Consider the following 72,089-nt stretch of genomic DNA (forward strand, 5'->3'; position numbering starts at 1 on the left):
CATTCATTGTCCGATTTTATGGTCATTAATCTCAGAATCAATACCATTAATTTTCTGACTGTTGGAGGAGCCTTTCTTCTGCTATATAAACCTCTGTAATCCACACTCTTCATACATAACTAAAATCACATAAACTTCTTCTTCTCTTTTCATCTCTTAAATATTTTGTCATATTGAGAACAGTTCCCACTTCCGTCTTTGGTGTGCAACATAGTGCGGAAGGACGTGTATTTTATCTTGTAGTATATTTATATATACTATATATTTCATTTTAGGCTGATAATTTCATATTAAAAAGATTTGTAGGTGTACTTATTTTAATTTTAAGTTTATAAAACTAATATGAAAGTCAATTTGGTGTTAATTGGAGCTAATTTTTTATCCGGTCATCCACCTAATTGCTTCAATATCGGGTCATGGGTCAAGTCGGTCAATTCAGTTCGGGTTGGGTCTAGTTCACCCAATTTTTGAATTCTATTAGCTCAGTTGTTAGACGATTTGGGTCACATTTCTCAGGCCGAGTCTGGTTTTTGCCAGATCTAGTACGGAATAAACCTGGCTTGACCCGACCTGACACTCGAACTTGACCCTAATTTTTTATTGTTACAAACTAATTATTATCCACAAATAACTTGATAATAGTTAACCCATAAATAACCAGGACCCGATATAACCTGGCCCAACCCAAAATTAACTGACCCAATTAATCCGTTTATCAGTCCTTAAAAGTTGACCTCCGGATGTCCCGTGGCGGTGTAGCTTACTACTAGGCCTAGCAGTTTGTACATATTGTACCTAGACACAAAACACACGAGAGTACTTAACCTTTGAGACACTTTTAGAAGTAGTGTGTCGTCCGCAATGCGTCCCTTGTATCGGAGGGAGAGTCAACATTTTTGGCTTTCCATCTTCTCCAAATCCCACTTTACAACTTGCTCCGTAATTGCTACCACCATCTCCTCTCTTTTTAAAACTTAGCCACCACCCTCCATTTCCTACCATTTTTCCTCAACATACCCATTTTATATCTCCGCCTCAATTCCAATTCCAATTTCAATTCGACGATATCACTAATCACTAAAATGTCTTCAATGACCAAACTCCACCATTTATCACACCACGAACCCACTTTACTAACCCATCTAATAAAACCCAAAACCCACACCCGGGTTTTTCTCAACCTAACCCAAAACCCGAACCCGAACCCGAAACCAGTACACTGCACCACCACCACCGCCTCAATCTCACCCTTCACAGAAAAAAACTCACTCCAAATCCTCCAAAGAGAACAATGGGTTTCCAACGGGCCGCCATCATTTGATGACGGCCCGAAAATTGACGCGGATAGTAATGATATAGCATTGCAACTCCCGGAGCTGAAGAAGCTCTTGGAGGTACTGAAGGATAGAAGGGAGACACGTTACGGAGATGAGGAAAAACAAGGTGGTGGTGGTGTTGGGAATGTGTTCTTGGTAGGTACTGGACCGGGTGATCCGGACCTTCTTACGGTTAAAGCGCTTAAACTTATTCAATCTGCGGATCTTTTGTTGTATGATCGTCTTGTTTCGCATGATATTTTGGATTTGGTTGGGGATAATGCCAGGCTTCTTTATGTTGGCAAGACTGCTGGTTATCATAGTCGAACGCAGGTCGCATTCTAATTTCATTGCCTTTTTTATTTATTTTTTTTTTCCAAAAATTGGTTTACATTTGGTTAAAATACTTCGTATTTGAATGGGTAGTTAGACCATTGTATGCATACAATATGATTAGTGTACTTATTATTAAACAAGGTGCGTAACATGGAATGTTGTTTGTTGTGTTTATGCCACAGTCTCATTTTAGTTTTTGTGGGATTACTCCCTCTTCCCTCTGTCCCGGTCATTTGTTGTCTTTTTTCATTTTGAGGTGTCTTAGTCAATTGTTGTCTTTTCTATTTTAAGAATGAACTTAATGAGCAATTTGATCATTCACACTCAATTTGTGTCACTTGTCATTTAGTTATTGGCTCCCTTCTCTTTCCTTAGTCTTTGAGCCAAAACCAAAGGACAACAATTGACCGGGGACGGAGGGAGTATATTTTAGTAGTGTGATATGGTGTTATAAATGAATTTTAGCTTTGGATGACATTAAGGGCATGATTGGTTGGGAGTTGAGGAGTAATTCCAATTGTAGGTTTGCTTGAATTGAGAGTAATGGACAAAGACGACCCCATTGTGAAGTTTAAAACAAATGAGAAGTGAGGGAAGTTATGGTGGTAAAGGGGAGACGGAGGGAAAAGGTTTTCTCCCATACTTAGAGGTCCATTACTTGATTAATGGGGTCGTCTTTGTCCAAAATGTGTAATCTAATGTCCATATTTTATCATATAATGTGATGATGGACGGTAGAGACTGAAAAACATCTGACTCGTATTTTCTTTTATATTTTTCCCGTCATTTTATAAAATAAAATATGGTTCCTTAGATCATGTTTAGGAGATAATCCTTTGTCAAAGATGAAAGAGCAGTGAAGGGAGTATGAAGTAGTCATTAGCAACTATTGCTCTATTTAAAGGTAATGTAGGGTGGTCCGTAGCTATTACCCTTTTTTGAGCTCATTATGATAGTCTCACCTCCTTCTCTTTATCCGCCATCACCATGCCTCTGAGTTTATTTCCTCCTCCGTTGCACTCATAAGAATTTATCGCTATTTAGCAAGCCAGATAATGTTGTGTGTGGCATTTAGTAGGGGTGGAGGGGAAATGACGCATAGACGTAGGAAAGACGGGTAAAGGAAAAGTGGCAAGCAACTAAATGAGTTTTCAATGATCAACATTAGTGTATGTAAGCGTTTGTTACATGACGGTAGGTAATGAATTTCAGTCCCCACATAACTCTACTGTCCCTCCCTTTCATGTTTCATCGTATGTGTGATTTCCTTCAACCAAACATTCACTTATTGTCTCTAGAGTTGAGACCTAATTGTTTGTATTTTAAGTGCTCATAAGTTGTGCAACGGTGTGATAAATTCATTACTCCGTATTTGGTTCTTGAGAGTTTTATCGGAGCCATATCTTGACATTTATTGTGGAGTCAGTGATTTTAGTACTTAACAACGATTATATGTACATATGCTAAAGTGTATGAGTAAAAAAGTTGAGTAACATTTAGTGATAGAATAGGATTGTCGAAGCTAGCTTTTAGAATCTTTGAAATAGTGTCATACTCCCTCTGCCCCAGTCATTTGTTGTCCTTTTCCATTTTTGGGCGTCTCAGTCAATTGTTGTCCTTTCTATTTTAGGATTGCAGATCATGAGTAATTTGATCATTCACACTCAATTTGGTCCACTTATCTTCTTATAATTGGCTCTCTTCCCATTCCTTGGTCTTTGTGCAAAAAGTAAAGGACAACAATTGACCGGGACAGAGGGAGTAGTAGATACATCTAGTATACCTGCTCAACAAACTTCCCGGTTGTCCAAAAACTCAAAATGTGAAGTCTTGTCTAATGAATAACACCCCCCCAATTAGATGTTTTTTTCTTCACTTCATTCAATCAAGTTTTTCATAATACGTTTCATTTTTTTTTTAAAAGTTATTCTATTTCTTCTTTTCAGGAGGAGATTCACGAATTGCTTTTGAGTTTTGCTGAAGCTGGAGCTAATGTAGTTAGACTTAAAGGTGGTGATCCCCTCGTAAGTTTCTTACTAATAAACTGTCTATATACTTACATTTCTTTCAATTGAATATATTCGCATTGTAAGACAATTTTAGTGACATGGCTTCTTGTATCAGATTTTTGGAAGGGGCGGAGAGGAAATGGATTTCTTGCAGCAAAAGGGGATTCAAGTCAAAGTCGTTCCAGGTATCTCGTTTTCTATTGCCTCCCTTCTTGTTTCTCGTTCTCTTTTTTTTTGTGCGCTTATATTCTTCTATCTTATCTTTGACCATTGTTTGTGTTTCATTTTCTTCTTCTATATGCTTTCTTTTGTTTACTAATGCCGATGCTTCAAGGCTGAAGAAAACATTGTATTACAATACTTGCTTGTTTGCTATGCGATCATGCTATGGAGGAATAGAAATGCCTTTTTGTTTGCTTTTAGTCGAAATTCTCCACTTGAATTTCATGATAATACTACTCCATTCATATTCTCAATTTTTTTTCTCTAATTTCCGATGGTACTGAATGACACCTATTACAGTGGCAGTTAGTGGTTACATAAATTTATTTGAAAAGCCAGATGTTTGATGGTAGGGCTATATTAGGCATTCCGCCGTAAAATACTCTCGCAAAACCCATTATCATTCCTGTTTTTTCCATTTTATGACCTCATATCAAATAAGCCTCAAATAGTGGTTCTAAAATGCCTTATTTTCTCAGGTATAACAGCTGCTTCTGGTATAGCAGCAGAGCTGGGAATTCCATTGACCCACCGAGGCATCGCTAACAGTGTCAGGTATCTCACTGGACACTCAAGGAAAGGAGGAAGTGATCCATTGTATGTTGCTGAAAATGCTGCTGATCCTGATTCTACGTTAGTTGTCTATATGGGTTTGTCAACCCTCCCGTCTCTTGCCCAAAAACTGATGCAACATGGCTTACCGATCAACACTCCCGCTGTTGCTGTGGAAAGAGGGACAACTCCTCAACAGCGAATGGTAATTGTTGAATAACCTTTGTAGAGTTCCTATTTTTGTAGGATCTACCCTTCCATGTAGGGTAATAGATGAGCTTTTTTGCATGACATACGCACACAATATGATATGAGTAACCATCTACTTCGAACTAGCTTTTTGAGTGTAAATGATGACAAAAGGGCAGTCAGGTCAACAATTCAGGTCTCTTTCTGAGTCTCGAGTCAGGCTTGTTGCGTAAGGTCAATTTGGCCATGTCCTACTCTAAGGTGCTCCATTGATATCTTTTTTCTTGAGCAGTAAATCGGCAGTTGTGTACTTTTCCCTTTAGGAATATTTACAAACCTTGTACCGAGCAGGCGAGCATCAAACTTAGTTTTCTGGCCTCACTTCTACGTCATTTTTCCTCAAGGGTAGACCTTGATTTTTTTTTTTTTTTTTTTTTTATATTTTAGTCTCAGAAGCTTAGAAATGTCTGATTCTGATACGATAGTGCTGACGAGCAAAAAATATATTGCAACTGAAAATTCATTTGTGCAGGTTTTTGCTGAGCTGAAGGATCTTGCAGAAAAAATTGAGAATGCTGAATTAATCTCACCAACACTTATAATTATTGGAAAGGTTGTTGCCCTCTCGCCACTATGGACGCTCTCTTGTGACCAAGTAACCGAGCTTTTGGAGGCAAAGTAGGAACATAGTATGCACATCTCGAGAGATATCCATGACACAGTGGTCGTATTATGGCTATCTGTTTTGGTCAGTTCTACTCCGTTGCCATTGCGTTGCTTTGGTGGAGGTTTATTTGTTTGCACATTCCTCAAGAAAATTGGAAGATGTATCAAGCTTCGCCATGCTTCTCTCTCCTGTGCATCATCGTATTTATGCACTTGTGTGATTGTCTCCTTCGTCATAAAATGTTGCACATATCTGATCGTCTCTGGCTGTAAGTTGTAACAATTGCAAATTTGCAATGAATGTAGGATTAAGGATGCATCATATTTGTATCGCTCAATTTTGGTGATCGTACATCCTCGTATGGAGGTTTCAGGCTGTAACTGAACTGTACTGATACTCGATAAATTGGCATTTCACACTGATGTAATAATAATGTCCGTGGTCAAGGCATAGTTTAGGCAAATTGATGATTCTTGCATCGCAAATTGAAAAACCATGTACTCTGCAGTTGTATTTGTATCTAACAACATTTAAAAAAAGAAAAAAAAATCTATCATGGCGGCAACGCCTCCAAATGCATGTCATAATCGTTATGAGTTCAACACAGTAAAAGTTAATAATCATACAAAACCAAGTGATTCTTCCAAATGATTACGGATTAAGATTTAAATTTACTGCATGCCTTGCTTAACTCGGTCTCTTGGATAGGAAGTAAAAGTTACAACTCGTCTAAGAAGAAAAAAAGATGCCAACTTACAAATTAGTTACCAAGTAGTAAAAAAAATGTTGTATTGCAATATGTACAATTTTTCATGTAATTGATATGATACAGAAATTACAGTGGTACAAACAATTTAATCAAATTAATGGAAAGAATGAACAAATTACATTTGCAAATTATGTTACTATTGTGAAAAGCTGGAGTATACAGATCTCGTGCGATGCTATCGAAAGCACAAGCATGAATACCCGACCAAAGAAGTTGCGCTGTAATACGGATATTATAGATACTTGGTTAGAAGGTTTAGAAGGAAGGAAGACTTGAATGCAGATACCATCGGCCTCATGAGAAGTTTTGTTTTGTAGTATTGCACATACACTCGGCCACAGGATATTTGGTAACATCTCTTCCTGGTTTACTTGTCCTGAGCTCGGGCTGCCCTAAAGAGTCTCGGTGCAGTTCTCTTACAATATTGTTGAACTCTATTTCAGGCAGAGAAGAATCTAGAAAGTAAGGTAACATGTGCCGCTTGTTTGGTGTTATATGCTTCTTGTGCCCAGCATACGCCCTGTGCCCCTGTATCAACAAGTGGAATTTAGTTCCAAAAACTGATTTTGAAAAAAAATTCATTCTGGCAGTTCTATGAACAAAGACAGAAAAGGGAATAATATGTAATTCAAATCAAGGCCTGGCTCAGTAGGCCGCGTTTGCCAGACATGCTCTAATGATCTGTAATACCTGGATTAGATTAACGTGACTCTGGTCGAAGTCAAATAGGGCATTCCTGAAAAGTTGTAGGGTGAATCTAGCTTCAAATACGTAGTGACATACTGACATTTATATCCTATGCGCTTGAAAAAGCTGGTAGCAAGTTGATACAGCTAAACGAGATGTCTTAGGGTCACATTCCTCGAAATGCAAAGTGTTAAAACTCGGGATTGAGAGCTTTACTGCCATTATGGTCCTATCTGTCTAGAATCCGCACAAAACCAGATGGTTTACATACCCAAAAAGTAGTGATCTATATATAGAAAATGCAAAGAAAGCAGTTTCTGTCCTAATAAGCCATGATCTATCCACTTATAGTATCTAGATAATTGCAGATAACTCAAAATATTGACTTCATACAATAAAAGATTGACGAATTCTTTAGCAATTTGAAAACAATGAAAGTCAATGAAGATCAGATGATGCTTACCTGGATTGCATGTCCCATGTTTCCCCCATGAGATGCCATAAATACATCACTCTTCTCACAAACTATATAGTCGATAGCAGCCATGAAGGAGGCCCTATCTGCTAATGGCTGTAGTTCACCGGGTAATGCTAGATCTTCCTTGTTGTAAAAGAAAGGAAACTCTCGGGTGAGAGGCAGCAAGGCATCACTACCGCCAAGAGGTTGTCCTCCAGCCCAATATATTCTGGCACTCTTTGGAGCCCCAAGAGCTTTAAGCAGCCTAAACCAATGAGGAAAGGGGAGGAAAGAGATCATTAGCTAACTAAGCTTTGGAGTTTGGACACTGGACAACCACGAGAACGTAAATGTGAAATCCTAACCTGGCAACCTCTTGGGCATTCAATGGGCAAAGTCCAGCAAGCTTTCTGTCATGGGCAGTCATGTTAGACTTGGCAGTAAGAAGCTTAGGGCGTTGCTTCCTCTCGTTATTTACAAGTTCATCGTAGTCTGGGCTCAATCCGGGAGAACAGCCCGTTCTTATCCACACGTCTTTCTCCATGCGCAGATGAAGAGCGACATATGGGCCTTTGCTGCTCATTCTCTCAGCAATCGTGTTGCCGAGCTGTTGAATGTGGGGGGCAAACTTCAGTGCGTGAAAGGCTACCTTGCAGCGAAGCTTCTGAAGATCAGATGAGAGATCTTTAGAGAGCCTGGCATCTAGACCACGGAGTAGCAAAACACCATTTCGTCTCAACTGCAGAAATGAAAATGTTGGTTCATTAGATACACATAAATACATAATCCTCCCATCTATAAAAGGGTAGGTGTTCAGAAGCTAAATCTATGTTTTGCTTCTGATCCAAGCCGAGGTTATTACAGTAGGTTCAGACATACACCATTTCTTAGAAGGCTTATGACTATTTCGCTCTTAACGCGTGACAATCAAACACGTGCTCACTAAATGAATGTTCACTAAGCTAACCAAAACCACTTCTGAATCACAAACTTGAATATATCTCAAACTTCAAATTGTAATGAAGTGTTCACGGCCTTCGGAATAGGCCTGTTCACAAACCCTGATGACTTGCATGATTAACAACTTCAACCGTTGAAGTGGGGGGAAATGAGAGACATATATAGTTCCTCAGAAATCAGAATGTACAATAGCTTCCCTTTTAAGATGCATTTATAATTGTGGAAATAGAAACTGACTAGGAAACCAATAGAAGGGGGTTGGTTCAATAATAGAAATTCTACCCTAGAATGGTAATGTTCCCGTATCCAGCGAGGGGAAGCATGCAACGGAGTCTGACTCTCTTCCAAGGGCCTCGTCCTCAAATGCGTAGATGGAAGGGAGGAAACAATTCGAACATCATCCGCAAGTACTCTCTTGAAGTGTTCCAAATCAAATATATCTGAAAACTCGCTGCACGAACAAAAATCATCAAATTATAACATTCAACATAAACCAAAAAAAATATCACCAACTACATTAGTCACACAAACTGGCAACTACAGCAGTTACACAAATTCTTGTAAAAAAAACCCTGAAAGAAAGTATTTAGTCAAACCAACCAACCTATATATGAATCTTTCGTGAAAAATCTATTCTTGTCCATCCTCCTAACTGTCCTAATCAATAAAAGAACTATGAATCTCCCGTATTATGAATATTTGGTTTAAAAAGATCAATTTTTCCCCAAAGATTCATTACGAGTATATTACTAACTCGTACGACCATACAATTATAACTTAGCTTAGTTAGTAAAGTCACGAGAAGTATTCAAGAACTACGTTTGAATCCCGTCAGCATCAATCAAATTTGCACTTGCGGCTGTACATACCAAAAGAAATGGCTCCTTAACACTCTAAACACTAATTCTCACGTGAGACGGTTGTTATACTCCGTATATGTTACGAAGTATTTTACTTTTTCTATTTTTAGTTAATTTCTATCGTATTACTCAAGACCGTCTCTAGAAGACTTGCTGAAGCAGTCAACCTAACTAAAACTACCAAAAATAAACCACAAACAATAAAGATAATCAAGACCCTAACAAAAATAATCAAATTTCAAATCTACTTATCCGAGAACACGCGTTAGAAAAACCGTAATACAAATAATAATCATAAACGAACCTTTCATCACCCCAGATAGGATTAACTTGAAGAACAGGAGCAACAAGAGCAGCACCAAGAATCCTCGCAATAACAACAGCATCAACAATCTGATTCCTCTGTTGATTCATTCCACCACTAACTACCACCATTAAATACTTACTTCTATCTTTCCTTATCTCTTCTCCTTCATTTCTATACACTTCGCTAAACTCCATACACGGTCTATACCCTAAATCCTCCGGTTGTTCCCAAAACGACGTCGTCTCCGTCTTTTCAACCGTCGCAAACTTAGCCTCCGCAACCGCAGCTGCATCACGGCGGTTGTCGCACGGCGGCGGAGGTGTCGCGAAGCTCGGCGTTAATGGCAGAAGTGTTAGATTATTGTAGTATAAGGTTAGCATACCGAGGAACGAAATTAAAAAGAGGGAAAAAATCAAGAATTTAGGGTTTTTGATTAAGGAATAAGAGTATTTGATTGATTTTTTGGAGGAAGATGATTTTTTAGGAGAGAGGAGTAAGGAGTTTAGTGAGGTTGATGAGAGGGAGTTAATAATCTCCGACGGTACTGTAATGTACGCCGATTGTTTCGGTTTTTTTCCGTCTTTTCCCATACGGAAAAATGTCACATGTGAGTGTCTCACGTTGATAGACGGAGTTTAAGTCGAGGAAGGTAATGAAGATTTGAATGAAGAGTATGTTTGGTGTTGTTAAGAGGAGGGAAGACTAGAGGGAAAGGGAATTTGAAGAGAGTGAAACGCGTCGTTTTATGTGGGAAATGGTGGGCGGGAGTGGGGATATTGGGATTGGAGAGATTAGCTTGGTACAGCTGGGAATGGGGTTTGAACCGAACTTTCCGACCTCAACACATGGGGTGTGTTTGTGTTTTAGATATGGATTTCTTCTTTTCTACTCAATTATTTTGTTCTATTTTGTGTTCATCTCTTTGTTAGAAGAATGTTTACTCTTTCTTTTTTAATTAATTTAGATTTTCAATTATTTGTTTGGAGATATTGTGTTATGGAAGTTAGTTCAGATCAGGTCATGTTTTTTCGGCTGAAAAAAGCTGAGTTAAACTGAATTAAACTTAATAGAGTTAAACTGAACTTAACTTGATGAAGCTGAATTGAACTGAAGTAAGATTTAATTTATGAAGATATGAGTTAATTGAACTAACTGAACTAAAATGAGTTGAAATTAAGTCCAAAAAAACAGGGTCAAAGTCTTAGGAGATGGTCTTTCAATAAGTTATTAAGAGACTATATTTCCGCATCATTTTTGAGTATCTTTGTACCCCTTTTATTGTTAAGAGTGATTTAAAATGACTTTTTCCATTTGGTACCTGTTATCATAAAAAAAAAAAAAAAAAAAAATTTACCCATTTTAATGCAGTTAGTAGCCATTTATATTAGTACCACCATTTTATGTTATATGTACGGATGTACCCATTTTATGACTTTTAATACTATGTTTACAAAAATTAATACTCAACATTTACGAATATCAATGCATTAGTTTAGGTCTGGATTGGTCAAGTTATTTCAAGTTTGAATCATTTTCGAATATATTATTATAAGTTAATTTAGGGACAATTGTCCTTGTAGTACAATACAAAACATTTGAGTTATGTCATATTATGTTAGGTCAAAATTTGGGTTAAGTGTCAAGTTTGAATCCTCAATTCGAGTGAAATTGGATATGGGTAAGGTCAGTGGATACTCAGAGGTGATCAATTTTGTCGCATCTAATTGAGAGAGGGTAAATTCGTCTCATAAAAGAATTTATTAAACATTGTTTACTTGTGGCCCTCTATTATCCGACTTTTCGATACAGGTGTCGTGTCTGAAACGTGTCAAGTGTTAGATACGACTATTTTATGTGAATTTTTTAACTTTTTAGTCTAAAGTGAAGTGTCAGAGTGTGGGTATTGTATCGTGTCGAAGTAATATAAGTGTGAACTAGTTGAACAACATAAATGCGTAGGACTAATTCTTGTTTTTCGTTTGACTCTCCAGGAAATGCAAAGCTCCCAAAACTTTGACAAGCCAAAGAAGCAAAAATGACCACTACGGTTGCACACTACTTGCACTTCATTTTATGAATACTCCTATATTGTCATCTACTCAAATTCCAATGAATACGTTATCCACTCTCTTAAATTGACTCGGAGACTTGCAAGGTGTAACTACCTGCCTTTCTTCCCATAAAATGCGTGTTTGATACTTTGATTAAAACTTCTTTTTGTTACCTATGGTAGTATTTGACCCAAAACGAATACTTCGTTTTAAGTATTTAAGTAAAACTTACTGTTGTTATTGATGTACTACTAATCTTCTTACCCGTACCTTCTAATTTGATTATCTTATTTAAGCAAGAGATAAACATAACAATTAAAGACTAAGCAAAGTTTTAATTTCCTAGTTAAAATTATTCTTACTCGTACCTTCTAATATGATTATCTTATTTTTGACGATAATTCCAACAAGATTGGAATTTTTTTCAAAAATGGGTTTTAATAACAAACAATTTAACGAAATAGGGTAACTTTGAAACTAATTACCAAAAATGGGTCCACGTAGGCTCGGTTTTGCCGATGGTAGGTTCAGGATTAAGGTCGCTCAGCGGGAGAGCGACTTGAAGGAAAAACGCTCAGCGGCTGGGCGACTTGGCCAAAAAAAAAAAAAAAAAAAAAAAAAAAGAGAAGAAGAAAAAAAAAAAGACAAGTGAATTGTAGCTTATGGGAATGGAACACGAAATCTGCTAACACTTCTTTCACACCCCTTACCATAACACCAAGTGTAAAGTGATGTCTTATTAAGGGGATTAAATTTCCATATTTAATACTAACAGCAATAAATGTGTTTTGGGATTTGAATAACTATTACTCAATATTATCTTTAATCACTTCCCTTTAACATATAAACTTTCTTGCATGGATGGTTAGGTAATATTGAATAAGTGTTAGTTTTGTGGAAGGTCATGTGTTCGACTCTCCTTAACAGCCTTTTTTTTTTTTTTTTTTTTTTGCAAACACCAAAGTCGCCGTGGGGGTAGGCGATTTGAGCTAAAATCGCTCACTCCCGGAGCGACTTGCCGTTTAAGTACCATACTGAGGTTTGGGTGGACATTAAGTGACACTTTGGGTAAGGTCGTTGAGCGGGAGAGCGACTTGAATCCGAGCCTAACTTCGATGATGACGTGGACCCATTTTGGGTAAATACTTTGAAACTCAACCTATTTCGTTAATTTGTTTGTGTTTACGCCCCATTTTGGAAAAACATTCACAAGATTGCGAAGCAAAGAGTATTCAACTACCTCCAATTAGGGCTGTTCATTCAGTGGTCGGACCAAAGACCAAACCGGATCGGACCAATTGGTCCGGACCAGACCGGACCGAATTTTGTTTGGTCCGGTCCACAGTCCACCTATTTGCTCTACTTTGGTCTTCGGTCCGGTCCTGGACCAAACCGAATAGACCGCGGACCGGACCATGGACCGAAGTTATGTAATAAAAGAATTTTTAAATTTGTAATATTATTGATTTTATTATCTACTTTGTTTACTCGTATTATAAGATGTGTAATTATGTAGTTAAATCTAGTAAGAAAATAATGTTGTTTATTTTGATCATTACGAACTTCTCGAGTTCTAGTTTTATATGCTAAAACATGTCAATGACAATAATATTTGGTCCATTTGGTCCGGTCCGGTTCGGTCCACGTGTTTTTATGGTTCAGACCGGACCGGACCGGACTAATATAATATGGTCCGGTCATCGATCCACCTATTAACCCTTCTTTGCTCTTCGGTCCAGAGAGTTTGGTCCGGTCCGGTCCGGTCCCGGACCAATGAACACCCCTACCTCCAATTGGCCTTAGGTAAATTAAAAGCCAATCAGAGGTAATTGAATACTCTTGCTTCGCAATATTGTTCGAATTAAATTCATCAAAAGTCAAACATGTTTCCTTTTATTGCTTGCTTTGACTTAGTATGTCCTACGTCTTCGAGTAGTTATGAATTCTCTTCTTTGCAAAACAGACGTGATGTTAGACAAAGTATCGTCAAAAACAAGTTAATCATATTAGAAGATAAGAATAATATTAACAAGGGAATTTACGACTTTGCTAAGTCTTTTATCGTTTTGTTCATCTCTTGCATGCATAAATATCAATTCAACGAACATATATTCTGAGAAATTTTTCCAAGATTGTACATTGTTTGAACAAACTTTTAGTTCAAATTTCCAATTAATAAAAAAGATGAACATGTAAAGGTTGGGAAGAAAGGGGAAAAGAAACACTTTAATTTTTCTAGAAGACGGTCTCACAATAACAGTATTGACTACTTACATAAGAGGTGATTATTTACTCTATTTTTTGGTTCGTTTTTTTTTTCGGGGGATGACGAGGAAACCCCCAGGCGCTATTTTTGGTGCGCATTGGATATACCCTCAAGTATACGTGATAACCAGCAAATCACTTACACCAGATCAACCACCCTTTTTAAGTCCTGTTCTTTTTTGCTTAATTTCAGCTCATTTTAGTTCAGTTTAACTTTATTCAGTTTAATTCTGTTCAGATTCAGTCAGTTCTGTTCATCTCCTCTCTTCACAAAATTAACTCTTATTTTTGTATTCAATTCTCATCAGTTTCATTCAGTTCAACCCAATTTCATTCAAATTCGTCTCGTTTCAATTGAAAAGAACATGCCATTAGACTTTAGAGGATGACGGGCATAGGATAAATAAAATTCCAACCACCAGTGATGATTGGGGGCATAAATCGCGTCATCTATATCGTATTAGCTACTTCAAGAGTTCGAGCCCAAAAGCTCACTGGAGCACACAAAAACAAGGTTGGAAAGCCCAAAAGGCATAATGAAAGCCTAAAGGCTGACAGCCCATTTGTGTTGGAATATATGATCGTGTTCCGTTTTTTAAGGGACATGCTAAATCCCGCACGCCATTTTACTAAATCCCGCAGATTTTTTTGCTTTATTCCAAGTTTACCCCTCTCATTTTCCACCCCAATCAAAGAAAGACAAATTTAAAACAAAAAAGAAATTAAAAAAATTCCAGAACCGATGAACAATCGGACGGAAATGTCTGTGTTTGCAGAATTCAAAGTCATCAATCATGTTGTAATCATGAAAATAATCATAAATCATGTTGTAATTATGAAAATCCATTATGCTTGTGTAGTTAATGCACAAATTCTACGAAGTTAATGCCATGAATTCTACGACCACACGCCTGCCACGAATTCGATAGCCACCCTCCCCTACGCCATCCGACCCCCTACTCCGACCGCCTACTGGACAACCCCACAACCACCCCTTCCACAGCCCAACATTATTTGTAATCTAACATCTATCCAAATTCCAAACCCTAATTGTAAAAAATCCTCTTTATTTAAAAAAAAAAGTCAATTAAATCGATTAAAAGATGGGTGTTAGTAAAATTGTTGATAAAACGGAGAGATTACATGCGATATGTGCGAATTACGATCGATAATTGTCTATTATTAACAAATTTGTTAGGTTTTAAGAGAGAGGAGGGAGAGAACTCATTTTAGTTTTTTTTATAAGACGAAGGGTAGTTATGGAATATATGGGAAAAGTGTGTGGGATATAGTAAACTCGTGTGCGGGATTTAGCAATTGCGTAAATATACTGATGTAAGACCGGTGAAAAATCACGATTAGTATTTATTTTGTAGAAATTTATTCTATTTAGCTACTTTGGCTCAATTTTTAAATAATAGCTCCATTTGAATTTCTTATTTTAAACACAAATATTTGGTAGAAACATCTATTAGATTATTGAGAGACTATTTTTTTTGTACCTGTTAACTGCTTTCTTAATTTATTTGGGAAGAGATGAAAAGACTCGGGTTTGAAAACGGATGGATTTTTGACGCTATATGACATATTCAGTGACTTGTTAGTTGTTATTGACATGGTGGATAATCGACCTTTATTTGATTTTGAAGAGACGGTGTCATCTATATGACATTTTTTTCATTCTTGATCGTGGTCCAAAATAACTCTTTAATTTTGTACTCCGTATCTATTTTCATAATGAGCGTACTCATTATTTATCGTTAACTATGACTTGTACAATATTTTCTACTTTTTGTGTACTTTAATTGTAAAATAGTCTCAGAAATCAGAATAAACTTATTCTGAGATCATCTTTCAGAAGATATACTCTATATTAATTGTGTCTACGGCATACCTCAAGAGCACGTGATAAATGATTTCATAATAGTTAAGAACCATCCCATATCGTATGATACACCTCATGACCAGTCACACGGCACGAGGGTCTTGATCGCCTTGCTTCACTTAAACCATGATCAGACTTCACTACTTGAGGCTTTGAGGTCTCCTTCATGTGTTCATAAGAATGACAATTGATTACAAAATGAACCGTACATTAATAACATTCAGATGATGGAATCAAACGTACAAGATATTTGCCATCATCAAAATCATTTCAAACGTATAGGCTTTGTTTTGCAATTTATGTCTGTTAGAATATAAAACCGATCCTGGAACTTCAATCATCACCTTAAACTTTTGGTTGAGATGGTTCCTTGACATTGTATTAGAGCCAGTGTTACTAAAAGGTTACGGACCGGGTATGGGGAGGCCTGCAGTTGCATTCACACTTCAAGCCCAACTGACATTCGTGTGAGGAGGCGTGTTAGAATATATAACCGATTCTGGAACTTCAACCATCAGCTTAAGCTTTTGGTTGAGATGGTTTCTTGACAATGTTCATCTCCTGTTCTCGCCACTCTAATCAACTATACAAACTTCCTTTAAAGAGGACAATGTTAGAGCGTCACCGAGTCATACTAAGTCTCGTACCACCCACGCATCTCCTGTGCATTGTTTGTAAATGAGTGATACTAAAATTCAGTACTACCTGGTGACATCGTCTCATTTCCAGTAGACGAAGAAGTGACCAAAGGTTGGAAAGATACGTGGCAATGAAATGAAAAGATAGGCATCTCCATTATTATTTGAATCGTTCGTATAAATTGTCACTAGCTCCACCAGCAACTATCTAGTGGCCCACCATAATTTGGGCACTTACTTACTCTACAATATGTCTTTACGGGTGAGGCGAACAGACGGGTAAAGACCTCTAATGAAATGGGTATGGAGGATAAGGTGAGGCACCCCTCATGTGCTTCTCACTTTATGGCAAATGAGTATTTTGTGAGGGAAAATGGTATCCGTTTATACATATAGACGGATAGTGTCCGTCTATAATGAGAATTTGTTCTTACTCTATTCCTTATGATAAAACATCTACATTTCTTTGTGGAAAGCTTTTGTCTACATCTCCAAAACTAGCCTTATTTAGGCCCTTTTGATACCTCCACTTCTGCTCACTCAAAAACCCTCAAAACTAACACATAATTTAGACTTAGGAGATGAAATAATACTAATAATAATTATTATTAGTATTATTATTACGATAAGATTAGATTAGATTAGATTAGATTAAAAGAATGGCAGGATTACGGCTAGTCTTAACATTAGAAGGGCACGAGAAAGGCGTTAGTAGTAAAAGTAACAATAATACGATCATTAACAAGGCGACTACAATATTGATGAATAACGTTATGATGATGAACAAACCTCAGGCTACTGCAATCGCAACCGCAACCACGGCTGAGAATTTCCTTGATTGTTGCTTTCTTTGCAGAAGGGAACTTTTGCTTGGCAAAGATGTCTACATGTACAAGTAAGCTTTTCTTCACCAAGATAACTAGGCCTTAAACTTCTAAGACAAAGGACGTGTTGAATGCATTATGTGTGGTTATATGTTTTTTTGATGGTGTAAAAGGAGTTCAAAGGACGATTTTAAAACTGTCAAAAAAAAAAAAAAAAAAAGGACGCTTTTAATGTTGATGGAGTTCGAACCCAGATCATGAATACTCCCACTCATGACTTTATTACCAACTGATTATAAATATGCATTTTTGTTAGTGATGTACTCTTATGCCTCAATGCAATATGCATGGTTCATTCACTACCAGAAATGCGTCACAAATTTTGGTAACAAATGATCAGAACAAAGGGACTAATCTGTTACAAATGACCTAATCGATGGCGAGTGAGATTTGCAGTTTATAGACTATACATTTGATGTAGTACCTCTTATTGTTTATTTTTTGAGTTTTATTTTAAAGTTTTTGGGTTCTGCTTTAGTTTTTGAACGCATCTACTAAAACATTACACTAAAAAAATATAATATTGCTCAAAAACTATATTTATAAATGATAATATGATCAGAAAAAATGTATATATGTTCAAAAACTACAAGGTTTAAGGTACTACCTCAGATGTATAATCCTTTTTCTGATTTACCATGGCATTTGTCATTTGAAACTCAAATATCAGTCCGTCTTATTATAGACGGACACTATCCGTCTATAGCTATAGACGGATAGCGTCCCTCTCACAAATTAAAGTGGGTAGTGCAAGTGGATGTATCCATTTTCCACCCACTTGCACTACCCATTTTAATTTGTGAGAGGAACACTATCCGTCTATAATTATAGACGGATAATGTCCGTCTATAATGAGAATTTGTGCTCAAATATATGTTGGTTTTTTTTAACCCTTATAGAACTGTGAACATAACTCTTTTATACTGTACTCTTTTATGTCAAAAGTCTCATAAATGTGAATAATACTCACTCCTTAGTATATAATATAATGGTAATTGTAAAGTTTGCATCCGTCAAAATGGTGATAAAATTAGATCAAGTTTTTTTTTTTTTTGCCAAGTAAAATTAGATCAAGTGTTATTCGTTCATTAGATTCACTTTTACCTTGAACTAGACAAAAAGGAAAAAAAGAAAAAAAAAGTATTTTGTTTTGGTTACTCATTCAAGTTACCTACTTACCTCTGATCTTTTTTTTTTTTGACAATCTAGTTAATGCTACTCTGGGATTATCTTTCTTAAATACGACTTATACGAGTATGACACTTTGACATACGGTTGATACAGATATTTTGTACAAGTAGCATATATAGTGATTATTGTATCTCTCGAAAAATCTTATGGTGCTTAAACATACTCGCGCTGAATTTAAGTAAACGTGTCTAAATAACGTAGGTTACTAAGTTACTATAGTTAATTATTATGAGGATGCATACAAGAACTTCTTTTTCTTGAAAGAAACTTTTTATAAACTATATAGGGGGACCTTTAAGTTATATGATTGGATGATCTTATTATATTAATTTATTTATTTATGCTTTTCATTCTATTGGGTTAGTTTGTTCCCTTAAAGACTGTAGTTCACTATCATTCACTATCTTGATTTATTTGTGTCATTTTCTTGACAAAACAAGAATATATAAGAAACATGTGAATATTTAAAGCAACTTGAAAAAGGGATTTTTCATTCATAAAAGGAATTTAATGGTTCTTATCCAATTGTTTGGAAAAGTTGACAACGCATCTTTTACAAATTACAAATAAGTTCACTTTATACTCCCTCCAATCCGCACAAAGGATTCTGATTCTTTTTATCACACTGTTTCGGCACACGTTTTGTAACGTCGCATATCTTTTTAATTCACATCATTAAAAATTATAAAAATTTGATATTCTTATAAGATTTATGACGATAAATCAAACAAGATCTCACGTGATTATATTTTGTCTTATAGATTAAGAATAATATCAAAGATTCCTCTGTGATAATGAATAGTCTTAAAAAAAGACCAGAACCTTTGGTCTGGATGGGAGGAAGTATTAGTTAAGCACTTATTTATTACTATTAAGTTCACCAACATCTTAGAAGTATATATATACAAGAACTTTTCAGCCGATAAGACGATTTGACATTAATCATTGTCTACAAATCACTACCTACTATCCGAGCTGGACAACCGTGCGGATTGGCCCAGCCCGCTCCCCAATCCGGGCCGATCCCGGGCTCCCTCCTCCCCAGCCCATACCGCCCAAGCCCGCCTCCTTTACTACCCATTTTGCCCAACCAGGCTGGTTTAAGGCCACCATCCACCAACCCGACCCGCTCCAAGCCCCCACACTCAGAGCCCGTAGTGTGGGCTCGGGCTGACCATCCACCACCCGGTCTGCTACCGGCCCGACACGTGTTGAACCGCCCCACAATCCAGCTCTACCTACTACGAAGAAAAGCTAGTTTAACATGTTTTAGATTAGCAAAAAGTATGTCCTCTATCCAAGGAGGATCATATTTAACATTTAATCTTAAAATAGCCCGTCTTAAGAGAGATCAGCTATACTCTCTTAAGACGGGCTATCTTAAATTAAAACATGTTAAATAAGATCCTCTTTGGATAGAGGACAGACTTTTAGATAATCCAAAGTATTCTATTTTTGTCTGGTCTATTTTATCTAACTCGTTTTATACTTAAAAAAGATATAACCCGTCTTAAGCAAGAATCTGTTTTCGAGTAATTATTTATCCAAAAGGTCAATATCTCAAAAAAAATTCATAGAACTAGTCATAGATTTTCTATCCCCGCTCCAAGTTCATTCATTAAATAATTGTTTCTCACCATCTTCATCAAGAATAAATAAAATATGTCTATAAAATTTTCGGAGACAAACACTTTCATGTAAAACTGTAAAGGGTGAAAATTTTAATTATATTAATTAGCTGTAATTCGAGATTAATAAGAGATGATTTATTTGGTTATGACAGAGGTGATAGAGGCTTCTGCAGCACAGAGTGCAGAAGCAAGCAGATACTAATGGACGACGAAAAGAACAGAACAGTGATGTTGAGACGTAGAAGACGACAATTGTTTACTGGGTCTGCTTGCAATGACAAATACAGGAATGCAGATGAATACAAGTACCTCAACACCTCCTGATATAAGTATAACCCCTACGGATTAAATCTATCATTTTCAATTTCCGCCATCACTACTACTACTACTACTGCTGCTACTACGACTCCTCTTATTTACATTGAGACCGGCGTAAATGTTAGTACAACGTGGGACAGAGGATTCGAACATGGAGCATAAACTATAATCATGTGGAGTACCTTGTGTTTTGTCTCAATTTGACAAAGTAAGTTTTTCATAGATACGTTGCCGTTTGGCGAGCTAGGCTCGCTCTGAATTATAATCGTGTTGCGTGTGTGATTGATTTACACAAAAATTTGTGTAAAACGGTTTTACATAAATATATGTAAGGAGTGTTTTACTAGTGATTAAAGAGAATATCGATTTTAGAATTCAGATTGATAATAGTTATGATATGCATAACAATTAGGGTGTGTAGTTTAGAGTGTATATATAATACTCTCAAACATTAATACTTGACAAATTATTAGGAAATTAACTATAATCAGATGCCGCCCTATCGTGTTAATCGTTTGTTTCAAACAACTAATCAATCAATCAATCAATCAATCAATCAATCAATCAATCAATACTATATATTAATTCCAGAAACCAAGGGACTTCAATGTAATTAAAGAAAATTATACAAATTAATTATACTATATAGTTTTAAATCACTAGCACCGTGTGATGGACCCGATTAAGGGATCTCAATGCAAATATTATATAGTTTGGGTTAAAATTAAATTATATAGAAGCTTGATAATTTTCCTAAACATTTGTAAGAGATTAAAACATGGTCAATTTCCTTAAAATAAAATAATTAATTAAGATGGTCAATTTTCTTAAAATAAAATAATTAATTAAGATGGTCAATTTCAAGGAGACTAAAAGTAAAAAGATGCTTGGTAATTTTCCTAAATATTTATAGAAGACTAGAAGATGGTCAATTTCCTTAAAATAAAACAACTAATTACTATAAACATGCACATTTATGGTATTAATTATTATCATCATAAAATTATATATTAAATTTAAAATCTATGCAATTTTATTAAATTTTATACTTTATTAGATGTATAGAGATGTTAATTATTTAACATGCAAAAATATAATATAAGTATGTTATAAATAATTCAAGTTAGATTCCATAATATATAATATTGCATAATTCTTTCGATTTGATTTTATGCATATATGTAATATATTTATATAAATATATAATCCTCTTAAAATTGCATGCCTAAGTAGTAAAAGTAATTTCGTCCGTAAAGAAAAGAATTGTAGTAACATTGTATACAGTTATATGATAGTAATCACTCATTTGAATAGTAAAAGTAACAATATTATCAGCGAGATTAGTGAAAGTGGTAGAAACAACAACAAGAGTAGTGAAATAATCAATATTAATGCGGCAATAGTGAAAGTAACAATAATTACGGCGGGAGTAATGAAATTATCAATATTAATGCGGCAGTAGTGACAATAACAATAATTACGGCGGGAGTAGTGAAAGTAACAATGATTACGGGCAAATAGTGAAATATGATTACTATTGTTTCATTAATAAGAGTAAAATATTAATAGCGGGAGTAGTGAATTTGTCTCAACATTTATTTTATCGTAATTTTAGGATATGTCATAGAATAATATATTAATGATAAATTTATGGGTTATACAGTAATTTTATTTAATGAAAAAAAAAATTTAATGGTAAGTAGAGGTAGCCCGGGCGAAGCCGGGCACCAATACTAGTAGATTTCAAAGCACAAAACCAACAAAGAGTTCGTTTATTGGCAAATAAATGACGGTTTAAAGTAAGTTATTGTAAAACGGTTTACCAGAGACATTTTAATTAACTTTCAACTTATTGTGAACTTCTTTGCTCCTCAAAATACTACTATGAAAGTGTGTCGAACCTGTTTACATATGCGGAGTTTGTCCCAATCATTAACCACAAGTGTAGCCCAAGTTTCTAAGAGCTTATCCGAGTCAATTGAAGATCCTCTATTCCATTTCCGTGTCGCAATTCATGTTGCACTCGCTTCACATCTGCTGGGCCAGAGCCACACGACCTATCCAACGGACAAACCTGCTGGGCCAGATCCACTTTTAGGCCCAAATCTCCATTAGACTGAAGCTCAAGCCAACTATACTACAAGTACCATATAAAGCCTAGTCCCTCCGGCCCAAATGTTAAATCACAACCTTACAAATAGCAAGCCCCTATGACGGAATAAGGATTTGAACTTAGCGGGAGCGGAAACTTCAACAAAGATAAATAGGTAATACGATAAGATTTTAAAAATGTTCAAAAATTTTACTAAAAAATTTGAAATTTATATCCTCCAACGGAGGCAAAGCTCCTGCTAGCACTCTGGTACCTCCACGTTTATTTAACTAGTTTAGATCCCGCGCAATGAATGCGCGGTATTTATAGAGTTTTTATTGTTGTATTACTTAATCATGCTAAATTAACACCTCATTAATTTTTCATATTTCACGTAACTATATTTTGATATGAGGAAAAACAATTGAACTGTAAAATTATTCAAGGAAACTTAGTAAAATAATAGCGGTGTCTCATTAATTGTTCATTTTTCTCGTTATTGTATTTTGTTTCGAGAAAAACAAATTAAAACTGAAAATTAATCAAAGAGAATTGAGTAATGTGTTGAAATGTATTTTTTCAAAAAATATTTTTTTATGCCAAAAAGTTAATGATTCCAATTTACAAATTCTATCAAATTTTTTTGTCATAAAAGTAATCAAAATGATTTATAATTTTTTTTTATATATACTATGAGTCAAGTCATTTTCAATTAATAGCATCAATAAAAGATTAAATAGTTTATAGTTTGCCTTTATTTATATTTTAATTAAAATATTATAGTTTGGTATTTAGTGAAAATCATATATATAATTTGGTGAAAAGATTAATTTTAATGAAAAGATTTATATAATGAATTATAGTTTAATACTTACCAATTTCCTTATTTAGTGAATACAATTAAATTATCAATAAATTCCTTATTTAAAAAGATGCTTTTTGAAAAGAAAATTTGTGAGTTCACCTATTCTTTTAGTAGATAAGGGATTACCAGCATCAAACATTATAATTACATAATAGAAATTTATTGTAAATAAGATTTCACAATTTTTTTTAAAAAAAATTCATTGCTATTTTTTTTTTTTAAATTACCTTATGAGAGTAGGTTGACAACATATTAGTGGTAGTGGTGGAGATATAGCAGGGCTAATAAGAGCAAATTAGGGCTGAGCAAAAAATCCGATTATCCAAACTTATCCGATATCCGATCAGAATCCGATCCGAATTTTTGGATATCCGATCCGAAAGTTAAGTTTGGTTTGGATATCTGATCCGAAATCTTTGGTTTTGGTTTGGATATGGATATTAGAATTAAAACATTTGGATATCCGATCCGATCCGAAACTATAGTTTTCTAGTATAATTTCGAGAAAACAAAATTTTCTTTGATACAACAACTTAATTAATGCTTAAAATATTAGAGAAATATCTAATAATGCTTAAAATATTAGAGAAATATCTAAGTTGTACTTTAATTTTATGTCGAGAACATTGGAGTAAGAATACTAAAGAAAATCATCATGTAAGATTATGAATATAATCGTGTTTCAAACATAATTTTAAAGTATATTCAAAAGTATGGATATCCATTGGATATCCGCATCCGATCCGATTATTTTGGATACCCGAACATTGGATATCCGAAACATTTGGTTTGGATATTGGATATCTAACTTCAGGATTTCTAACATGGATATCCGATTCGAACTAACACTTTAAATCGGATACCCGATCCGTACTCTGCTCTAGGAGCAATAGCCCTCGCTCGACAATAAAAAATTTAAAACTTTTAGTTTGTATGCGTCTATGTGAAGATATCACATGCTGGTGTCCTAACAACAGAAATAGAGATACATAATTTACATTATAAATCAAGGAACTACTCTATCCATTGTCAATTGATTTTTGGATAAAACCTCTTTAGACTTATAAAGTAGACCTGACTAGGGGTGTTAACGAGTCGAGCCGAGTCCGTGCTTGGTCTTACTTGGCTTGTGCTCAAGAACTATAACTCAAGTTCGAGCCGATCTCGAGTTTACCCAAACTTGAAAAAATGTGCTCGTTATCAAGTATGCGAGCTTTAATGCGAGCTCGAGCTGCCAAGCTCGAACTGTAATCGAATCTATATATTATTGCTAGTTTTTTGATTTTTTTTTCTTCCAATATTTTCAATAAGAAGGCTCGAAGGTTATATGTAAAAGTATTTAACAAATCACCGAGACATTAGATAGAATATTTTTATAGCATATGAGCAATATCTTATATAATCACACAAGTTCGAGCCAGCGTTTACTCGGCTTGACTCGTTAAACTCTCGAGTCGAGCTTTGACCGAGCCGATCTCGAGTTGCTCGCGAACTGTCTCGTCTCACTAACACCCCTAAACCTGACAAACAAATCAGTCAAATTGGGTTCTGGTAGGGCCACTTTGGATCGGGTCAAAAAGTATGAATTCAACTCAGAAGTCCCAATCTCCAATTGCGTGATTACTCATTCACTTACCTAGGTTAATTACTCAAGTTTTCATCATAGAGTAAAATATTAGAAATAATTAAGCACGTGGTTGAAAATGTAAATGGGACAACCTTGCAAATTTTAGAGGTAGAGAGTTGATGAAAATGCCAGCTTAGTTTGGTACAACGTGTGTGTCAGGTTTCACGCATTACACTCAAATCTTTTTTTTTTTTTTTTTTTTTTTTTTTGTTCCTTTTTAATTGTTTTCAACTTGCAAAATTTTTCCTTTTTATGGTTTTCATTTATTTTCTACCGTTAGTCTTGCTGAAGACGGGTCGGAGCAAGTGACGGGTAATGCCACTCACAAAACGGATAGGGGGGACAAGGTGGGGGCACCCCCATGTGCTTCCCTCTCTCCTCTATTTGGGTCATTTGTGAGAGAAAATGGTATCCGTCACTCCAAAGTGACAGATCGTGCCATCTTTAATGAGATTTTGTGTATTTTCTATTGCTTTTCAAAGTAGGGTTTTTTTGTACCTAAAAGAATGCATTTTTCCATCATTGTTGTCTTGGGCTGTCATTCTGAAAATGATGTTAATAATTAAATTAAATTGATATTTAATAGACAAATACGGAGAAATATTCTTGTTCGCAAAAAAAACTATTCATGTGAATAGATTATTTTTGTCTCGACATGTTACATTTAATTATGTAATAGTAGCAAACTAGCAATCAACGAGACTAGAGATATCTTAGCATCCCATCGTTTCATGATTATGTTGCTCTTGGACATTTTGGTTTTCTTCAACAACATTAATATCACCTTTTTTTTTTTCATTAATGTATACCATACATTTTAATTCAGCTTTCAACTTGATAAACCACAATTTATAAAAGTGATAAAGCTATTACATATAACTCATAGTAAATTTTAACATTGTTGTATTTTTAAGGGTTCAAAACTTAATTTGGCAAATTCATGTCATGTGTCCGTAAATTGATCAAAATGTCTGCATCTCGTTATTAACGAGTCATCAATAACAAAAATTTTTCCTTATGACAAAAAACAATTTTTTTCAATGATGTTCATTATATATTATTCGTTGTATCTAGGTTGCAGACTTGTGATTAGTGATCAACAACTCCTAAAATCTAATAAAAAGGGTAATATGGCTAAGATACAACAAATAATATACGATGAAAATCAAGTAAAAAATTAGAAATGGCTATAAAATACAGCAATGTTAAAACTTACTCGGAATATCAAGAAACTAAGTCTCTAGTGATCGATAGGGGGACATATTACCTACTTCCAAGTCCACAAATGCATACATATCCAATATGAACCACAATCAAACACAAAAAAATCTTGCATATCCAATAAATCTGAATAAAAATGTACAAGTCAATAGTAGCATTTTATGCATTAATCTTATTATATAAGCAATGCCACATAACATAGAAGATTTCAAGTTGATCCCTTTACACATCTTCTTGCATTACTCTATAATTTAATAAAAAGTGGACCAAGTTGTATGTAACTTCAAAGTCTCCTTCACTATTTTCATATATTTCTGTCCAAATTCTTCATCATCATAACCTCATTACCTTTCATTTTTTTTTTCTTACTTTTGTCTATAAATTCCAAGTTATTTCCAAGTTACTTTTGTCTACAAATTAAAGCTAAAATTTAACTAATCATATCAAAATGTTGGATATAACTTTCTATATTGGTGTTGTTGGTAAGATCTTGTTCAACTTATACAATCTTAAGCATATATACATTATCCGTTCATTTCATTTCCATACATTTGTTGCAGATGTCTGTTATGACCTGAGTTCAAATCCCGTTAGCAAGAAATTCACACTAACGGCTCCCTTTTGACCAAATTTTTTTTCCATACATTTGTTCAGTATATTAGAAGTATTTGTTTCTCAATGGTGATCGGTTATGGTATTCATGGTGTTGATGCTTCTCTTTTGGTCAAACCCTGATTCCGTTTTGCTTTTTAATCAAACGTATGAAAATGAAATGTACAGATGAAGTACAAATCAACATAATGCCTTCTTAATTCTAAGCTAATTAAGTTTTTATTAATTTGCAGGAAATGTTATCTCACTACTCATGTTTCTATCCCCAGTGTAAGTTTCTAAAGTCTTAGATGATCAACATTTGACATTTTTTTTTATATCGTGAAAGTATTATTAAAGATGTGAAATTATTGCCTCCAGGTCAACGTTCATCAGGATAGTGAAACACAGATCGACCGAGAGTTTTGAGAGTTTACCATACATATGCACGCTATTAAACGCGTTGTTATGGACTTATTACGGCATCATCAAACCCGAATTGCTTGTATCCACCATTAATGGGTTTGGAGTCGTCGTCGAGATCGTGTTTGTTGCTTTGTTCCTTATTTTTGCCCCAAGAAGAATGAAGGTACATTTTCTAATAATTTACTACTAGTGGTAATATTAAACTACGTTTTGTTTTTTATACTTTTGATTTGATGCCTTATTCTTGTCATCAAAAGTAGATGCTTCTCTCTTAATTTTGATGCTATATTCTTGTTAGTTAATCCGTAGTTGTTAGTATAATAGTATACCTTACTCGTATTAGTTAATGCGCAAATTCTCATTAAAGATGAACAAAATCCTGAAAAGATACCTCTCACAAAGAACAAGTGGGTCCACATATTTCATTCGTAATTTACTAATTATTTATTTTAAAAATATTTTTTAATTTTAAAATTCGACTTAAAAGACATAAAATAAAATTTTTGTTAATTTTAGCGGTTTTATTTGTGAATGCTGTGTGAATTGATCAATCATCTTTGCATAATACACCGTAATACCCTTTCTGTTCCAGTCATTTATTTACCTTTAAAATTCTTTATGAGAAATTTTTTATCCAAAGATAGACAAATAATTGGAACGGAGAGGGTACGTTTTGGACTTATTTGGGGTAGCATATAAACAAAGGAAAGTAAACATCAAGGCCTAGTTAAAAGGACTAGTGATTCCCTATAAATCAGGTTGTTGGGTCGGGTACGTGTCAGGTTATTGTTGTTGTAAGATTGTGTTTATGTGTTCAGACTTCAGATTATTCAAATAATTTGAATTTTTAGTTAATTATATTGAAAAGTTAAGCCTTATTAAGTTACACCCGTAAACATAAAACACAATCTGGTACATATGAGCTTTGTTTTTGTTGAATCTCTTTAGAATCCGGTTTTAATCGGGTTAGGTGCAGCTTAGTTCGGGTTATGTCATTATCGGATATTCGGGTCTTAGCAACAACACCGTCCATCAAAAAATCTTGTTTGAATATTATGGATTGGACACCATACCTAATACGTAAAATATGATTACAACTTTTAAGCCACTACTTACAAGATTGTTCTAGGGATGATGGATGAGTTCGTAACTTGAAAATTTGGAATACTATACCTTAATTTATTTACTTTTGATGAACTATATTACACACATAACTGTTCTAAACTTTAAGTATAGTCGCCTGAACTAGCATTAAATGAATTATATAGAATGTGATTATTATGAAAAGGAGTTGATTTAAGTTTACACAATCGTAAATGAGATTTTGCATTAATTTTCAAGTTATGAAAAGGAAATATTCTAGATTTACAGGAATTGAATAAAGTACGTTAATGTGATTACTATTCAACACAGTTGATTGAATTATTCACGAAGTACCACTCTATATGTTCAAACATCAAACACCGACATAGACAACAACTTTCTCAACCACTATCTACTTATTTACCGTTCTTAGGAGAGTCTTGACTCTTGAGGTATAACTACATACTCGCTTTACACACCGAGTAAAATTTATCTTAAAAATAATCGAAAAATAATATTAATGTAGCATAATTAACAAACAACGCGTTAAGGATTAGTATGGTGAGTCTTTGCTCGATTATGATATTTTACTCTATTTCATACGGATTTTCTTACTTTTATTTTTTTTTACATAAATTTTGAAAACATGAATCACGTTAATCGTAGATAAGACAAATTATATGACATTTTGGCCATTGTGGAGACAACATAGCCTTTAATACGGAAGTACGGGGGAGCCACTAAGGATCCCACAATTTATTTATTTGAGAAAAATATCATGTATTATTGAGGTTTATAAGTAAAGACGAAACCATGCAAACAGCTAAGATCAAATTTAAATCAATAATATATAAGGTGACCCTATATATCATTACTCGTACCTTCACGGCTTCACTTCTTGTAATCTTGCGCAACATGTCTTCAATTGACTATCTGGCTATTTTTGTAAGGCAAATCCTTATTTCTGTCGGAAATTAAAACTAAGAAAATATTGTATTAAAAAATTGTATTCTCATTTCTTAAGGTTAAAGGTTACAACTAAAATAGTTTACATTTTATTAAAAAAATTGTTCAGATAACTTTTTTAAAAATGATCTATTTTATTGTAAATGAGTCACATTTTTTCCTGTCTTAATCTTAGATGGAAAAAGGCTAGTCTTATGGAAGACTTGTTGATTTTTATTAGGCAAATTTATGTAGCTTCTTCATTAAGAAAAACGTCGTAAGTAGAGTTGGCCATCAGCACGGGCTGACCCGGCCCGGCCCGCCTTGACCCGTTATTTTATGCTACTTGACCTGACCCGGCCTGGCCTTAGCCCGACGTTAACCCTGGCCTGGCCCGGGTCCTAAAATTCCAGCCCGTCCCGCCCCGAGCCCGCCATTTTAGCAAAAATAAAAAATAAAAAAAAAAATAAAAAATGGCAAGGCCCGTCAGCCCAGCCCGCCCTTGGCCCGCCTCGGGTCCTGGTCCGGGTCAAGCATATCCCAGCCGGCCCCGGGCCCGGCCAAGCCCGCCCTTCTCCCTGGCCTGGCTCGGGTCTGCCCGGCCCGCTCCCTGGCCAGCCCGAGTACATGTCTAGTCGTAAGGAAATACTTGTCAAAGTCGACCTCGTTTGAAGAAGATTAAAGTCAATCAAGAAAAATAAATTTATATGAGAGTTACTCGTATTTATTTATAAGAAAAAATATATATGTGCAATAACAGTTGATTAATTATTACAGATAAAGACGGCTGTTCTAGTAGGACTGCTAGACATAGCATTCTTTGCTGCATCAGTGGTTGTACCGAAGCTCGCATTGGAAGGTCGTCAACAGGTTGATGCATTAGGCTTTATTTGCGCCGGATTAAACGTCGTCATGTATGGTTCTCCTCTTGCTGCCATGGTAAGTTTACATGTCTTTCTTAATCATAGAAATACTTCTACTGTCTTTCTTCTTAATTAATGTACTTGTTTCGCGTTTCACAGAAAACAGTGGTGACAACGAAGAGTGTCGAGTATATGCCATTCCCTTTGTCTTTCTTCTTTTTCCTAAACGGAGGGATTTGGACACTCTATGCATTCCTTAGAGAAGACATTTATCTCTTGGTAAGTCTTTGCTTCTTTCGTTCAAAAATTAACATTGTACAAGACCGTCTTACAGTGTGAGACTAATAATTGTGTTTCAAACAGGTGCCAAACGGAATAGGATGTCTTCTCGGAGTAGCACAGTTACTTCTGTACGCAATGTACAGGAATGCAAAGCCATCCAAGGGCGATCTTTCTGAAAAACTGATCGACGAGTCGAAAGCAAACCTCATTCCTTCTTCAGGTCAAGTTACAGAAGTTTAAAAAGTTTGAAGATGTGTATTATATACTCTTTAAATATGTATGGTGAAACTTGCTAAAGTTCTGTTTTGAAGTGTGAATGTAGCATATTTTTTTGTTATTATTTATATTCAATTTGATGTGTTCTTGTAAATTAGTCTTTAGTTAGCAAATACATTAACCTTAGTTTTTTGAACATTAACAGTATTGATTGTGTTCGAACTTCCAAAAATAATACACGATTTTTTTCTTAGTTTTACGACTTTGAGCAGTTTTGAATGCTTTTATGAGAGAGCTGAAAGTGACTAAAGCAATGCCAAGGACCTTCTCTTTTGGGTCTTTTCTCCAACCGTCTCCACCCATAAACCGATAACATGAGGCACGGCTCTTTGTAAAAATAAGGCAGTAGGTAAGACGGAAGAGAAGAGAATCAAGTTGTTTGTTCGACACCAGAGCTAGTCAAAGAGAGTACAAGTACTAAACCAAACTTAATACCGCTAATTCTGGATTTAGGTTTTCTTCGATTCCAGAAGCACTTAGAATAACATACAACCGATAACCTATTGGCTATTTCCGATCTAAGGGTAACGATGTCATATTTACTCGTCCCTGGAAATTCAATGGCCAAACAACTATCATCGTACCAACAAGGAAGAATTAGAGAAATGACCCAAGAAGAGTAGTTTTTGGGCTATTAAATTTCATCATCTAGCAAGGTAGCCCTTAATTCGAAATGATCTGATTGATGCATCATATGGATGTCGATACCCAAACAGAGTTTTATTCCTCATAACTCACAAGGCATGTTTGCGAGTCCGTTTTTGAAATAATGCTCAAAAATAAAAGAATTGTCGTTTTGGGTCGGTTTTGAAAACAATTATCGAAATGGTGTCCACGTAGGCTCGGTTTTGACGAGCCTGTATGAGGCTTAAACACGCCATACGTATTGGCGTGTTTACTTCAAAGAACACGCCATATGTAATGGCGTGTTTAGGCAGTCTAAAAAACTAACCAAAGTCAGTAGCTGAAAAATATTAGCAAAGCAAACACGCCATTACGTATGGCGTATCTTAAGAACAAAACACGCCATTACGTATGGCGTGTTTAAGCAGTTTTATTTTCCAGCCCAAGTCCAGTGGCTGTATTTTTGGAAAGAAAGAGAACCCGCCATTACGTATGGCGTGTCTTAGAGAAGAAACACGCCAATACGTATGGCGTGTTTGCTGAGATTCTTTTTTTTTTTAACAACTTTCTTTTTCCCGTCACTTTCTACCACAAAACACACACCATTCACCATCTCCGCCTCTCAAACTCCCCAAGTGCGATACAACAAACCTCACTCCCCTTCTTATTTCTTCACCTCACACTCATCTCCGGCGAATCTCCGGCATTATATTGGGTTTTTGCTATTCAAATTATACATTCTACCTAATTAGCAAGGTAATTTAATTCTTTTAACTTATTTAATTTCATCTTTTGAATGTAGATTTTGCTTATTTTGTCTTCATTGTTGGTAATTATGTTGTTTTGTGCCTAGATCTACAACTTATATGTGTTAATTTAAGGTTGTTTAAAAAAAGACCCAAATTTTCGAAACCCTAATTAGGTAGGATGAAGATTTCTGATTTTTAATTGTTGTTTAGGTATGTATTTTAGGGAAATTAGGTTATTGGTAGTTGATTTATACTAAATTTGTTCAATTTTTTTTTATAGAATGGAAATTTGTGATTTTCCTCTTATTTGTTATTGGGATGGAGAAGTGTTGGAGCAAAATGGATGTGTAACCTATAGAGGAGGGAATCAATGTTTTATTCTAGCTAGTACAAAGATGACATATCTTGAATTAGTTGAAGAGATTTATAAGGGAATCGGTGTTCAAAGTTTGGGTACTCAATTGAAGGTAATGATGAAATTTCCGAGTCTTAGGGTGTTTCAAAATTGTTCCCCTTAATAATGAGGGAGCCTTTAAAGCATTATGGGCAAGTATTCGTCATTCACATGCTCCTTCAATGGACATATTTGTAGAAGTTTCTACTAGTCAAATTGTCATTCCTACACCAAGTATTAAGCTAGATGATGTTGCTCAATTTGTTTCACTTGAAACTAATTACGTAAATGAAGGGGAATTTTATGGTAACTTACAAGGTGATGAGATTGATGAGGAATTGGCAATACTTGATGAGAATTTGTTGGCAAATTAAGAAGATGGTGATGATGATTTTGTCTTTGCTAGTGCTCCCATCGTTGAGTTTAATAAGATTGATCAATTAGATGAGGATGAATTGAATAGCTGGAAAACTTGGGAAAATATGGTAAGATATGAACATGGGAAAGAGTTTGCGGTTGGACAAGTGTTCCCAAACAAAGCTTCACTTAGCGATGAGGTGACATCATATTGTGTTAAAGCAAATCAATTTTTCAAAGTTCCGAATCAAAGCCTAATACTATTACCTTCAAATGTGGCTGGATTCCTACACCATGTAATTGGCGGTTAAGGGCTACACAAAAAGACTTTCATTTCAAGTTTTTACCATTGTGACATACAAAGGTCCTCATGATGAGTCTTGTGTTTGTGACATGGTACCTCAAGACCACATGAATTTGAAACGAGCATTCATAAGTCATGAGATTCGTAACCTTGTTGAGGGAGATTGGGGATATAAAGTAAACTCTGTTGTTACTTATATTTTAGATAAGTATGGTTACACAATTTCATACACCAAAGCTTGGAATGCAAAACAAAGAGCAATTGAGGAAATATTTGGAGATTGGGATAAATCATATGAGTTGCTACCTCGTTTCATGCAAGGCTTAAAAGAATCTAATCCTGGCACTATTGTTCAATTTTATACAACACCAACAACTAACCCAAATGTGCAAAAATTCAAGCGTGTTTTTTGGGCATTTAAACCATGTATTGATGGCTTTGAACATTGTCGGCCAGTTTTAAGCATTGATGGAACCCACTTATATGGAAAGTTCAAGGGAACAATTTTGTGACTATGTCAATTGATGCTAATAATCAAATTTTCCGGTTGCTTTTGCTATTGTTGAAGCCGAAAATACCGATAGTTGGCCTTGGTTTATGTCATGCATAAGAGTATTTGTTACCAAAAGAAGTGGGTTGTGTGTCATTTCCGATAGACACAAAGGGATTATGAAAGCAATGAGTGAAGTTGGTAGTGGGTGGGAGGAGCCGTATGCCTATCATAGGGTTTGCATTCGTCATTTGGCTTCAAATGTTAATACAAGATTTAGAAAATACTGCGAGTTAAAGAAATGTTTGGGTCAACGCAATGCAATTACAAAACAAGAAGTTTGACATAGGATTTCGTCGCCTAGGTGAGTTGAATAGAGAGGCACAACAATATGTTGTTGAAATTGGAATAGAGAAGTGGTCAATTTGCCATGATGGTGGACATAGATATGGAATATTGACTACTAATTTGGCGGAGGCATTTAATAATGTTCTTAAAGGAGCACGTTTTCTACCCGTAACGGCACTCATAAAGTGTGTATTTTTTAGAGTCAATGCATACTTTGTTGAGCGACGTGAGTTTGCAAGGAAACGGTTGATGAAGGGGCTTCATTATAGTCCGAAGATTACAACCTTGTTGGAGGAAAATTGCCAAAAAGGAGCATACCATAAGGTTGTGGCTTTTGACCATGTCGGAGGGGTGTACCAAGTCACAACACGTAGAGGTTCTCGACCCATGTCACATGGTAACCATTTGCACACCGTTGATTTATCCAAGAGGACATGTACTTGTAACAAGTTCCAAACATACAAGTATCCATGTTCACATGTGTATGCCGTTTGTAAAAAGAAGGGTTTAAATGCTACTCAATTTGTGGACATCGCCTATTCTACCGGAGAACACTTAGCTTCATATGCTTCTAAATTTCACCCTTTGAAAGATGAGGCTTATTGGGGTCCTTACAATGGGCCTAAAATAGTGTGCGATGAGCAAAATAAACGGGGAAAAGGAAGACGGAAGAATAAAAGATTTCTTAATGAAATGGATGAGAAGAGTAAGAACAAGGTCACATGTAGTTTGTGTCGTGGTTTAGGCCACAATAAAAAAACATGTACTTTGAGAGTTAACAATTCACAAGGGTATTCTACTACTTACACTTGTCTTTAATTTTTTTTATTATCATAATTTTTTTTATTATTTGAACATTTATTTTCATGCTAATCTAATAATCTTCTTTTAAATGTGTAGGAATAATGGAACAACATCAACAACAAGGCCCGGTGAACCCGGAACTTCTCACACAACAAGAGGTACACCGGAGCAAGGCAATATTGGAAGGGCGGGACGTTGGTTCCCTTCGATGTAGGTCACACTTAGTTTCGCACAAGGGATTTTTGGTAAGTGATCAAGTAGTTGATTTCATTAGGGACACTCAGTTTTTTTTTATTCATAGGTTAGTGGGATTGAAGTTTAATGTGGAATTAATAAGTGCTTTGGTTGAGCGATGGAGGCCGGAAACCCATTCATTTCACTTGACTATTGGCGAGGCTACTGTGACCTTGCAAGATGTTCAAGTGTTGTTAGGGCTACGGATTAGAGGGGATATTATTAGTGGACCAACCGCTTATAATTGGCCCTTGTTAATAATCGAACTCTTAGGCAAAACACCGAGTAGTCCGACCTTAAGGGGGCTTCTTTGAGGATTGGTTGGTTGTTAGAACAATTTAGTGGTCTTAGGAAGATGCAAATGAAGATGTTCTACATCAATATGTGAGGGCATATTTGCTTATCTTAATGGCAACTATCATGTTTAGGATAAGAGTGGTAATGACATACAAGTTATTTATTTGCCTTTGTTGAGGGATTTGAGCAACTTAGATAACTACTCTTGGGGAAGTGCCGTACTTGCTACTTTATATCGCAATTTATGTAGAGCAAGCAACGTAAAGTCCAAAGACATTGGAGGTCCCCTTGTTCTATTGCAATTGTGGGCATGGGAGAGGATTAGTATTGGTCGACCTACACTCACGAGACCCGTTAATGCTACCCATCATGGACCGAACCCATTAGGTTCTCAACATCAAATCGGGATTGACTCGTTGGGTCGTAGGTGGGCAAGTGTGATTCGTAAGAGGCGGAAGGGTGACCACACTAATTGGGTATAGGGATGCTTTTGATTCAATGCGACATGATCAGTTTACATGGCAACCTTACACCCGGCGATTTTGTCTTTTTTGCCCCGTTTTGTTATGATGACTCGACGATTGGACGGTGATGACCCCTATGATTTGTTTTGACATTGTTGAGTGGCATTTTCCAAATAGGGTAGCTCGTCAATTTGGGTGGAAACAAATTATCTGTTAAACTCGATCTAGAACCAAAATTGCACAAAGTAGACAAAAGGGGTGCCTCTTCACGGAATTGGATGGAAAAACATCAACCCTACATATCAAATTGGGTTAGAAGGGGTGATTTTCGGTTCCGTGGTGACGAGGATGATATTGAAATGAACTACTACGACCCTTACATGGTTTGGTACCGGGATCGCACTATTCTTCGCTTGAACCCTTTTCCCCCACAAGCTACTTATCAAGCACCCTTTGGAGCCACAAAATATCTTGTAAGTACACTTTAATATACTTGTCTTAAAATTCTTAACCAATATATCATAAAATGTGATTAGCTTATACTACTTATTTTGTTTTAGGCGCAAGGTTTCGTCAATGTCCATAATACATGTGATACGGAGCTTCGACAAATGCCTCTTGAGGTGCCTCCTCATTTCCGGACAATGGTTTCACACCTACGGGACTACTCCTCTCAATCGCTTGAACATGTAGGCTATTCCCATCTCCTTCAACCAACCGTAGAACCAAGGCAAGAAAGTTCACCAATGGTTCAAGAGTCCCTCAACTCAATGAATGTGGATGACGATGCACCATTGGTTCAATACACAAGGAGGGGTAGACGCTCTAAGTCATCCATGCCGGCTAGACACTCTATGTCTTCCATGCCTTCCATGTCTTCAATGCCGGCCATGTCTTCAATGCCTTCCATGTCTTCAATGTCACCCGTCAATGAAGAAGGTACCCCGGAGCCTAAGAAAGGGTTTTGGAATCGCCTTCGAGGAAAAAGCAAGAAGAAGACTTGAGGACTTGATGTAATAGTTAGAAGATTAATGGTTTGTTTGACATTTTAGATGGTTAATTTGTTTGACATTTTAGTTGTAAAACTTAGAATTTAATCCCCTTGTGCGAAGCTTATGTGTTGTGTAAACTCGGTTTTTATTTATAATAGGCAATGGTTTGTGTTGTCCTTTGCATTGTTGAGCATTGTTGAGTTTGGTTTTCTGTTTTGGCAAAGGAAAGATACGAGAACGAAGGGAATTTGTGCAGCAATGAAAAAAAAAAAAAAAAAAACTGGCTAAACACGCCATAGCGTATGGCGTGTTTCAAGAGGAAGACACGCCATTACGTATGGCGTGTTTAGTTTTTGGCATTTTGATCAGTCACTGGAAAGGGGTTGGAAAATATAGCTGCTTAAACACGCCATACGTAATGGCGTGTTTTGTTCTTAAGACACGCCATACGTAATGGCGTGTTTCCTTTGCTAATATTTTTCAGCTACTGACTTTGGTTAGTTTTTTGGACTGCCTAAACACGCCATTACATATGGCGTGTTCTTTGAAGTAAACACGCCAATACGTATGGCGTGTTTAAGCCTCATACAGGCTCGTCAAAACCGAGCCTACGTGGACACCATTTCGATAATTGTTTTCAAAACCGACCCAAAACGACAATTCTTTTATTTTTGAGCATTATTTCAAAAACGGACTCCATGTTTGCCTATAAGTTAGGGAGCTCAAAAACATGAATGGTCTTTTGGAATACTGCTTACCTGCCCTACATAATTCGGAGTTTTCGTACCATTCATTTCCGTCATTATCAACCAAACCTTCGTATGGACTTTAGGGAGTAGCAACGAAAATTAATGTCAATCAACGGTCACTTCCTATGGAAGTCGGTTCTCATATCAATCAAACACACTTAGAAACATCATTACTCCACACATAATGGTCGCCACCAGCGCCTCTACCGCTGTCGACCATCCCCAAACTAATTATCTCCGATTCTCGTAGAAATCATGAGCCAAACATCCCCTCAAAAATATCAATATCGCCTCGAAAACGTCAGATTAGGGAGATTTCATTTGATATGCAACACATACTTCACATAATCATATGTAACTGGATTCAAGTTGCCGTCAATCTAAAGACAGCACGAACAGTTTAAACATAATTCTTGGATTACTGCATCGAGCTCATAACTCATTAAGATCGAAATTAACTTGTGTACGTAAAAGTTGGATCATTGACATGCTTAAATATGAAGGCCAGAGAGAGACATTACTAGCTAGCTGTTCTCCAAAATTACCAAAACCAGGCTTACCAAAGCATCCAAAAAGACAAGATATCAAACAAATACAATCTAAATTAAAACGGAAGTATATTGTCGTGAATTACAAACCACCACAAAACAGAAGTACCTTGGAACCACCTAGTCTTCTTCCTCAGCCTCATTCTCAGCAATGTTGAAGTACCTCAGCTCGTACACATTACGGTCCTTGTTGGCAGCGATGACACGAAGCCAATCCCTGACATTGTGCTTCTTCAAGTACTTCTTGGTCAAGTATTTCAAGTACCTGAAGGGGAAATCAACACCAAGAACAATCATGATTATCTGATCAACTAAAGTAATGAACATTCTACAAGTCGCATGTCTAGCATCTCACGGGGAAATAAACCACAATCAGATACGATTACAATATTCAGAGCACGAAAATCAACTACAGTAAATCAGCAACAGCAGCTTCCAGTAAAATGAAACAAAAGACCAGCTGTAGTAAGCTAAAGTGCTTTCAAATCAACTACAACAGATTTGAATTCAACGAAACAATAGTAGACTGCCGGACTAGATGCAACTAAGATTATAGAGACACCATTAGAAAATCAATTTATGAAAGCGCAATGTAATGACAACACCGTGGCAACAGCACACTGTGGTAAAAAAAGAAATACTCATTAAATATCCGGGAATCAGACAGAACGAACAGGAAATCTAAAATACCAAGATGCATTACCGAGTGTCTATGTTACTTCGACACTTCACTTAACTGCCATGTCGCGTGTCAGACATACGGAGTATGTCGGTGTCCGACACGACACGACACTTCAATTTAGATCACAAAATAGGAAAATTCACTCAAAATAGCCGTGTCCGACGCGGTATCGGAGAGTTGGAGTAACACAGCCGAGTGTGTGGACTCTTAAGGGTACTGAAAATGGAGTTGGAATGTTGGATGTACGCACCCAAACAGTCATATCAACCCCGTATTAACAGCCAAGAGGTAGTATCTAGATGAAACACAACGACAAATTGCCCCAGAGGTAGCATAGTGTAAAAATACTGACACAGACAGGCTCATTTGACATGAATTTACGAAAGCAATGTAATAGTAACATTGCAATACAACATAAAATTGTCAAGACAAACTACCCATTAAATATTCAGAAATCAGACAGACAGCATATTTTAATTCAAAGAAACAAGAGACTAGCTGTAGTAAGCTGAAATGCTTGCAATCAGCTACAGCAGATTTGAATTCTATCAAACAACAATAGACTGGCGGGCTAGATGCAACTAAGATTATAGAGTCTGGCATTAGAAATCAATTTATGAAAGCAACGTGGAACAATGGCAACATTGCGACAACAGCACACTATTTCAACGAAGAACGACCCATTAAATATCCGAAATCAGACAGAACAAACAGGCTCTCCAAAATACCAACAAACAGATGCATTAACGAGTGTCTTAAGGGTACTGATGGCAGTATAAGAGGGGTTGGAATGTTGGATGTACGTACCCTCACATAGTCATATCAACCCCGCATTAACAACAAAGAGGTTGTATCTAGATGAAACACGACGACAACAAGCACCGAAAGTAGCACAGTGGCAACACAATGGCACAGACAGGCTCATTTGACATGAATTTACAAAAGCAATGTAATAGCAACATTGCAATACAGCACACTATTGTAAAGAAAAACCACCCATTAGCGAGTGCCATACAGGTTGGATGTACGCACCCTCACATCACCCAGTATTCCAACAAAAGAGGTTGTTTCAGAATGACCCACAATGCAAAATTGCACCCAGAGTAACATAGCGTCAGAACAATGACACTTCATATGTAAACGAAATGCAGCCAGTCTAGCGGACCATTTTACTATTCCAACCGTCTCAATCATTTGTTTACCTTGGATTAAAATACCCCTTATAGTAAATATAAAAGGTAAAAAAGTGACTGAGACAGAGAGGGTACATGCCATCATAATCGACAGCCAAAGAACACTGTCTTCGGCTTCATCCAAAACGGAAATACTCAAACGAAGAAACTCAGTACAGTTTACTAAGTACAGCACAATCAACAATCAACAATTACACAACATTTCAACAAATCAGACAAAACCCACAAGCGTACGCAATGTTTTAATCAAAGGTAAACAAATGATCAAAACGGTATCGAAAATAAGAAACTACCTCTTAGAGAAATTGGAGTCAGAAGTGACAGTAATCTTGTTCTTCTCCCTAGAAACAGTAACAGCATCACCAAGATTACCAGCTTTACCACCAACCTTAATCCGCTCTTGAAGAAACTTCTCAAGAGAAGCAATATCCATGATCTTGTCTTCAACAGGTTTAGAACAGTCAATAGTGAATGTTACTGCTCCCTTCTTCTTACCTCCCTTTCCTGTTACTGCTCCGACTTTACTCATTTTTTCTGACTTCTGAATCTGCTGTAAATCTGGGAAAAATGAGAGAAGATGAAGATGGTTTGAGGAGAAACACGGCTGCAATGAGTTGTGTGTGATATGAAGGGGAGGAAAGGGAGTGTTTTGGTTTAGGGTTTTTAAGTTTGTGTCGTCGTAGATTACTTGGGCCGGTTCTACAATTTGAGTTCCAGCCGAGCCCACCGAAATTCAAGTTTTGTAAAGCTCGGATTGAAATCTCGTTTTGGCTTATTTAAATGTGGTTTAAACCAATTTTTAATTATACTACTAGGTACTATCTCGTGCTTCGCGCGACTTATTTTATAATTTCATTATTATAATTTATAAAAAATAATATAATTCATATATAAGCTTTAATATTTTTACTTATAAATAAAAATAACTCTTAAGACATAATATGTACCATAATTATGTTCCCAAATGAGACATAATAGGACTATAGGAGTATTGCAATCAAGGATCAACGCTGCACAATTAGCTCCCCTGTTTCTCCTATACCAACGGTCATATTGTGTAAATATACCAACTTTATATTATTTCCTTCTTTTGTATATTTTGTAGCTATTATACTTTATTTGCTTGTACTATATATAGGTTTAGCCATATTATAACAAGACAAGAAAATCAATACAATCTCTCATTCAAACGTAATGTATGTCTATCTTTTGCATATAATAATATGGTATCAGTAATCAGGTCCTTATTCTAATATCTTTTCCCTTTCATCTTTAATTTTCTTTACTGCAAACAATACCAATGACAAACGCCACATCAACTCCAAACCCTAATTCCTCATCAATCTTAATGGTTTACACCGAAAATCCGGGAACCAAAATCACGCATATTGCTTTCAATGGTAATAACTACGATGAATGGTCACGTGCCTTCCGTCTCGCCCTTCTTGCTAAAGATAAGATAGGTTATATTGACGGGACTATCGTGAAACCATCAGAAACCGCAAACGACTTCAAGCTTTGGCGCTCTACCAATGCTCTCGTCACGGCTTGGATCTTTGCTACAATTGAATCTGACTTAGCCAAATCCATATCTCATCGTCTCGAAGCCAAACAGGTATGGGACACTATTCGCCAACGGTTTCGTCAAGAAAATGAAGCCCGTATTTATCGGTTGAAGGCTGAGATAAGCGCGTGTCGACAAGGCCCTAATGAATCTGTCATGGCATTTTACGGTCGCCTTGTTAGCCTGTGGGATGAGTTGATGGAGCACGACGCGGTTCCATCATGTTCCTGCAAATCATGTCCATGCGACTGGGTCACTATCTTTGATTCTCGTCGGGAAAAAGATCGGGTACGTGATTTTTTAATGGGTTTGGATGACCGTTTCGATACCGTACGTTCTCAAATTATTGGTATAAACCCCCTTCCCAATCTTAATCTTGTTTATAATCGGTTAATGCAAGAGGAAGGAGTTCGTTCCATAACCAGACTTGCTTCTAACACCCGCCCCGAAACCATGGCTTTTGCTGCTAAAGCCAATCATGGCTCGAAATCGGGTAGGGGAGGGACTCGTGCAAACACCTCTGATCATTCACAACATTTAAGCAATGCTTCAAATAATTCAAATAATAATAATTCTTCTCGTCCCTACTGCATTGTATGTCAAAAACATGGTCACTATTTGAGAACTTGCTATAGTGTTATGGGGAATTGGCCCGAATACGGGGGTGATCGCCCCCGTGACCGAGTTTACATCGATCCCAACGCAACAGATTTAAGCCAGGCTGTCTTTGTACCCGACCCGCGTCGTAACAGGCAGGGAAACACCAGGTCTAATGCTACGACCAGTAGCGGTCCTCGTGCTAACATGGTCTCGGCATCCGGGCCCTCCAATGGTAACGATGCTTCTACTTCTCGTTCTTCTCTTAATAATTTTGACAGGATCGATTTTAATACGCTTGATGCTCGGGAACTCGAGGAATTAAGCCAAATGTGGAAAAATCGTAAAACAGAAAATAATGATCGTCTAAGCGGTAAATTCTCTACTCTCTCTTGGATTATTAACACCGGTGCCTCGCACCATATGTCGGGTTGTCTTTCACATTTCACGAATTTACATTTTATTACACCTTTATCTATTGGGCTACCTAATGGGGATACGGCTATCGCGAACCGTAGTGGCGATATTCACCTCTCCCCTCGTCTCATTTTACGTAATGTTTTATATGCTGACAATTTAAAATGCAATTTAATCTCTGTTTCAAGTTTATTACTCGACACATCTCTCACTATTCAATTTTCCCAACAACTTTGTTTGATTCAGGACCGTACCTCGAAGATGGTGATTGGTGCGGGTGAACAGAGTGAGGGGCTTTATTTCTTGAAGGGTGTTCGGATTGACAAGGTACGTGCATATACCATTGGCAATATTGACACCGTCGAACTTTGGCATCGTCGTTTGGGGCATCCGTCCTCCAACATTTCTCGTTTTCTACCTTTTATTAATAAAACAAACTCTTCTTCTACTTTTCATAGCAAACATTGTGACATTTGTATTCGTGCTAAACAAACTCGCGCACCTTTTCCTTTAAGTACGAACAATGCTTCTAATATTTTTGATCTCTTACATTGTGATTTATGGGGTCCGTATTCCGAAAATGCGTCATGTATGTCAAAATATTTTCTAACCTTAGTTGACGAGTTTTCTCGTTCCACATGGGTCTACTTATTGCGTCGTAAAAGTGACGCTCGTCAAACTCTTCTCAATTTTTTTGCTATGATTGATCGACAATTTCAAAAGAAAGTCAAAATTCTTAGAAGTGACAATGGCACTGAATTTCATTGTCTTGCAAAATTTTTTCGTGAAAATGGTATTATTTTTCAAACATCCAATATTGACACTCCCCAACAAAATGGCCGAGTCGAACGCAAGCATCGTCATATTTTAAATGTCGCTCACGCCCTTCTTTTTCAAGCTAGCCTTCCTATTCGATTTTGGGGAGAATGTGTCTTAGGGGCAGTCTACCTCCTTAATCGTACCCCGTCAACAATTCATCATGGTAAGACACCATATGAGCTCTTATTTAATGAACCACCACCCATGGGTCATATTCGCACTTTTGGGTGTCTTTGCTATGCGAAAAACGTAAATCGCTCCAATGACAAGTTTGCCCATCGTGGTCGAAAATGTGTGTTCTTGGGATACCCTTTTGGCAAAAAGGGATGGCAAGTTTATGATTTAGATACGGGTACCTACTTTTCATCTCGGGATGTCATCTTTATTGAACATGAGTTCCCCTACCAATCTCTAAACATTCACGACACTATTCCCACTACCAATTCGTTCATCGACGACACTCTTAAACTTATCGAGAACGTCATTATCTCGACCTCTACACCCACTCCAGACGCCACAACACCCTCTTCCTCCTCACCCGAGACTCCCCCCGAGACCACACCTGAGACTCCACCCGAGACCACAACCGAGGTCATTACTCCCACCTCTTCATCCACGGCAACAGCCTCATCGCCTCCATCAACGGAGGCCCTGACTGACCTTATGGGGAAGGGCCACCGTCCAAAAATTCCTAACACTCGTCTCCATGGCTATGTTCGTCCACCTATAGGCCCCTCCACTCATCTCACCCACGCTTCATCTACATCTTCAGGTACTCGATGTCCCATCTCCGATTTTATTAAATATGACATATTTTCATCTAACCATAAAATTTTTCTAGCGGCCGTGACCAACAATCACGAGCCAAGTTCTTTCAAAGAAGCTATGCAGGTCCCACAATGGCGCGAAGCAATGCAAAGTGAAATTGATGCCCTCGAACGCAATAATACATGGACTCTTGAACCACTCCCGCCTCACAAAAAGGCCATTGGTTCTAAGTGGGTCTACAAAATCAAATACCATGCAGATGGGTCGATCGAACGGTATAAAGCTCGTCTTGTTATCGTGGGAAATCGACAAATAGAAGGGGTTGATTTTCAAGAAACTTTTGCCCCGACAATAAAAATGGTCACCGTCCGTACTCTCTTGACCATTGCCGCAGCTAAGAACTGGGATATCCATCAAATGGATGTCCATAATGCCTTTCTCCATAGCGATCTTCAAGAAGAAGTTTACATGAAGCCACCACCTGGGTTCCTTTCTCACTCTAATGGCAAAGTATGTCGTCTTCGTAAGTCTCTTTATGGGTTCCGTCAAGCCCCCCGATGTTGGGTCCCTATGATCACTCTCTTTTCTCAATCATCAAAACCGATGGTTTGCTTCATGTTCTCGTTTATGTTGATGACCTAGTCCTCTGTGGAAACAACGCCAATATTATTCAACAATTCAAAACTTACCTAAGCACTTGTTTCCACATGAAAGACTTAGGCCCCTTTAAATACTTTCTTGGGTTGGAAATCGCTCGAAATTCGAGTGGAGTTTATCTTTCACAACGAAAATACGTTCTGGATATTCTAACCGAAACCGGCCTTTTGGGATCAAAACCCGCGTCGGTACCTATGGACCCGAATCATAACTTACTGGAGTCTGATTCCCCTATTCTAAATGATGCCCAACCATATCGTCGCTTAGTGGGTCGGCTGGTCTATCTTACTATAACCCGACCCGAGCTCGCCTACTCCGTTCACGTTCTCGCTCAATTTATGCAAACACCTCGAAAAGATCACTGGCAAGCCGCCCTTCAAGTGGTTCGCTATCTAAAAACCAACCCGGGACAGGGCCTTTTGCTTCGTTCTAATGCGAATTTACTCTTTCACGCCTACTGTGACTCCGACTATGCTAGTTGTCCGCCAGTCGACGGTCTCTGTCCGCTTTGTAATACTCCGTATTTATAAGTCTTTGGGTACTCTATCGAGTAGGCCTTACTCTGTCGAGTAAGGGTAAGTTGCGAAATAAAATAGTTTCTGACCTGTTGGGTACTCGATCGAGTAGCTGGGGAACTCGATCGAGTAGGGGGGTACTCGATCGAGTACCTTGGGTACTCGATCGAGTGTCCGGTTTTACGGGGAATTTTCTCGGGTTTTGTTAATTATGCGATTAAGGTATTTAAGTATCGTCGTCATTGTTTTAAATCACTTTTACAAAACCTAAAACCCTGTTTAAGAGAGAAAGCAACAAGTTCATCTTCCTAATCGCATTCTTAGCAATTCCGGAGTTCGACGGTCGAGTTCTTGTCGTTGTTTATATCGTTGGATTCCTTGCGTCGAGGGTAAGATCTACGTACCCTTTTTATTGTCTTTCCTTTGATTTGGTTAAACCCTAATTTTGGGATTGGGGGTTTTTATGATTTGTTAAGGTTAAATTGTGATTATGTGATTATGTGATAGGAGAAGGATTTGTAAAGGAGAGGTTTTGAGACAATTTTTGCTAGATCGTCGATGATTGTGTTGCTTTCCGCAGGTAGGATTTCTACTCGTATTAGTCCCATAATGGGGTATTGGTGATGTCTTTGTAGTTAGTTGTTTGATATGATGATTGTGATTGTGATTGTGATTGTGCTTGGTTGTCTATGGTTCTCGAGATGCGTTCTCGGCTGAGTGGGGTCACTTGCGGGAGTGACTTCACGCCCTAGTTTCGCCCTTCGTGGAACCCGCCACGAAAGGGGATGTGCACATTAATGGACAGGGTTATCGCTCGGTATGATGAGCGGGGCTTAGGTGGGAACGGCTGCGGTCCCCCATGGCGGTGGGTCCCAGTGGACGGTCAAGATTGAGATGATGGGAATTGGTTGGTGGTGTGTGTGTGTGTGTGGTTCAAATTGTCTGTTTATCTTATTGTTGATGTATATTGAGTTGTGTGATTAGTATCGACCCGTTTAAATGTTTTAAAACTGTGGTGATCCATTCGGGGTGGTGAGCGTTTTTAGCGGTATATCTTGGATACGCTGGGATCTAGCTGGGGATGGAGTCATCACATAGCAGAGTCTTTAGTCTTCCGCTGTGTTTGTTAGGACAGTTCCTTTCAGTTGGTTTTGTAATGTAATCACTTACTTATTTAATTAAGTATGTTTCTTCATTGTCTTATGATTATCATGCCTCGGGTAACCGAGATGGTGGCATCCTTATACCTGAGTGGTCCTGGTAAGGCACTTGGAGTATGGGGGTGTTACACGCTTACATCGTTTTTCTTGGGAGCTCTCCTATTTCATGGAAAACTAAGAAACAAACTACGGTATCTAAGTCATCAGCTGAGGCCGAATGTCGGGCCATGGCCTATACCGTATGTGAGCTCAAATGGCTCAAAGGCCTCCTCACCTCTCTCGGCATATCTCATCAACCGCCAATTGCTCTTTATTGTGATAACCAATCAACCCTACACATTGCTCGCAATCCCGTGTTTCATGAACGTACTAAGCACATTGAGGTGGATTGCCACTTTATTCGCGATGAAATTATGAAGGGTCATATAAAGCCAAATTACGTTCCTACAAAGGTTCAATTGGCTAACATTCTTACAAAGGCTCTCGGGAGAACCCCGTTTGAAGAGCTTCTATCCAAGTTGGGGGGCGTCAATTTACACGCACCAACTTGAGGGGGGGAGGGGGGGGGGGGGGTAATAGGAGTATTGTAATCAAGGATCAACGATGCACAATTAGCTCCCCTGTTTCTCCTATTCCAACGGTCATATTGTGTAAATATACCAACTTTATATTATTTCCTTCTTTTGTATATTTTGTAGCTGTTATACTTTATTTGCTTGTACTATATATAGGTTTAGCCATATTGTAACAAGACAAGAAAATCAATACAATCTCTCATTCAAACGTAATGTATGTCTATCTTTTGCATATAATAATAAGACATGAATACATTATACACCATGTTAAAAGAAATAATTTTTCTAACGTGCGTCCTTAGGGCATACATTAAGAGTATAAGTAAATAAAGAAACAAAGGAATATAACATGAGAATTGTAAATATCAATTCATTTTTTCCATATTTAGTAAAATATTCTTCTCATCCTTTCTTTATTTAGGATCTTAATGCGGTCCTTAGGACACACGTTAGAAAAAACCTTTTTTTCTCGAAAATTGCAATAACTTAGGAAGAATGAATGTGAAATCCTAAATTGAAGTTATCATAAGATAAAAATATTTAGAACTTGAAACTGTATGTTTCTAAAGAGTAATCGAGATTTCTTATTCCATATACATAAGGACAAAATTTCATTTGAAATAAGCATAAATTAAAAAAAATAAAAAATAAAAAAATAAAAATAGTAATATCTAAACTGAAATATGACGACTTTATTGACTTAAGACATTAAAATAGTGGGAGAGCAAGTAGAAGAGGATTGTATGAGGCCACAACTCATAAGTTTGTGTCCGTCACAAGCAAGACTGACTAAAAATAAATTCAATCTGCTACACTTCTCAAAAGTACTTCAAGTACTTCATGGTTTGTTACGTTTCTCTCATATCCCGTCTCGTTAATTATTTGATTCAGATTTGGTTTGTTCATAGTAGAATCAATATAAGAGTGGAATACGTCTTACAATAGCAATATAAACCTTTTGGGTGTGTTTGGATAGCGAAAGTAGAGGGAAAGGGAGGGGAGGGGGAATGAGGGAAGAGAAAGGGAGGTAAGGGAAGGGGAGGGAAGGGGAGGGCAAAAGGGGAGTGGGTGTTTGGATACAATTTCCTTCCAAATCTTGCCTATTGTGGAGAGATTTTGATTTGCCTTGGAGGAGGGAAAATGGATCCCTCCGAATCTCTCTCCCTCCATTTCCTTCCACCCTTATTTGCTATCCAAACAAGGGATTTTAAGTCCCCTCCTCCCCCTCCCTTTCTTTTCCCTCCAAATCACTCAATCCAAACACACCCTTTAGGATCCTTACTAAAAAGAAAATCAAGCAAGGTGCATGTATGTAAAAGGATAAAATATGGTGGAGAAATGAAATTAACCTCCAATTTGTTGACTTTTAAAAGCTCGTGTTCAAATTGACCATAAACATCCTCCTATTCTCCAATCTCAATTGCTTATATGCAAACATGAAAACAAAAAACATAGCTCATCAAATGTGTGAAAATAAATACCACTCTCTTCATCCGATTATTTGTTTATCTATTCTATTTTGGTTTGTCTCAGCCAATTGTTTACCTTTCTATTTTGGAAATCTCTTTAATGAGCAATTTGATCCTCTACACTCAATCTACTCTAATTAGCCATTTTCCCTTTTTTGGTCTTTGTGCCAAAATTAAAGGTAAACAAATGACCGAAATGAAAAAAAAATAACTATTTGACAAAATTGTACGAGTAAAATAATTGCAAGGTCTAAGATGTACCTCGTTCCTCGTCTAACCTAGTTAAGAAATCTGCAATAAAGCCAAATGAACACCCATAAACAAATTAAAAATATAGTAAAAAAATAATAACTCCACCATATAACATTTTCACGGGTATAATGAATGACTAAAATGAACTATAGTTGCCTCAGTGGTTTTGAAGTCATGCAATTTGATTTTGCTAGCATGAAGTCGTGTGTTCGATCCATGAGAAGTCATATTTTAACCAAGTGGTGTTAGTTTAGTGATAGCCGGGTTAAACTCTGAAACTTGCAGAAATGCATGAGTTGAGAGGTCCCAGGTTTGACTATCAGTTGGAACGATAATCACTTGGCCGCTGCAGCCCCCGAAGGAGATGGCTTACATGGTCCATGTGGTGGTGCGGGAATGCATGGACCCGGAGGATTCAACCCCCTCGTCATTAAAAAAAAATAAAAAAAAATGAATGACTAATAGTATACAATTAGGATAAGTATGCAATTGGAATAACATTCCATTAGACGATGGTTTAGTGACCTTAATCATAATTATGATTAATATCTATAAATATTATTAAAAAGCTACCCTAAAATGATCAATTAAGTTCACGTGTACAATGTCACGTAGGATAAAAAAAGCCACACAGACATTTGAAACTCACATCAGCCGTATAACCCAAATGCCACACACACATTCATACCAAATTACCCCGTCTCTTATCATCACTGTTCCTACCGACAACGACGATCCCCCTTTTTCCGCTCATTTCGTCGACCGGCATTAATTTATTATTACATGGCATTAATTTAATTCATTTATCTATAAATTAATTTAATTTACTTATCTATAATATTAAAAGATATTATCTATATTATTAAATGATTTTTGTATATTAAATATATTTTTTTCCAAAATTTATGTAACCCTTAGAAATTTACATCAAAATTTCATAATTTATAATTAATATTGACATTTTAATTGAAATTTTTGTGATAAAACATGTTAATAAAATTTATAATTGATAATTAAAATTGAAATTTTAATTGAAATTTTTGTAATAAAACATGTTAATAAATTAATTTAAACTTATTAATTTAAACTTTTCATATTACTTACCACCCACCATTTTTATAAATATTTTTTCCTATTTAATTCATTTTTTTTAATTAAACATGGTAATAAATTGATTAAAACTCTTCATAATACTTAACACCCACCAAACTAATTAAACGTTTTTCCTATTTAATTAATTTTTATAATATAATATGTTAATAAATTGATTAAAACTCTTTATATTACTTAACAGCTAACGCCCATAATTTTCATTAATATTTTTCCTATTTAATTCACCTCTTGAGTTTCTTGACAATCAATTATCTAATTAAATAATACCACAAAATAAATTAAAATTAAAATTAAAATATTAGAAATTATGGTTGTATAATGGCTACAAAACCTATAATACCTATAATAGTTTCTATCTATAAAATCTTATTAAAAGGCTAAACTAAAAAAATGTGACATTACAAGTTTAACTGTGACGTGACAACTTTTAATGTGATATAATAAAAAAAAAATTGTTATATGGATTACCAATTTAAGAAAATTAAAAAATATAAGGCAAAAAAAATTTAAAAAATATTAGGTATAAATACAAAAAAGAAAGAAAAAAAAATTGTAAACCATTGATCTCCTCTCATAATTTTAGTTATTTATTTACCTTATTTATTTAACCATTATTTCCTTTATTTAATGAAATGACCTTTTAACTTTCCTTTCATCATTATTATATATACTCCGTATTTATGTACCATATTTTTTATTTTTCTTTCATTCATAAACTTTTGAGAGAATTTGTAATAGTATTTTTCATATATTCACCCTAATTTTAATTTTTATTCAAAAAAATAGCACCTAAAGTATACATAGAAAAGTAAACTAATTATTTCGTTTTTTATTTTTCTTATGTTTTATATTAATTTGTTATTATTTTTTGTGTTTGTATTAATATTGCAGGAGAATGAATTCCCAACTTTATTCAAAAAATTGGTAGGTAAGGTATAGCTAAAGAACTAAATTAATTATTTCGCTTTTTATTTTTATTATGTTTTGCATTAATTAGAATCTTATTAGTTATTTTTTGTGTGTTTATATTAATATTGCAGGAGAATGAATTTTCAACTTTATTCAAAAAATTGGTAGGTAAACTATACAATGAGAACTAAATTAATTGTTTCACTTTTCATTTTTAGTATGTTTTGAACTAATTAGAGTTTTATTAGTTATTTTTTTGTCTGTATTTGTATTGATATTATAGGAGGATGACATACTCACATATCAATAACAATGCACGAGATTCGAAATAATGGATATAGATCTTCTTTACATATTTTTTTTTGGTTTGGATGACTTTTTCATTTTTGTCGATTTTTCTTTTTTCTACAATGGTGTATTTGAAATATCGAATGGTAGCAAAAATCTTTAATAAGTTTTTGACATGTTGTTACATTATTGTCCTTCACTCTTTCCTACACTTTAGTCTTCTTTGTAACACTTATGTTCTATTTTTATTTTGTCAAACATGTTACAAATCAAATTGCTTAGCCAAATTGTTAAAGTACGATGCACATATGTTAATTTGATCTTATCAGAGTGTTATAATATGCATAAATAGTAATTAGTTAGAAATCGATTCTTATTCTCCAATTCATTGTTCCAATTCCAATGCTTTCAAACCTTTAAATCATTTTTTTTTGTTTTCCACCAAATATACTATTCTGTAACTCACAATATTTTTTGGATAAATATTTTTTTTGAATGATTTGTTTATATTTTATTTTCTCCTGAATTAGGAAAGGCTAATATTTCGTATGAAGTATAATAGTATTGTTTTGATTATAATTTTTTATGAATGATCGAATATGAAGAAGCTGTGTTTAGAATCGTATATGCATAAATCTCTATTTATTGCGTGATTCCGAAAAATGTGTAATTAGTTTTGCTCATCTTATACTACTAAGGGGGTGTTTGGTTGGGGGGTATGGAATGGAATGGAATGGATATCAGTGATTCAAGTGTTTGGTTGGCCACTTTTGGAATGGATTTAGAAACCCAAGGGTTTCTCAATCCACCCCAATCTCTTGGAATCCCATACTCTACTCCTCCCCCAAGTTTCTAAATCCAATCCCCCCTGGATACAAAACCTAAAATTAAGAAAGAAAAAAAAACCCCAAATTGCTGTTGTTCTACTCTACGTAAGTCTTTGTCTTCTACTTTCATAATATTTTTTTTTGCTTTTATAATAAATTTGCTTGTGATTGTTCATAAATATACATGATTCATTGCAATATACATGTTTCTATTGCTTTAAACAATATTTACGGGTTATATAACGACTCGTATGACAATTGCCTTAAAAAATTGTGTTGTTGTATAAGTAAAATATTGAAATATGCACATGATTGAATTATTTTCGCAGGATTAAATAGTAGAGTTCATTGTCTATGACCAGTTACATTCCGTCTGTTGATTGAATATATTCGCAAGATTTAGCACTTTCGGTCTGTTTTTTAAAAGTATAACTTTATTGTCTATGACCAACTACGAGAGGCTTCTGAATCTATTCTTGCAGCTGATTATTATGTCCTGAGGGGATAAAAACTTTGGTGCGACTGTGCTAGACAGGACCGTAAACTTTGGTGTTTTTAAGGTGTCTGAGCTTGTTTGTTAAGTCTTAAGGTAGAAATTAACCCCCATGTGTCACGTTAAAGTGTAGCAGATTTTTAATGTTGTTCTAGCTGAGTTGCTCTCATCAAAAGGCTGTAGCACCAAGTTCATATTGATGTGTCACATCACCAAGTTCATATCACCAAGTTCATATTGAGGTGTTCTAGAAATTAACCCCAGGACCATAAATCTCCCATGTGTCACATCACCAAGTTCATACTGATGTGTTCTAGTCGAGTTACTCTCAGCAAAAGGCTGTATTAGAAATACAAAGTTGGATGTCGGGTGTGTAAAATATACGATGCAATTGGGAGGTGACTGCGGCGCTTCGATTTCGCCCCCACTTGTCCTCCCACTTGCATTTGTGTGAGAGGAAAGTGATCGTCACTCACTTGTGACTGATAGTGTCCGTCATAAATGAGAATTTGTGGTGAAATATAGATGGTAGATAATTTACTCGTAACTTGTGAGTCTTGTAGTCGTAGTACAACTATTGTTTTCACTTGACCTTTTTTCTAGCATTTATTTGTTCTTGTTTACAGCTCATCCATGCTTTACTTTCGTATTTTTTTTTATGTCTTATATGATAGAATTTATAAAGATTTGACAAGTTATATCTTTTTCTGAGTTTAATTCGCTGCAAGGGGGCCTCTTGTTAGTGGTAGATGTTTTTAGTTATTAAGATTTGACAAGTTATAGCTTAAGACGGATAGTGACCGTCTTAAATAAGAATTTGTGTTTGAATGTGGTCCGGCTAAAAAGGAAGAAAACTTTATTGACTTTAGAAAGTAGTGCTATTGTTCCGGTTCCTTCATAGAATAAGACGGTCTTATATCGTAAAACAATACAAATTTGTAAAAAAACTATCCTTGTGAGACGGTCACCCCTAAAAAATACTGATTTTCTTATAATACTCCTGGGTCCTTTAGAAATTTATAGTAGTAGTAGTAACATCGTAAATGGCTTTCGACTGAATTTTTAATGGGTGCATATATATATATATATGGTGTGTGATCTTATTTGGTTTTTCACAGAAATGTTTTCTTCTCAATTGACTTTGATAAGGAGGAGGAAGAAGAAGCACGTTGAGTTGTTATTGACAATTATGGTTGTTATTAATATAGTCACTATTCTATATTTGGTATTGTGTATGATGGGTGTGGCTATTCATAAAATTGAGCGCCCACGATATAGTAAAGATGAGAAAATATTTCTTAGGCGAAAACACTTGTATACACTTACTAAGCATAGCGATATAATTTGTAAAAGTGAACTTCGTGTCAATCGGAGAACTTTTTATGTACTTTGTGAAATGGTCAGAGATATTGGAGATTTAAGTGGAACTAGAAATATGTCACTAGAAGAAATTGTTGCCATGTTTTTGTATACATTGGCACATCATTTCAAAAATAGGACAATTGGAAACCATTTTTTTCGAAGCGGAGAAAGTGTGAGTAGAAATTTTCATCGTTGTCTTCTTGCCGTTTTGAAACTACATGACCATTTGCTTAAAAAGCCGACGCCTATAACGGAAGAATGCCAAGATAGTAAATGGAAATGTTTTGAGGTATTATAATTTTTTTTCACATTATTGGGTTTTTAGCCAACAACATTATTGTACATATTTAAAAATTATTCTTTAATTGTTGTTTTGTAGAATTGTTTAGGAGCTTTAGATGGCACATACATTAGTGTTCAAGTGCGAAATGAGGATAGACCAAGGTATCGAACAAGGAAGGGTTCCATTGCTATGAATGTATTAGGTGTATGTAATCCTTTTTTGGAGTTTATATATGTACAACCTGGTTGGGAAGGATCTGCGCATGATGGTCGTGTCCTTCGTGATATTAGTAAACCTCATGGTTTAAAGGTTCCTCAAGGTAATAACAATAGAAAAAAAAGAGTCTCTCGTCAGTTGTACTAAAAATTTACAATTTAAATAACATTTTGTTTTAAATTTGAAGGTTTCTATTACTTGGTTGATGCGGGATATACAAATTGTCAGGGTTTTTTAGAACCATATAGAGGCCACAGATATCACCTGAAGGAGTGGGGGGATCGACAACCAATTAGTGCCGAGGAGTATTTCAACATGAAACATTCTAAAGCTAGAAATGTTATTGAAAGATGTTTTGGATTATTAAAAGGGAGATGGGGTATTCTTAGGTCCCCTTCTTTCTATTCGATACGCACACAAGGTCGTATAGTTCAGGCTTGCTCCTTGCTACATAACCTCATTCGAAAATATATGCCAACTGATTATACGATATATGAGGATTTAGATGGCGATGAAGATGAAGAAAGTAGTGATGATGATGATGATTCTGATGATGAAGATGAATATATTACTTTGATAGAGACATCCGACGCATGGACTAATTATCGGAACACGTTAGCACAAAATATGTATAACACTTGGAGAGTTAGGCGTAATCAAAATGCATAATTTGTTTCGGAGTTTCTTTTTTAATATGTATTATCTAATTTGTTTTTGTGTTTCATTGACTTTCCGAATTTTTTTTCTAAAAAAAAACTTATGTTATATATATTATTTATATGACAATGGGATGAAATAACTTTATTTAATAACTGTTTTCCTTATTGACATTGTTTTGTATATAGCATGGAAATTGGGCAGGCATCTCAAAGCGGAAGGGGAAAAAATAAGCGCATTTGGACTAAACTGGAAGAAGAACATCTAATTGATGGACTACTAGAACTGAATAATGATCCAGAATGGAAAGCAGATGGTAGTTTCAAGAATGGTTTTAAGAATAAGTTGGAGGATATGTAGAATAAAAAATTTCCAGGATGTGGCTTAAAAGCGGTTCCTCACATTGTATCAAAAATTAAATGGTTCAAGGACAAATACAATGCGCTTACAGAGATGTTTCGCACTTCTGGTTTTTCCTGAGATGAGGAGATATATATGATACAGTGTGAAAGACAATCATATGAAGATTTTTGCAAGGTAATGCACTTTCTCAACCTCTCTTGCTCCATTTCTTATGATTTTTTGTTTTTGTTTAACAAGTTAAATTGATCTCTACATTATTGTTGTAGCAAAACAAAAGTGCTCAAGGATTATGCAACGTTCCGTTTCCACACTTTGATAAATTGGCAATTATATATGGTCCTGATCGAGCTACTGGAACTAATTCTGAGACTTTCGTCCAAGCGGTGGATAACCAACAAAATGAGGCTGCTGACTTAAGTAGGGATGAAAGTGACGAAGACGACAATATTGATGATGAGCCACTTTACATTCCTACTCAATCTAGTCTAAGTGAACCGTCTTCAAAGAAAGCAAAGACCGGGAAAATTTCAACGGATTATAAGAAACAAAAAACAAAGAAGAGAAAGATGCCAGAAGTTGTGGATTTGACTACGTCTTTCAAAGATATGTCTTCAAACCTTTCCGGATTTATGAATGGAATGAATGTTCACATGTCTACTATTGCAAATGCATTATCAACTACTCAGCGACATGAACAAGCCATCATGGTTCGTGAACAAGAGTTTGAAGACCAAAAGAAAAATTTAATAAATGAGCTACTTGGCGTACAAGGGTTGACTAGATTTGAAGCATTATTAGCTGCACAAAAATTGGCATCTAATCCTAGTGATCTCTCTCTTTTTTACCAGAGTCCCGATGAAGCATGGAAGAGAGAGTTTGTTATGAACCTCATTCATCCGCTTTTATCTCGAAATGGGAACATTTAATTTGTTTTGTTTGATGTTTAGACTTACCGATATTTTCATGAAACATTTTTCATGCGTTTTTTTGTTTAACATTTTTTTTTTATTTTGGACGCTTAATATTGGTATGAATAATTTGGATTGTTCTTTGGCTATAATTTTTCGTTAGTAAGTTATAGTTAATGGAAAAAAATGTACAACTCTTTTTATAATTTAATAAACTTACCTATTATGAATAGAGAAAAAAAATGAATATTGAATCCATTCCAAGTGTGAACCAAACACCATGAATGACAATTACAATCCATTACAAAATTGAACCAAACAAGTGTTAAAAGATATGGGGTTCTAACTCCATTCCACCCTGGATTCTCATTCCAATCCATTCCATTCCCACACTTTGAACCAAACAGCCCCTAATAATTATTATTAGAGTTCGCCTATAAAGTTTTGATTCTTACTTTACTCTCTTACTTTTTGTTCCAAATCTAATCTTATATATACTACGAAGTATATTATTATATCACAAAATGTGATATTTTAAATATATGTAACATTTCCTTGGAATTATTCAGAATAGTTGTTAAAGTTGCTCACATAAAAGTTCACGACCGTTTCTTTGCAAAATAAACATAGGGCCAAGTACTTTAAAATGCACCAAAACGACAATAAAAACAATATGTCCATTCAAGCAATAAAGAGGCAAGTTGCAATGTTTGTTGGTGAAGAAAACCATTCATATTCTATAATCTTTAAGCCGGTCAAAGCAATGGTTAAATAATAAAGAGACAATTGATGAATCACTAATTAAAGAGGCAATTGAAGAACCATTCATTAAACAGGCAATTGAAGAATCATTAACAACTCAAACGAGAAAATTGAGAGTCGTTGATTTTCTTACTATAAAATCTCATCAAAATATCAATTCATATTGTCTTATTTGATACCAGGTTGTCCAAACCAACATTAATCGTCCTTACAAAAGTCACTTTTTTTTGTTCTCTCAGTAATTTAGAGTATTTTATTGGAATTTTGTGTCTCCTTTTTCCTTTTCTTTTTGTTCATTTATTTATATTTAATAGTCTTAATTGGAGGTGCCAATTCAATTAATTAACTTGATAATTTAATTAATGATGTTATTGTAGGAGGTATGTATATGTTAATGGGATCCTAAAATGGATATGCTTTGAACATAGCGTAATTATTTTGCATACCCAATAAGAAATATTTTTACGAGACTAGCATAATTATCCATATTATACGAGTTTTAGGATTTTGACGGGAGTATTTATTTAAATTATATATCTATATGTGTACTTACTATAAGTGAAGTAATAAGAAGGTTATATTTTTGTAGAGAAATAAAGGATAATGAATGAAAAGTAATCACGCTATATATTTCGAAGTTAGGAGGTTAATGCAATTTGTTCATATATGGAAGGGTGACTTCTTTTAATGTTTTGTTTTATTGGTAGAAACTTGTACTCATATTTTTAAATCCTTTGAAAACAGGGGATGACAATGGAGCGCAAATTCATGTTCCAATACTTCTATGGCGTCAAGATTGTCCATAAGACCAGAAGTACTCGATAATTCAACTTGAGGTATTGTGTCATCGCTTCAAAAAAACCAAGATATTCACATTTTGGTTTGCGTATCATCCCGAACAAAAAATTTGGAGTGCATTAAACTTTTGTTTTAAAATACCGCTCCCTCAGTCGTGTTCATTTATTTACCTCTTTTTTTTTTAATTATTTGTGAATGGTTTTTTAATTAAAATTAAACAAATGATTGAGAGGGGGGGGGGGGGGGACTACTCCATATAAGTTATTCACAATTAAACACTTAAACACAGTCAATTATTAACAATCCCGTGATTGTCACGGGCACTAAAACTAGTTTAAACATTATTTATGTTTAACCAACCACAGAAGCAAAATAAAATAGAAATTTTGAGTAAAAAAATAAAGCTAAAATTGCTTAACTTCCAGCAGAAAAGAATCAGCAAAATTTGCAAACTTGGTTCCACTAAAAATCAATCTCAGCCCTACAATGAGTGAAACCAATAGCCCATTGTGCTCAATTACCCCGTCAAGTGTATGGTGAATCACGATCACGTAAATAATTACAGCTCATCACCATTATTAAACAATTAACGAACGTACTCGAAAGAATTCTCTTGTATAATTAGACTTCAGACCACATAAAGTTTCGGCAATTTTAAAACTAATATGACTAATGTAGAGGTACGAATGTCTAATAATAAATGTTATAGCAAGAATTCTCACAAAGACAATGTCCTGCCAGGATTTTACATAGTTATTTAACTCAAATTGAATAACCTGACTAGTATAATTGAACAAATAAAGGAATAAATGAAAAAGTATGACACAAAGATTTATACGTGGAAAAATCCTGGGAATAAGGGAAAAAACCACGGGCACCAAGCCAGGAGGGATTATCACTATGACTTTAGATATCCTAACATGGAGTGTGTATGTCAGGCGAGGTAATTAGCAAGGCTCCTTAGTAGTAATGCTAAGATCTTTAGTTGAGTACAAATATAAGAATAAAGTGTAAGTAGTTGTGTAGATCAGTGTGTTCTTCTTTTCTTTTGCGCTTCTATTTATAATAGCTTTTCAACGACTCCTCCAGGTTAGTTCTAGGGTTTCCTGGTAAATAGGACTTGTGTCCTATTTACCCGGAAGTGTTTACTTGACTTCTGTTATATTCCAGCCGTTAGCTTTGCTTGGTCAACTCATCTATGTTTTCGTGTCAACTCATCTATGTTTTCGTGTTGAGTGCTGAATGAGTCTTCCTTGTTTATAGGGACTCTTTTTCTATAGCCTGACCGCGCTTTCATTGTTGCCTGTCTTGCTCTGATTATGTTGTCTTTATGCCTGACGTGGTATCTTCTCAGGCCAGGCCTATTAGGTAGGGGTGAGCAAAAATATATGATACGGTTTTATAATACGGATACGATACGATATACGGTTTGAGTTATACGAATTTCCGTATATACGATACGAAAATCCGTATACACGATACGGTTTTATAAAAATCGTATAGTGTCCGGGTAGGGCAAAAACGAAACCGTATATACGGTTTCTGACACGGTTTGAAGTTTTTGTTTAAAAAATAAATAAAAAATGCAAAGTTCCTCTTTCAACTCCACTCTTTTAATGTTTTTTATGACTTTTTTTACTAACTTATCTCAATAAACAAAAATTAGCCATTTATAAGAGGTGGTCATTTTAGAGGTAATTATTAACTCTTAAATAATTACAATGTTTAATTAGGCATTTGTCACCAAACCGTATCCGTATATACGAATTCCGTATACACGGTTTTTCTGGGTACCCGAAAACCGTATATACGGTTAAATCGTATCGGATCCGTATAGTGATTTTTGCGATTTTTAAAACCGTATAGCCGATACGGTTTTGAAAACCGTATCGGGTACACGGTTTTGCTCACCCCTACTATTAGGTGCTTGTCCTGTCTTTCCCTCCTGGTTGATGCTTGATCAGGTGTCCCAATTGTTCTGTCTTAGATAACTTTGGTTCAGGCTTGGCTTTGGGCATTGCCTGACTCATGTCTGACGAGGCGGGGTAATTCTGGACCCAACAATTGCCCCTTGTCTTCTTATTCCCAATGGATCTGGCCAGGAGTAAGGAGATAAAAATTCGGGCCAGGCAAAAAGGAGTATAAGCTTTTTTACCGGAAAGAGTCTGTGTTTGCTTCAACTTCTATAACGGCTAGTTTCCATAAATGAGGTAGGTTTATCAAAACCTAGGAGAGTCATGATTAGGTTTGTCCACTTGTGTTGCCCGTTTGTTTTTGCGGCTATAAATATCTTGCTCCGTTCACTTTGCTTCCATATTTCCATTCTTCAAATTTTTCTTTGTCTCTCTATAATTATCAAGATATAAAATTTGTCTTTTCTAAAAAATCAATCTTCAATTTTAAACCTAAAAAATGGCCGGAAGAAGAAGAAAGGCAGCCGCATCTGTGGACACAGGGGGCCCACGGGGTCACTTGGGATAAACAAGCGTCTGCATTTGTGGAGTCGCCACTAATTTATTGTGAAAAATTGGAAACCGTTCGAATACTTCGCGTCATGTCAGGACACAAAGTAATGACATAGACACTAAGAACTCGTTACCCTTAGCATTCTATGTCTATAATGACTCTCGTGGATGCCAATTGTGGACAGCGGGCCGCCCACGGGGGCGCTTGGTGAAAACGAAACAAGCGTTTGCATTTTGTAAGGAGTCGCCACCAATTTTTATGGGAAATTGGAACCGTTCGAATACCTCGTGTCATGTCAAGACACAAAGTAATGACATGAACACTAAGCAATCGTTACCCTTAGCATTCTATGTCTAGAATGACTCTCGTGGATGCCAATGAACACGGGTGCTCACGGAGATCTGGAGTAAGGGGTGAGGGTACGTATTAGGAAGCTCTTTTGATCGAACACCTAATCCCGCCCGCCTCGATAGCGGCCTCTACTAATGATTAGGGAAGTTATTCGTACTTGATATATCGTCGGCTATATGCATGCAATGCAACATCCATTGTTTTGATCCTAGCATGTGAAGATTAATACTAAGTCGGTTGACACGTAATTAGCATACAATTGGGTCGAAGTAGGATTTAATGTTCATTTACATGTGAAAAACATACAAATGATAAAAGAAATACAATAATTATAAATACAATAATGAAAATTACATTAATTACATTGGGATAGGTGATTCATGTCGAAAATACCTTTAAAACGGATGATTTGAGAAAAAGAATAAAAGAATGAAATACGAACAGAACATAAGTGATATTACGGATAATAGTTAATTAATACGTAAGCTAATTAAACTATGTCAAGGCAGAAACGGAGTTCAGGGACAGAAATCATCCTGGAAGAGGCGCAGCAGATCGCGCCCTGGAAGAGAGCGCGCAGCGATTCTTTGCGTCTGTTCAAGGGTGAGTTCTGGCCGTGAAGCGGAAGCGCAAATCGTTAATGTCGATTGGTAAATTTAATGATTGATTGATAATATTTACTCGGATGAAAGTGATTAACAGGTTAATTACATGTGAATGATGGTCATAAAAGCGATAAACATGGATAGGACGGACCAGAAACGGACTATTTACATGAAATTATGATGAAAATATTAATGAGTCCTCTATTGGAATAAGTCAATTGGACTAAATACAACGGATATACAACGAATATGTGACGAACATGCGAATAAACAGATTAAACTATATCAAAGACGAATTCCAGAAATTCAATATGAACAAATTGAATCTCTACAACCCGGAATTGAATTATAATGACGAAAACCCGCCAATATTGGATTATTAGGGATTTAAGTCGGATTTATGACAAATTAAACATGAACATGATGATGATTATAATACATGTGGAATTATTATGGCATTAAGACGAAGAATTAACAGACGAACAAGCAAAAGAAAGAATTGAATACGAATTACAGAGGACAAACGAAGAAGAAAGGAAGCAGGAACTGCGGCAGCCTCACGAAGAGGCGCGGCAGAGGCTGCGCTCCTTCAAGAGGCGCAGCGATTCTTTGCGTCCTTTCTCGACGGTTACTTACTGGAAATCCGCAAAAACAGGTTTTAACAAAGGGTTTTAGAAATCGATTTTAATGGTATTTTCGACGTAAACCTTACAATTGATGATGATAAATAAATAAATAAATAAATACAATAAATAAAGAGAATTATACACCCTCAGACTTACATGTTGACGAAACGAGAAGGACTAAGATATCGATTAGTGATGCTCGACGCGAATGCAAAGAAAGTGCCCTCGTAAGAGGAAAACGATTGATTAATTAAGTTGATTGAGTGTAGTTGGTCAAATTGGTCGGTCATGCAACGGAGAGGCTGGTACCCGGAAAGATCCGAACTTACGTGGTCGAAAGTTCAAGCACGTAGGCGCCAATAAGTAAGAACAAAGTCTAGAATGCAAAGGGAGAAGAGAAGGGCGGACACTCGCGTGAGAAATATGAAGAGCGAAGGCTCCTATTTATACTAATCACACGGAGGGAATTATGGTAAGACTAGGATACAGAAGGAAAGATCCGGAAATAACCGACTTAGGTTAAAACACGGAAACTTGGACAAAAAGAAAGCCCTAGGAAAAGGCGCAGCAGGTGCTGCGTCCCTTGGAAGAGGCGCAAAGACTTGCGTCCTTTCCCGGTAGGTTCCTGCGCGTAGAAAACGCGTTTGACAGCCTGTCGTATTTTAGGCATAACTTTCTCTACAAGACTCGGATTAAGGTGATTTCGGTGGCGTTGGAAAGCTAAGAAAGAGATCTAGAACTTTCTGTGAAATAGCCCTGACCCAAAAAAGTCGTTATGACCTCGTAAAATGGGCCTAAAGGTCGGGTTGTCATTTTAACTAAATGAAATACACATTTTGTAATGTAAACTTTTAGTTTAGCCTAATGAAATAACATGAGACTCAAAATGAGATATAATCTCAACATTTTATGGCATCCTAACCTTAGGTAGACAAGCACATTGCTTTGACTCGGGATTTGACGGTTTTAGGAAATGAAGACGGTTTTTGACCCAGACTCCAAATGAACTCTAATTACTGCCAAAACGACCGTAATGACACCTAGATGACAACCATGAGGTAGACATAAATGTTTGAGCAATCACTTGACGATAAACTTACGAACTGTCACAAATCGTTCCGCGTACCAAACATGCGGCCCAATCATCACCGAGTGGTTTGCGGGAGGTGCAGAAATGAGGTATCTACACCAATGAATACGGATGTTCACAAAGATCTAGAGTAAGAGGTGAGTGTACATATTAGGAAGCTCTTTTGATCGAACACCTAATCCCGCCCGCCTCGATAGCGGCCTCTACTAATGATTAGGGAAATTCATCTATACTTGATATGTTGTCGATTATATGCATGCAATGCAACACCCAATGTTTTAATCCTAGCATGTAAGATTTAACTAAGTCGGTGAACACGTAATTTAACATACATTGGGTCGAAGTAGGAATTTAATGTTGATTACATGTGCAAGCATACAAACAAACGATAATAAAATACAATAAGATACAATAAAAATAAAATTACAATGATGGTTTGATTGATTTACGTCGAAAATATATTTAAAACGGATGATTTGAGAAAATAAAGAAAATAAAGAAGGTTAGAAAATATGAACAGATTAGCAGGTGATAATACGATAATAGTCAATTAATTACGTAAACTAATAAACTAGGTCAAAGCAAGAACGGAAGTTCAGAGACAGAAATCACCCCGGAACAGGCGCAGCAGAGCTGCGTCCCTTGGAAGAGGCGGAGTGGTCACTGCGTCTGTTCCTGAGGTGAGTTCTGACTGTGAAGCCGGAACTGCATATTGTTAATGTTCGTTGGTGAATTTAATGACCGGTTAATAATATTTGACTCGGATAAAAGTGATTTGACAGATTATTTACATATGAATTGGTTATAAAAGCAATAAAAGACGGACTCAAATTAATTATGACGAATTAAGGACTAATTACAAGATCAATTAAGAATTAGATTGGTTAAAACAAACTAATTAGGTTTATTAATGTCAATTATTGATGGTGATGACGATAAACAGATGAAAATATACCAAAGATCGAATTCCAGAGACTTGATATGGATGAATCGAGTCTCTAAAAATCCGGGTTTGATTTTAGTGACGAAAACCCGCAAATATTAATTACTTGGGATGTGAGTCGGATTAAAAGTGATGAATTATTAAAGAGATGTATTAGAATTATTACATACGAAATAAGAGGAAAACAGGAAAAGACGAAAGACGAATTGACAAAAGACGAATTGACAGAAGACGAGAGAAGAAGAAGGAAAGCAGGAACTGTGGCAGCCTTAGGAAGAGGCGCAACAGATGCGGCGGCCCTTCGAAGAGGCGCAGTAGTTGCTGGGTTCCTTCTCGACATATGTCTCCCGTTAATCCGTAAAAAAGTTTGAATAAAAGGTTTTAAATCAATTTTAAGTATGCTTTCGACGTAAATCTTACAATAAATGATACAAAAAAATAAAAGACAATAACAAAAGATGGGATTTACACCCTCAAACTTACATGTTTGACGAAACGAGATTGACTAAGTTAACGATTAGTGATTGCTCAACTCGAATGTACGACAAAAGTGCCCTCGTAAGAGGAATTAAAACAAGCTGATTAAGTTGATTGAGTGGAGTTGGTCAAATTGGTCGGTCATACAAAACGAGGCTGGTACTCGGAAGGATCCGAGCTTACGTGGTCGAAAGTTCAAGCACGTAGGCGCCAATAAGCAAGGGCGTGGTCTTAGAATGCAAAGGGAGAAGAGAAGGGTGGATACCGCGTGAGAAATATGTGAGACCGAAGGTCTCTATTTATACTAATCACACGAAGGAATTAGGGTTTCGGTAAAACTTTGGAAGTAAATCTCGAAAAGATTTGAAAACACGCAGAAAAGAGCTGGGGAAGAGGCGCATCAGCCACTGCGGCTCTTGGAAGAGGCGCAACAAGTGTTGCGTCCCTTCCCCAGGGATTTCCTCCTGCGGAAGAAAGATTTTCCGCGTTTCTATTATGGAATTGCGGTTGATCTCAATTTCCTTATTATTTTAAGATATAATTTCGGGATATATTTTGCCAAAAGATTAAAAGATTGAAATATGGAATAGAAATATCCGGAACACGTGGGATGTAATATTTTACAGTCAACTAGTCCACACATATCGGTAATGATTGGCTGACTAGAGTTTGACATTACTGTCGTGCGACGGTGGTGATCAGTTGATCCCCTTAGGTCATACCTATAGGGAAATACTCTTAATTGATTATTTAATTAACCGTATGCCAATACGAGTTAATTAAATTGCTTAAAGTTGACGGGTGATTTTGTGAGTAAAGTTAACGTGTCTTATTGTAATTTGATTAAATGAGATACGGTCTAAGTAATTGAATTGTTTTATTACTTAGATAAAATTATTGTTTACGAAACAATTGAAATTGAAATTGAATGAATAATTTATTATAAATACAAGACGTTGTAATTTATAATTTGATAAACCGTTTTGGTACAAGTAATTACGAATTACTAGTCGATTTTGTATATGCCATATTTTATGAGTATGTTGATTTTTAATATGTTAAAAATTACTTTACAATTTCACATGTCAAGTAACATGTCACATTTGTCACAATTGACAAATGATAAAATAAAATGGACTATCCATTTTATTTAAGTGTGCCGAAAAAGGAGGGAGTATTAGGTTTATATTGTGTTTTTTATTTTTAAGTGGAAAACACAATGATCAAACCCTACTTGTAGTCTTGCATGCCTATTTTCTTGGGTAGAAAAACAAGCTCATGCATTGGCTCCTACTCCCTCCTCCAACCGGTTTTTCCAAGAGAAAAGACTTTGTTTTTCATCCATCATTCATTCACAACTTCAACTAATATTTTCTAGTGTAAGAAAATGAATTCTCTATCTTGTGAAGAAATTTTAGAGAAATAAAAAAAAACTCACAAATTCCTCTCTTTTGGCCGAAAAATTATAAGAGTACAAAATATTATTTTTGTGTCAAATTTAAGTAAGACTTATATTATTATTAGATCATAATAATATTAGTTATTAAGAGGTTTCCTTGGGTACATGCTTTTGGGAGAGATTCTATTTTGGATCCTTTGTTCATCCATTATAAGGAAGCTCAAGAACAAGTAAGAAGGAGATCTTACTTGTGCCCTTTAATCCGAAACATCATAGTAAGAAGTGACGATTTCTTCTCTACGCTTCTTTTTAAGCTTCACCGGCAAAAGGTTGTCGTTGCTTATTCGACTTTAGGAACTTCAGCGTCAGTCGATCTTGATTTGTTCTCCTCTCCTTTCTTGTCTTGTTCCTCTGGAAATGCGTCAACTTCTGCTTCAAAAAGCTCCTCCACTCGCTCCGAAAACGCCGCAGGCGCGAAGCGTGGTAGGCCCGCGCTGTCTCGCCAGCAAATGCTAAAGTCGTTCCTTCTGACAGAGGTTGAATTGCAAATAGCCTGCCCCGGTGCCCTTTCTCATCATATGTGCCTAGTACCCCGCCGGGAATGAACCCATCAAGCAGGAATTCCCCGCTTTTGAGGCAGCTGGCTCTAGTCTTTACATCCGTGAGAGAAGGAAGTTCAAAGTCGACTCACGCTCTTGTTTTAGTTTGCATGCATAAAATCTAACTTTTATTTTCGAGAAAATTGTTGATTACAGCCTTTTATAAACCTCATTTTCAAAATTACAGCCTTATATAATTTTTTTTGCAAATTACAGCCAAAAGTTTACTTTTCTTCCAAAATTGCACCACCATCCTCTTTCTGGCAAAATTTGCTAAAAAGTGACTGAACTACCCCCTGCCTAATTAATTCCCTACTTTACCCAATTTGTTTCTTTTTACTTCTCATTCCTTACACATTTTACACTCAATTAACCTAAATCCTCTCATCTTCTTCACATAATCCCCCAAATTATCCCCTAATTTGTACTGTACCTCTATCCTCTATTGTGATTGATCCTCCATTGTCAAAGAAAGGCAGCAGATCATGAGTAGGGAGGCGGTGGCAGAGTCAGATGATACAACTGCAAAAAGTAAGTATCGAAACACCCTTTTTTTGTTTTTTTTATTTATCTTAAATCTATCTTCAATTTGGTTGTTGTTGGTAGTGTTGCTGTAAATTTGTGTTTTCCCCAAAATATTGCATTTCAATTGATTGAATCGTAATTTAGGGTTTATGTCTCAATTTAGATTTTGTTCTTAATTTCGTTTTTTACTGCATTTAAAAGTGGTAGATATAATGGGTGTTGATTATTTGGTAGAAATTGAATCTTTAATTACTCAATTTACTCGACTGAATTTGTAGGGGCTTCATATTTTGAAGTGATGACCAATATTCACATATACCATTCTGGGAGGTTTGTAAATAGGAAGGGTGAATTAGCATATGTGGGTGGTGCTGTTGAATTTAAATGTGCAATCTGGCATAATAGGCTGAATATGGAGTTTTTGAGCTCTATTTGTGACAAATTCTATGATGAAGATATAAATGGTTTAGTGCTGTCATATTTCACTACTGAGATACTATTGCCAAAAGCCAGAAAGTTTCTTAAAATCCAGGAGGATATAAGGGTTTGGTTGGATACAAAGGATGAGACAAATTTCATAAACCTCTACATTACCAAGAAGAAATCATTCCCTCCTCCAATACCAACTGAAACTTCTGAAATTATAACCCTACAAAAATCACAGCCCATTTCTTTAGCCCAACATAAATCACAGCCCATATCTTTAGCCCAAGAAAAATCACAGCCCATTTCTGTGGCCCAACATAAATCACAAACCCAAAGATCTCTTTAGCCCAAGAAAAAAGTGAGTCCATCAACTCTTCAGTCCAAAAAAAATCACAGCCTAATATTGTCATTGGTCAAAGTTCTAGGACCACTTTACAACCCACCACTCTTGCCTTTAATCCACCCAGACAGAAATTCAGTGGCATTGCAATAAATCCAGAACAAATCACAACTTTAAGGAGGAGCCCTAGGATAAATACCAGCAGCTCTATTATCAATCTTTCTCCTGAACAAATAAAAGAAAAATTTCCGAACTTCCTATAGATCTTGGGGAGACCGGTAAAGCGCCACGTAGAAGGAAGTTGTTTATTGAAGAGCCAGTTGAAAGTGTTGTTACAAATAAGGAGAAGGTTGAGGTGGTATCTGCTAAGGGTAAAGGGAAAGAGAAAGTTGGTGTGACTGTGAAGAACAAAGGCAAGGAGAAGGTGGTTGTTATTGAGAAGAACAAAGTAAATGAGAAGGGTGTTGTCTCTGAGAATAAAAAGGGAAAGAGGGTAAAATCTGTTGCTGTTAGAAATAAGGGAAATGGGAAGAGGGTGAGAAGAAGCGAGTAGGTTATACGAAAAAGCATCACTGTTCGATTGAGTGATTCGAGAAGAGAGTGAGACAAATCTAAGTGATGATGGTGTGTCAGATCCAGAATATGAACCTGATTTGTTTTTGAACAACAATGACATTGAAGAGGTTGATATATTAGAAAGAGTTGAGAAAAGCTTGGGAGTTGAGGGAGATTTACAACCTGGTATTAGGGATGTTGGTGATCTGAATGTTTTTGTTGGGGAAGATGTTGATTATAACTCAGATGAGCTGAATAGTATACAAGGCTCAGATGATGAAGCAGTAAGTTATCAAGTCTTCAATCCAGATAATGATTTCAGCAAGCCAATTGTTCTAAAGGTTGGCCTCATATTTCCAAGTAATAAGGTATTTAGAAAAGCTCTTATTTATCATTCTGTGCAAAATGGCTATGATTTTTGGTACTCTCACAATTGTAGTGGTAGGGTGATTTGCATCTGTGTCCAAAGGTGTCGGTGTGAGTGGAATTCTAAAAGATCTAAACTTGGGTTTGGGGAGTGTAAGTGTGAGGGTTGGAATTGTCATTACAAGGTTCATGCTACAAAGTTAGATATGACTGATAATTTTCAAATTAAAACATCTAATCTTGAGCATACTTGTAGTTTTAGAACCCATAATAGAAAAGTAACCTCTCAATTTCTTTGTGAAAAATACATTGAATTCTGGAGGACAAACATGGACTGGAAATTGAAAAAAATTCAAGGACCATGTTCTAAAGGACTTGGGAGTTGAGGTTAGCTATGATAAGTGTTGGTGGGCAAGATGTAGGGCTAAATTGATCATTTATGGAAACAACAAAGACTAGTATGCCAAGGTTTATGACTATGCTGATGCTTTAAGGAAGTATAACCCTGGTAGTACAACTTTTGTTCAGTGTGAGGGCATTGAAAGGCCTCCAGTTGTTTTCAAGAGGTTGTATGTTTGCCTCAATGCTTGTAAGGAGGGCTTCATCAATGGTTGTAGGCCACTATTGGGAGTTGATGGGTGCCATTTGAAGAGCATATCCAGGGATGTGTCTTATTGCAGTTGGCCAAGATGGGAACCATAACCTCTATCCTATAGCATGAGCAGTAGTAGAGGTTGAAAACAAGGACTCTTGGTGTTGGTTTCTGGAGTTTTTATCAGCTGATTTAGGCAAGGTGGAAGGGGAAGGTCTGACATTTATGTCGACAGTGAAAGGACTACTTGATGCACTAAATAGAGTGGTGCCAAAAAGTCGAGGTTAGGTATTATGTGAGACACATGTGGTCTAACTTCAAGCTTACTTGGTCTGGTGAAGTTTACAAAGATACTTTCTGGTCAGCAGCAAGAGCAACAACTGAGGTAAGATCTTTCATTTTCTAGAATTATATAAGATTTGAAGCTCTATCTGTTCAATTTATATTAGAGTTTTCCTAATTTTCTATTTATATGTAGGCTGAATTAAAGCTCAAATGAAAGGAATGGAGATGTTATCCAAAGAAGCTCATCAATGGTTGAATAAAATCCCACCTAGTGCATGGTCAAGACATGCATTTTCCACTCAAAGTAAGTCAAACATGCTCCTCAACAACTTGTGTGAGTCCTTTAATAATGTTTTGAGAGAGGTAAGAGACAAGCCTATCCTCACCCACATGGAGTAGATGAGGAGATATGTGATGAAGAGAAACTTTGAGAAAAGGGAAGGAGTTGGGAAATATAAAGCCAAGTTCATGCCTTATGCTGAAAAGTACACTAAGAAAGTTATTGAAGAGTCTAGGTTTTGTTTGGTTGAACGTGCAACAACAGAGTTGTTTGAGGTGGAATATAGGGGAGAGTTTCACAGTGTTAATTTACACACAAGATCATGCACTTGTCATCATTGGGACCTCACTGGACTCCCGTGTATTCATGTTGTTGCTTCTATACTGAAGCAAAGACAAGTTGTGCGTGATTATATTGATGAAGCCTACTCTAAAGCCAAGTATGAGTCAGCATATGCACCTGTTGTTTTACCTATGCCTGGGTCTAAACAATGGGAGAAGAGTGGCTTACCTGAACCTCTACCACCACATGAGAGAAAGATGCCTGGCAGGCCTTCAAAGAAGAAAAGGAGGAAAGAAGCTGGTGAAGCACAGACAGAGAAAGTAAAGAGGCAGAAGAGGTCAAACAAATGCAGTAACTGTGGTGGGTTAGGACACTATAAAAGGACCTGCAAGAATCCAGCAGCAGAGGCTAGAGCTCCTAAAAATGCAGGTGGCAGACCATTGGTGAATACAGAATGGGCAAAGGAAAGAAGAGACAAGGTTGCAACAAGAAAGGCAATAAAGGAAGCATACAAAGCTGCTCATCCTTCTCAATTTTCAAGTCAAGTTAATTCATCTCAGGCAGCCACACAAGGAAGCTCAGTAGCTGAGCCAAGCTGGGTTAGGGAAAATTGTTGAAGGATTAGTTTAGAAATCTGTAATTGAATTTCAAGTTATGTGTTTTGTTTGTTGTTTCTGAAAGTCTGTTTCCTTAAACTTCTGATTTTGGACAAGTTTGCCTGATTTTGGCCAAGTATTGGATGTAATATTGAACAAGTATTTGGAATGCAATGTGAAAGCTTATTTTGGAACAAATCAGTCTTTTTTTTGTTATATTTCTCAAGATTAATAGCCAATTTCACTACAAGTACATTTATCAACTTACCTAAATGGCTAAACCATCAATACATATGGAAATTGACAAGTACAAGCAACAAATTTAACCTACAACAATTTCCATACAAGCAACAACAATATTGCTGTGACAATAACAGCTTTGCAAATGCCATGTCTTCCATTTCTACCATTCTTCTCATCCATCTTCTTCACTTCTGATTTAAGGTTGTCCAACTCCATCTTCATCATTTTCCTCTCTTCCTTAAGGGACTGAACCTCACAATTTAACATACGCGCCTCACTTTTCAAGCGATTTTTTTGAAACAAGATTTCATTGGCAACATCCCTTTGCCAGTTAGTGGGATTAAGATCAATCCACTGAAAAAACTTGCAACCACGCCCCTTACTGACTGGGTTGTATGTAGCACAAGCTTGAAACCTCCTACCTGGGTTATTAATCGTCCATGAAGTGGCAATAATAGCTGGGTTGCCACAGTAGCATGTTCGTCTACCTCCAATACTACATCCTGAGCTACAAGGGGAAGAACTATTCTCAGACCAATTTGAAGACATTTTACCCAAATTTGATGAACCCTAATTAACTTGAATTTGGGGAAATATGATTTATAAGGTATAAAATTGAAAATAGGGGAGAAATTTCGAATATAAAAGAAATAGGGTAGAATAAAATAAAGAAAATTTAAATAGGGTAGAACTAAATTGAAATGATTTGGTAATATTGATGAAGAAATTTCAATTGAAAATTTGAAGAGATGATGAAGGAGTGAAAATAGAAGGAGGAGTATAATAGAAGAAGGAGATGAACCAGGGATTATAAAGAAGGAGGGTAAGGGCATTTTGGTCATAAAACATGAACTTAAGTGACGAAAATTCAATTTGATATCAATTGTCCACCGGAGTAAAAATTTTGGATGTAATTTCTCATCAGAAGTAAACTTTTGGCTGTAATTTGCAAAAATAATTATATAAGGCTGTAATTTTCAAAATGAGGTTTATAAAAGGCTGTAATCAACAATTTTCTCTTTATTTTATGACTAAATAAATCAATTTATATATGAATATGTAAATTAATGAGATTAATGAATTCTAACAGCCTCGGTATAAGTTCCTTTCGACCAAATTGATGTAAGACGGTCGAAGATCAAATGTAGTTCCATCCTCATTCGCGAGTTTGAAACCTTTAGGGATCAAGGAAGCTGTGGGTTCTGAGTGACTTGCAATGTTAGGCATCTTCACTGACTTGATAGCAGAAATAGAATTGTCTTCTTCACAAGATGGGTCTTCTGCAAAAAGGAAATGTTGTAGCTCGGGTTCTAAAGTACTCAAGTCTTCCTTTTGAATCTTTCTTTGCAGACGGGGTCTATGCCGTAAAGATCTCTCTGGCTCAGGATCAGCTGGGACTAATTCTGACCTGTTTGACCTGCGCTTACATAACCCTGAAAGAAATAAGTGAGAACTGTCTCAAGGAATGAAAATTCCCTGAGACGGATAAAAATAAATGAAACAAAAGGCAGATAGAGCTATTACCTCCCCGACAACGGCGCCAAAATTTGATATTGTCGTTTGCGTACCAAAAATAA

At 36.1% G+C, this 72,089-nt stretch overlaps 5 protein-coding genes across 6 annotated transcripts; 3 read left to right on the forward strand and 2 right to left on the reverse strand.

Annotated features, from left to right (window-relative positions):
• The first annotated feature begins 816 nt into the window (after positions 1–816).
• Positions 817–5,754, forward strand: LOC141642345 (S-adenosyl-L-methionine-dependent uroporphyrinogen III methyltransferase, chloroplastic). The gene is made up of 5 exons (XM_074451125.1): positions 817–1,649; positions 3,599–3,676; positions 3,777–3,846; positions 4,363–4,640; positions 5,157–5,754. Exons 1-5 carry the CDS (start codon positions 1,083–1,085, stop codon positions 5,304–5,306), a joined length of 1,143 nt encoding a protein of 380 aa, XP_074307226.1. The 5' UTR covers positions 817–1,082; the 3' UTR covers positions 5,307–5,754.
• A 297-nt stretch (positions 5,755–6,051) lies between these two features.
• LOC141642346 (O-fucosyltransferase 20-like) lies at positions 6,052–10,189 on the reverse strand. The gene is made up of 5 exons (XM_074451126.1): positions 9,329–10,189; positions 8,447–8,615; positions 7,570–7,943; positions 7,211–7,469; positions 6,052–6,588 (listed from the first exon to the last, which is right to left on the reverse strand). Exons 1-5 carry the CDS (start codon positions 9,919–9,921, stop codon positions 6,355–6,357), a joined length of 1,629 nt encoding a protein of 542 aa, XP_074307227.1. The 5' UTR covers positions 9,922–10,189; the 3' UTR covers positions 6,052–6,354.
• A 6,439-nt stretch (positions 10,190–16,628) lies between these two features.
• On the forward strand, positions 16,629–20,568 carry LOC141642347 (uncharacterized). Its single transcript, XM_074451127.1, has 2 exons — positions 16,629–17,065; positions 20,029–20,568. Exons 1-2 carry the CDS (start codon positions 16,830–16,832, stop codon positions 20,198–20,200), a joined length of 408 nt encoding a protein of 135 aa, XP_074307228.1. The 5' UTR covers positions 16,629–16,829; the 3' UTR covers positions 20,201–20,568.
• Positions 20,569–25,999: 5,431 nt separating this feature from the next.
• LOC141642349 (bidirectional sugar transporter SWEET17) lies at positions 26,000–30,658 on the forward strand. 2 transcript variants are annotated; one of them, XM_074451128.1, is made up of 6 exons: positions 26,000–26,481; positions 26,845–26,881; positions 26,972–27,179; positions 29,822–29,983; positions 30,067–30,186; positions 30,271–30,658. In XM_074451128.1, the coding sequence occupies exons 1-6, from the start codon at positions 26,448–26,450 to the stop codon at positions 30,427–30,429; spliced, it is 720 nt and encodes a 239-aa protein (XP_074307229.1). In that variant the 5' UTR covers positions 26,000–26,447; the 3' UTR covers positions 30,430–30,658. The 2 variants fall into 2 exon arrangements, with proteins under 2 accessions (XP_074307229.1, XP_074307230.1); XM_074451129.1 differs by having other exon boundaries at positions 26,249–26,272.
• Positions 30,659–37,784: 7,126 nt separating this feature from the next.
• LOC141642350 (large ribosomal subunit protein eL22z-like) lies at positions 37,785–40,352 on the reverse strand. The gene is made up of 2 exons (XM_074451130.1): positions 39,988–40,352; positions 37,785–38,084 (listed from the first exon to the last, which is right to left on the reverse strand). The coding sequence occupies exons 1-2, from the start codon at positions 40,221–40,223 to the stop codon at positions 37,940–37,942; spliced, it is 381 nt and encodes a 126-aa protein (XP_074307231.1). The 5' UTR covers positions 40,224–40,352; the 3' UTR covers positions 37,785–37,939.
• Positions 40,353–72,089: the final 31,737 nt, after the last annotated feature.

The sequence above is a fragment of the Silene latifolia genome, chromosome 2 (genome assembly GCF_048544455.1).
Source record: "Silene latifolia isolate original U9 population chromosome 2, ASM4854445v1, whole genome shotgun sequence".
NCBI classification, from domain to species: Eukaryota; Viridiplantae; Streptophyta; class Magnoliopsida; order Caryophyllales; family Caryophyllaceae; genus Silene; species Silene latifolia.

Excerpts from the sequence above, each read along its gene's own strand:
- LOC141642350 (XM_074451130.1), bottom strand. The coding sequence starts at position 40,223 with ATGAGTAAAGTCGGAGCAGTAACAGGAAAGGGAGGTAAGAAGAAGGGA. Across the intron at positions 38,085-39,987 it reads GACTCCAATTTCTCTAAGAG|GTACTTGAAATACTTGACCA; the intron begins GTAGTTTCTTAT and ends TTTCCCCTTCAG.
- LOC141642346 (XM_074451126.1), bottom strand. The coding sequence starts at position 9,921 with ATGGGAAAAGACGGAAAAAAACCGAAACAATCGGCGTACATTACAGTA. Across the intron at positions 7,470-7,569 it reads AATGCCCAAGAGGTTGCCAG|GCTGCTTAAAGCTCTTGGGG; the intron begins GTTAGGATTTCA and ends TCATTGGTTTAG. Across the intron at positions 6,589-7,210 it reads ACATGGGACATGCAATCCAG|GGGCACAGGGCGTATGCTGG; the intron begins GTAAGCATCATC and ends TTGTTGATACAG.
- LOC141642347 (XM_074451127.1), top strand. The coding sequence starts at position 16,830 with ATGGCAGGATTACGGCTAGTCTTAACATTAGAAGGGCACGAGAAAGGC. Across the intron at positions 17,066-20,028 it reads AAAGATGTCTACATGTACAA|AGGTGATAGAGGCTTCTGCA; the intron begins GTAAGCTTTTCT and ends TGGTTATGACAG.
- LOC141642349 (XM_074451128.1), top strand. The coding sequence starts at position 26,448 with ATGTTGGATATAACTTTCTATATTGGTGTTGTTG. Across the intron at positions 29,984-30,066 it reads GTTCTCCTCTTGCTGCCATG|AAAACAGTGGTGACAACGAA; the intron begins GTAAGTTTACAT and ends CGCGTTTCACAG. Across the intron at positions 30,187-30,270 it reads GAGAAGACATTTATCTCTTG|GTGCCAAACGGAATAGGATG; the intron begins GTAAGTCTTTGC and ends TGTTTCAAACAG.
- LOC141642345 (XM_074451125.1), top strand. The coding sequence starts at position 1,083 with ATGTCTTCAATGACCAAACTCCACCATTTATCACACCACGAACCCACT. Across the intron at positions 1,650-3,598 it reads GTTATCATAGTCGAACGCAG|GAGGAGATTCACGAATTGCT; the intron begins GTCGCATTCTAA and ends TCTTCTTTTCAG. Across the intron at positions 3,847-4,362 it reads TCAAGTCAAAGTCGTTCCAG|GTATAACAGCTGCTTCTGGT; the intron begins GTATCTCGTTTT and ends TTATTTTCTCAG.